Genomic DNA, 72,089 nt, shown 5'->3' on the forward strand with positions numbered 1-72,089 from the left:
TACCTGCCAACTTTTAGAAGTAAAAAATAGGAAGATTTTTCATTCTCGGTTTTATCGCGTATCGCCACGGTCTTGATGGAAAAAGGCCTACAGTTACAAGGCAAATTTACCATTAATTTTAAAATCCTAAACTAAGAAAACATAAAAATATTTACAAGAAAATATATAACAAACCCTGAACAAAATGCATAATAGTTTCCTTTATTAAACTGTAACACAAATAGAAATTCAATTTTATAGGTATCTCTCAACACTTGGTGGTAACACGTTTTGTGGCCATAATGTGAGGAGAAAATACCAAAAACTGTCACCGACACAGCTCTCTGATATACATTCAACTCGTTCAAATTATGAACTACCGGGCGAGCTGGCCGTGCGCGTAGAGGCGCGCGGCTGTGAGCTTGCATCCGGGAGATAGTAGGTTCGAATCCCACTATCGGCAGCCCTGAAAATGGTTTTCCGTGGTTTCCCATTTTCACACCAGGCAAATGCTGGGGCTGTACCTTAATTAAGGCCACGGCCGCTTCCTTCCAACTCCTAGGCCTTTCCTATCCCATCGTCGCCATAAGACCTATCTGTGTTGGCGCGACGTAAAGCCCCTAGCAAAAAAAAAATTATGAACTAAGAATGAACAAAAATGCACTGAAATACATGCAACTACCACTTACAAACCACATCAATATGTCAAACATTTTTAACATGACTTTGACAGGGGGAAAACACAGAACCGCAAGAATAATCAGGTGGCCCACAACTACAACGAAACTACGCACAGAAACCATGTTAACAGCGCGCGAACAAAAAAACTCAATCTTTCGTCCCAATTAACGGAGTCGCCAGCCCCTGTTGCTTGTAGGACGATTGCCGTTTCAAATTTCCAGCTGTAAAACACATGCTGCTGTAGTGAGTGAGAAACACAATACACGAAGGTGATGGACGATACACTTGCCAAATAAACACACTTGAAAATGAGGTTGCATAAATTACAGCACATAATAATTTATCCCAGGGGAAGAGTACTGACCATACTGGAGGTTATACTGGTCAAAAATAGGAAGAAGTAAAAATAAATTGGAAACCGAGTTAAAATACAGAAAGTTTCAGGTAAATTGGAAGGGTTGGCAGGTATGACGTGCTGCCATTTTTAACCCGTCTATTTACATATAAAACAATACCAGAATCTACGGTGCACCGCAGGAAAAACTCGCATTATTGCAATAAATTTGTTGTGGCACTGAGTGAGGCCTAGAATTACCCAGCGCGACTTTTGTAACGCCAGCTTTCTAGAACAAGACGTTCTCGCAAAAAAACTATCTTGTCAACGACACTTATAAAAAGGCTACAGTAGTGAACACCTCTAAAGTTCTCTGAGAAGGGTATAAGACTCTACACATCTTTAGCCTAGTAACAGTACAAAGTGAGGTAGTGATGCCTACATTTAATGTTGAATGAAAGAAGTAAGGTATTAAATTCTCATTTATTCCAGAAACACAAAGAAAACGATGTTACATTTTAGGCCATTTGAGCCAATTCAACTTGCACCTTCTTCCAGGTTTCTAAAGGTCCGTGCTCTGGACGATACTTGACATTACATCCGTCATTAGCCAGTCGGCCTTCATCTCGCAGCTTCTCGAACTCTTCCCTCTCGTACTTGGTGAAGCCCCATTTCTTGGAAACGTAGATCTGGAAGAAATTGCATAAGATTAAACTGAGATCACGGCAGAGTTCCTTGTGTTCAAGATTGTATAATATTACTTTATTTCCATATATGCAATTAAGCGCAACCATATAAAAGTAAGCAGTCCTAAACACAACAGCGCCACAGTATCCTACATGCAATGTGGTGCAGGTCTTATAAAGTTGACACCCAACTATAATCTAATATTACATTTACATTTTGATATATACAGCAGAACCCCAATTATATGTTCCCAGAAAATAAATTTTCCCAGATTATTCGTTCAAATTATGTAGTTCCACAAGCATCCTAATTAAAACACGTAAAAAGCCCGCAGTATTCGTCCCTCGAAGACACTATTTCCTGGATCAACCGTCCAGAAATTTGAGTCCCATCAACGCTAAATCCTTGATAAAGCATTTTTGAAGAAACTGTATCTGGATATCTATGTTAACGTCCCATTATTGTGATGATTAGAGCAAGTACTGCACTGGAAAAGCGATCAGCAGTGAACTTTCGTAAAGGACCATATTAGCATCGCATTCGGGCGGTGTTGTTTAGAGAATCCTCGGAAATCATAAAGCAGAGTGGAGACAGAGTGCATTTCGACAGCTCTACTTGAAGACTGAACCAGTTTTGTCAAATGTCCGTACTTGTAAAACTTCTGCATTACCGTATGTCCACATTTTCAGTACATCCCCAGGGCACTGTATAGTTACTGGGCTTTTAGGCAGGAATCGAAACTGCTCCTTCTTAACACTAATTTATTATTATTTTAATATTATCATATGTTATCGAGACCAGAACAGATGAAGCACCTTACATACATAAAGCCATGAGACGTTTTAGGATTGCCTATTACTGTTTCGGTCCTAATATAAGTTAAAGTTTTTGTGTTAAGACGTTATAAAAACTGCAGTCGTTTAATATGCACATGTTAAATTTAAAACGTTTGTATCACTTCCCGCTCGCACTGACTTTTATTGTGACGTTTAGCCAAACTGTTGATGGTTCATTCATTCCCGGATTTTCTGCTTTCCCGTGATGTACTTTTTTCCCGTGGTCCCACCAAAAATGTAGAATCGAGGTTAGACTGTATTTACATGCGTATACAAACAAGACACGTTAAGTTTCTGACTACTGACATTTTCACACTACACTGTGATTTTTTTTCTATTCATAGCTGATATCTAGAGTCTGTGATTTTTAACATTTGCGATAAATGCGAAATACGTCGAAACGTCAGTGTATGTGTCTTGATCTTAACGACCTGTACGAGTGGTGTTTAGCGATTTTGAATTAGCGATAAAATGCGAAATTGGTTCAAAATGCAAAATTATGCACTTTATGCGAAATAGATGTGAAACTCTCCGTTTTATACGATGTAAACACATCTTTTAAAAACGATGCATTTTTCTTAAAAATAAGATATATGTTATTTATTTCAGGAGAAAGAATTATTACGGCGCCCATTGCGATCGTAAGGCGGTAACATACTTTGACGGACACTTCCGCCCTGGTGCACGGAACATTTATAAGTTCATTATCACGGTTAGCTGGTCAGAGAGATTTATTCTGTTTGTTTTGCACCCTACCCGATTGATGTCAGATGATACCTGAAGCTATTTTCTCTGTGCACATAGTAACTCTGACCTGAAGTACGGAAAATAAAAAGCACCTCAGTTAGCCGCTCGTTGTAAACAATCATGGCGACATCCAAGCGCGGCATGGATGAGGTTACAGAAAGTTACAATAATTGAAAATCTTCCACCTTTTTGATACTTTTTATTTGTAAACAGTACATGTTTCGTTCTCACTTGGGAACATCTTCAGTTGTTAAGCTTAGGTGAATCGCTAAGTTTTTGAACACGTTATTTGCAAGTACATTGATACTCTTAAAGACTACTAGAATGTACTTGCAAATAACGTGTCCAAAAACTTAGTGAATAAAAAGTATCAAAAACGTGGAAGATTTTCAATTATTGTAACTTTCTGTGATTAGATTTTGATACAGAAAATGAAGCTGATTACTTGCAATGGATGAGGTTATTCGTAATTGGCTTGAAAATAGTGATGTTGAAAGTAGAAATGATTCTCTGGAGAGTGAATCATCTTCTTCAACTGACAGTGATGAAAGTGATTCTGATTTCAGTTCCGAGATGATAGTGCCAATTGAAACTATGTGACAAAACCAGAATGCAACAAGAGAGGATGAAAAGTCTAGTAAAATGATACTTGGAATTAGGGTCTTGTTGACAACAAGCCTGTTTCTGTAACATGCAAACCAGTTTATGAAATTCACTGTATAGTGAGGAGGGGGTTGGGAAGTAATCCGAAAGAAACAGACGTAGGGAATGAATTTCTAACCCCACAGCTCTGGGATTACGGTACTAAGGAAACCAATGCCTATGCCTCTATATTTCTTGCTAATTTATCCGCTTCCATTGAAACCAGTAATACTTACGAACAAAAACATTAGTTTCCTGTTACTATAGACAAGCTAAAAGCTCACTTTGCTCTGTGTATTCTTATGTATGTGATTAGTCAAATTTATGTTAAAGTGACGAAAAATACTAAATGGTATGTAAGGGAATATTTCCTTTCACAAGTAATGGTGGGCCAAAGGGTTAAATCATTCAATGTGTGGAATATCTTTTACTAGCCAAAGACCACTGCAAAGAACAATCAAACAACAAATACACTTTCAAGCACACACGTTCATTCTTTTTGTGTTGACCCTTGATCACAGTCGGTTATTCTTGACATTGGTGTTGAGCAGTAGTTACTGTTTTAAAGTACGGTAGCAATTTATTTTATTGCCTGGTAGCCATGGGTAGAAGCAAATTGTGGATCAAACAGCATGCCGAGAGTCACAAATCGGGACATTTTTATGTAAGCGATACAGATAGGCCTACATTGATGTGCCGACTTTGCAATCAAAGACTCAAAGAAAAAAACGTTTTGCAGTCCTTCCTTTGCCTCGGCAGCACTGCTGCGCTTTTGGGCCTCCACGAACAGTGTCTATGTAGAATTTTTTTTTTAGCAAGTACAAGATAATTGTTTGTAACAGGGGGTCTCGAATGAAGGACACCGTTTAAACAATTGGCATGTTGTACTTAACCCTTTGTTACCTATCAGTACAAATTTGTACCAGGTATTCACAATTTAATTATAAATCATACGCATGTATTACAGGCCTCTGAAGCCTACCGGTACATATTTGTACCTTCTACTTCTAATAAGAGCTTTGTGGAAATAATTTTCCGGTGTAGCACTAGATGGCAGGGTATTTACCGCCAAGATGTCTTACAAGCTGGCATCAAGTCACGTACTACGATTGAATGTTCATTTTTCATCCATCTCAATGAAAATTATGCAATATTATTGCCTGAATTACATTATTAGTCCTTGCTCTGCTTCACCAAATGGTAATATAACTGATTTCTCACTCATGAGAGAAGTTATGTGTTGTAATGTTTGTAGCACAAATTTGTACCATCAGGCTTTAGTGTGGCTTGGCTGTAAAACACTTCAGCCAAACGTTTACATTGTGAAGTGTGAGTAGCTGTGTTCCGTGTGTAAGCCAAGTGGTTTGTTTTGTTATAAAGATGAGTGAATCTTTGAAGGAAACCGAAATTTCAGTTCTGTTGGAGACATTACCGAATACTGATGGCTGTTCTGATGTGAGTGATACAGATGAAGATGAAGGTGCAATTTTGCCTGGACCTACAAACTATGATAAAGTGTTTTTGCAAGTGTTGGGGAATGAAGAAATCGTGAGTGATGACGATTCTCCTAAAAATAACGAAGAACTTGTATCTGATCAGCCATCTGGAGGTTTGAGTCAAATAATAACACATAGGGAAAGGAAAGAAAAGGACTGTTGAACCACAGCCTGATCGCAGATGGAGGAAGAGAAATCTGAACACTACAATTCCTATATATACTCTATCACAAGTTATGTCCCTGAGAAGGGCATTCTTTCAATATAATTGGTAGAAACGTGATATTGTCCTTCCGGTCATCAACCCTTAGCTATAATATACCTACCATTACTATTCTATGTAATGTGTACCTCAGCATTAGTATGTGTTTTTTATTATTAGGAAAAAATTAGTCTATTTCAAAGCTCTAACGAAATGTCTGTTTCAGTACAAATGATTATCCTTTACTTTGTCCAGGTGCTGTTGAAAACTTCTTTGTTGGTTGTACAACACCCGCGGATGTATTCTTGGCGCTACATTGTCCAGTAATAGAACCTATAACGTTTCAAAGCAATATGTACGCTACGCAGAAGGGAAAGAATCTGGACATGAAACGAGATGAACTTTTGTCATTTATTGGCATAAACTTCCTAATGGGGCACAACTGTTTGCCATCTTGGAGACAGTACTGGGATATGAGCTGTGATCTCCATGTGTCAGTTGTTACAGGAAAATTGCCTAGGGATAGATTTGCTACAATAATGAGTTACCTCCATGTGAATGTCAATAATGCTATGCCTGCAAATAACACTGACAGTACAATAAGCTTGTTGTAAAATATGTTCAGTGTAAATTACGGTACACATTTAGCACAACTTGTTCATGGAAATAAGGCTTTCGATGTTTCAGTATGATAACTTGTCACATGCAGGATAGTCACCCCATCTACAAGGTAGGCTTGTCCTTGGGGTCAAGTGGGTTTCATAACAAGAACCCCCAATTTCCATGGGCAAGTAATCGTCAATTTTTTATACCTTTTGTCCTGAAGCCAATTTTGTACCTAAATCTAGTCAAATATCGTGTTGTAAAAATGGATTACAAAACTGTTACGTAAAAGCCTGTCGGTACAAATTTGTACCATGGCTGTATTTTGAACATTGAGCACCATATCGAGCTGAAAACAACAGGACATCTTATTATGTTCACAAATAAATGGAATTTCTTTAAAAAATGTTTTTCCTTGAATTTCAAGTTTCTTAGGTAACAAAGGGTTAAATAATTGAAATTCCTGTTTCTTGTAGGTGCATTGTACTGTGATAAATAAATATGTTCAGAATAGTATTTTTCACTTTGAAATTGTGTTTGTAAATTTGTAAATAGGCATATTCGTGTGTGTGCATTAATACTTCTTGCAGTCCTATGTTGATGTTTGTCTTATTTTCTATAGTGAATTCAAAGGTTGTGGGCTCGAATCCCACTGGTGTCCGGTTGGCCATTTTTGTGCTGTACTAAACATCTCTTCAACACGTACTAAATGTACGTAACACAGCCTAATAGGTTGAAAGTCGGTTTCGATTAGCAAATTATGCCTATTTTTAACCAATTTGCTACGAAACGCTAAATTTGAGAAATGTATATGCTACAAAATGCTAAATTTGAAAACCAAAACACTAAATCTATGATTTTTAAATGCTATAAACCACGAACTCCAGTGATATCCAGTAAATCGTAGATCATTTTGGTTACCGAGTTTCCTAATTTGCACTTTCATGCACGTAATCTTTACCCACTGCACCATTTCAAAAATGAATATTCTTATCCAGACAGCAGATATTGCAAATACTGAAAACCTTCTAACCTCTTCGTGAACACAATATAATCAATTCATTATACCAATCCTGTACTGGCATATTCTCTCTCACACGTCTCCTTGCTTTCACATCCAACCTCCCTTGCTCAAATTTTGTGACCCCAACGGTATTAGGTTTGCATGGCCTGGAAATTTTCATGCCCTTTGAGACAGGATGACGGTGCCCTCAGTGTAACAACAACACTGAAAACCATACAGGGTAGTCTGTTTCCAGGGAACCCTTTTTCCCTAGGGATGAAAAACTGTCCTTAAAGGCAGACGAAAAGTACTCAATGGCATAGGGATGGAGAGGGTAACAAGAAAACTCCATTACAGATGTGAATGACATCGCTAGACTAAGTAACACAGCCTCCTCTCTACTGAGATCAGGCGAGTTTATTGTGGTGCCTGAAACTAAAAACGTTTTTGAGAAAGAAGTGTTATTGCTGGACAACACAGTGTCACATCCAGATGAACAGGAACTAGTGCTTTACATTTGCCCCCTAACGTAACAAGTTAGATACAACCTATGGACGAGGGAGTTTTGGAATGTCTAAAAAAAAAAAATTTTTTAATATCACCAACACCTGCTACATTCCCTCCTGGCAGCAACAGAACTCGAGGAAAACATCACAAACTTTCTCAAACAGACAGCCATGAGGGATGTAGTGTACTGGTCAGCAGAATCATGGGACGAAGTGAAGCCAGAGACTCACAAAATCATGGAAGATTTCAGGAAGTGCTGTGTCTGATGACAACAATGATGACATACGCAACTTTTCACTTATACTCTTGCAGATACCCGGATGTAAGGATGCTGCTGAATACAAAGTTACGGAATGAAGAGTGATGAATATGAACTTACAGATGCAACACTCACCGAAATGTTGAATGAACCAACACAACATAACTAGGAAGAAGTTTAGTACAAGATGGCGCAAATTCTCTCTCATAGCAGGGGTCTCACTACGTTGGAGGAGGCAGAAGAACCAGAGGCAACTCCCAGAGAGACCCTATTATTCAAGTAATGGCGGGACATTGCCACATAGAAAGGATGTAACATACAGAAACACAAGTCAATTAAAGAGTTCTTTCAAAGAATAACCTTAATCGATGCCAAAAGACTAAGAAATGACAATACAGGACCTTAGCTTCAATCACTGCCGAACCTTTTCACGTTTCAAGATTTTCCCTGTGTTGCCCCAAAAAACCTCAGATTATCGAGACACTGCTGTAGTATTAATGCACTAAATTCACCAATATATTTGTATACTTCTTTTATTAGGGCTGTCTCTTATGGTTATGATATAAGACAAAATAATTTTAAATATCCCCATTTCTTATGACAATGTCATCGTTGTTGCTGTAGATAATTTATATACTCTACTGCTTTCTAATTTTGACAGCAATAAATAATCAGATTAACGGCAAAATCAAAATACTTCAAATGTTAAGGGCAGAAGTAAGTGAGCGCCCACTGAAATAATGATGAAACTTACCATAACATTTCTCACCGTATCTATTATTACATGTCAAGTCAAAGCCCTTCTGATTCTAATATATTGCAATTTATAGTATTGAGACTTCTAGTTTCTTGTAAGGAATTTTTTGAAAATGAGAAATTTTTCAAGGTCTTATTGAAACATGTAATGTTGGTACACATTACTACTGAAGTATTGGTACCACTGCTTCCAAATTATCACCACACACTCATAGATGCATGAAAGTCTTGAAACTCTAGAATTTTAACATTTGATAAATATTTATGTCTTCAGTTATGAATTCAAATTTAATTTTAAAATAGTGTAACTTTTAGCAACAAAAAAGTTTTATAAAAACAATTTAAAAGCAACATTAAAAATTCTAGAGTTTCAGTATCGCAGTACAGTCATACATGAGTGTGCAAAATTTCATATCTAGGTAGAATAGTTTAGGAGCAATGTGTACCTAAATGTGGGGAAAAAAAGTGTTTTCAGGAAACTGCAGTCACAGTTTGTGCTTCACTCACACCAGTTGCAGAACATTCCAGGACCATACATATTCTTCTTGCTTCTGGCTCTCCTCATCTTCTCTCTCCCTTTTTCTGTTTCTGTTTTGAATTCTACCTTCCTTAGTAGATTCTGCACTTGCTTTTTGGGATTTTTTCACACGGTCACTGTCAAAGCCCCTCATAGCCTTCAACATGTTTGCCCCAGGCCTGATACCCATGTCTTCAAGAATACCGTATTTCACGGTATAATCGTCGCCACCGCGTAATCGTCGCATCCTTCATTTTCAATACAAAAATCGGACTTTAAACCTTTAATTACATAATCGTCGCACGTCCAAATTTTGTTCACTAATCTGGTTAAAAGGTAAATGGAACTGCAACGTAAGTTGCACATGAATGCGCAATTTAAATACGTGTATGGTTTATGGGCAATTTGGCAACACAGTCACGTTTGCGACATGTTGCACAACGTATAAATAAATACCAGTATATGTACGACGCATGGCTTACCGGTAGACTATCGGCAGTTTGACAACGTGGTCGCGAGACAGTGTACTATTTATTCACCACCTACATATTATGCTTACCGGTAGGCTATCGGCAGTTTGACAATGTGGTCGCGAGACAGTGTACTATTTATTCACCACCTACATATTATGAGTTCCCATTTGAAATACGTAAGGCTGTAAGTTATCGCTTATCGGCAACGTCGCCAGGAAATACCGGCTAGGTAGGTTGAATGGACCTCGAACCAGCCCTCAGATACAGGTAAAATTCCCTGACCCGGCCGTGAATTGAACCCAAGGCCTCCGTGTAAGAGGCAAGCACGCTACCCCTACACCATGGGGCCGGCTCCTGTGTTATTGCGCACGAAGTGAAATCCAAGACGATAACGCAGATTTCCACAGAATTATTCAGCCGAATTATTTGCGATGTCTCAGTTGTCGTCGCTAGACTCTTATCTTACTACTACGTCATAAGTGTCCGGGCATGGGATGAAAACTTTTATCCAAGCAGTCAAGATAATTATCCAATGCTATTAAAGTTTTATTTTATAAACTCGTCAGTAATGTAATGTAAAATCATCAATAACTAGGAAGAAATATTAACCTAATTACCGTACGTTTAAAAGAAATTGAAAAAAATGCATGTTTGTTACTGACGTCTCGGAATACAGTCAACTATACAGTAGATCTACACCGCGTTAGCTAGAGCTCCGGTTTGCGAGCTTTGCGCAAGCGCAGTAGTGTGTCGCAACCAACGAGCTAAACTGATAAATTGTTGCATGCTTCCTTGCTGCCTAACAGTATTGGCTGCTCTGGAATGGACAGATCACAGATGCATTTATTTGTTTCAGATTTACGTGATTACTGTAGACATGTGTGCGTGAGAATTTAAGTTTTTAATTTGTGTTTTGGGTGTTTGTAGAAATAATTTGTTTTAATAGTGAACAATTACGGAAAGTCATTTATATCGCAAAACATTAACGTGTGAAGCATTTATAAGCGATTATGGGTAAATATAGAAACTATTCTGCGGGCTTCAAGCTAAGCGTAATTGCCTTCGCTGAACAGCACGGGAACAGAGCTGCAGAAAGAAAATTTTCTGTGAGTGAAAAGTTGGTGCGTGACTGGCGGAAAGTAAAAAACAAGCTGAAAAGCACAAACCCTTCTAGACGTGCATTTAGAGGTCCTAAAACAGGGAAGTTTCCTATAATTGACAAAGAAGTGTTTAGGTACGTCAGTGAAATACGTAACAATGGCTGCAGTGTATCATATGAAATGTTACAAATTAAGGGACAGGAGGTAGCGGGCAAACACAACATACCGGTAACTCAGTTTAAGGCGACTCGTGGGTGGATTAAGGGGTTCATGCGACGACACAATCTGTCAGTGCGAAGGAGAACAACACTAAGCCAAACGTTGCCTGCTGATTACACGGACAAGATTGTAAATTTTCACCGATTTGTCATACGTTTGCGCAAGGAAACTTCGTACTTGCTTTCTCAAATCGGTAATGCCGATCAGACTCCAATCTTTTTTGATATGCCTCGCAACAGCACTATTGCGCTAAAAGGATCACGGAGTGTATTAATGAAAACCAGCGGTAGTGAGAAGTTGCGATGCACGGCAATGCTAGCCATTACAGCTGACGAGAGAAAGTTGCCGCCTTACATCATTTTCAAGAGGAAAACGATGCCTAAGAATATACAGTTTCCCCGTGGAATTCATGTACGAGTGCAACCAAAGGGTTGGATGGACGTAGAACTAATGCTGGACTGGGTTAAAACTGTGTGGAATAGAAGACCTGGTGCACTACTAAAACAACCAGCTCTGCTTGTTTTAGATAGTTTCCGAGGTCACCTCGTGAACGAAGTGAAGCAAATTCTCACTACAAATAAGACACGACAGATAGTCATTCCTGGTGGCCTAACATCTGCTTTGCAGCCACTAGACGTATGTGTTAATAAACCCTTTAAAGACCACTTACGTCGATTTTACGAGTGGATGATGAGTGGCGATCAGCAATTGACGCCCGCCGGAAATATCAGGCGTCCACCCTCGGACTTGTTATGCTCCTGGGTGAAGAAGAGTTGGGATCTTATACCACCTGAACTAGTCTCCAAGAGCTTCAAAAGGACTGGGATTTCGAATGCACTAGACGGTTCCGAAGATGACGCAGTGTGGCAGGGAGACGAAGAATCTGATACTGGTATTAACAGAGGCGAGGATGGCGCATCAGATAGCGAAACCTGCGATAGCGACACCGAAGATTTGGAATAAATTGCGTACCGGTAAGTCCGCATTTCACAACAAAGCGATAATTTTTTGCAAGTGTAATATTTTAACTTTAATACTCAAATTAATGACAAATTAACTTAATACGTTCATTTTTATTTTCAGGTTGGAAAAACGTTCACCGAATTGTTGCGAAAAATTATGAATTTCGTTTTAGACTATTTTAATTATTTTGATGTATAAACGCGAGTATTATGTGCATCTTAAATTTGTATCAAATACAATTTAGTTATAAATACATTTTTTGAGTAATACAAATACTGGTATTAAATATTCATCGTATAATGGTCGCACCCTACAATTGTTTTCGAAAATTTTGGTATAAAGTGCGACGATTATGCCGTGAAATACGGTATATTTTGACATCATGCTCTCATTGAAGCGTATCACTGCATCCAATACAACTATTTGAAGGATTCTAAAGAATACACATTCGGTTTTTGGAATGTGTTGCCAGATACAATGATTAAAACTTTCATCGACATTCTGTGTGCCACCATGTAAACATTTAGACAACAGAGTGTCATCACTAAGTTCCTTATATACAGGTTTTACGGCATTCAAAACAGCCAATGGAAGCAAGTTCTAGTGGTGGTAATTAGGACTTCCTGCCTTTTCTTTCTGAAAGCCACACCATGAATCCACACCTTCTGGACACAGGTCATTGTATTTGTCTATTGTATTTGTGGGGTTAGAAGATGAATTATTTGGACTCGAACTAACATTCAGTGTGTTTTTCGTGTACCTGTTGCCTTTATGGTGGTGTTTCATATAGAAATTCTTACTTCGTGGAATAGTTATACGTTTTAAATACCACACATTCTACGAAAGACGTTCTAAGAGTTACAATTCACGACTTTCGGAGTATGTTTACCTCATGTAATAACAAAAACAAACATGCAGCACTGGTCTTTGCCATACGACAGGCGGTCTCATAAGGCTTGATTTCTTCTGCCAAATCAGCTAAATTTTGAATGAATTTTCACAAGTCTATGCTTTTACTGGTTCTGACATGGATTTAGTCCAATCCATTTGAGGCCAGAATTTCGATCTCCCCAGTCAACACACTGAAACTACCGGATTCTAACAATGCTTGCAACGTTTTTCAAGTAAGATTGTTCATATTTAACTTGGCTGTAAGATTGTTTGCAAGAGTTTTAAGCTACCTCTTTAATATGTAATTAACAATGGACATTAATAATTCCGTCCGAGACGTTAAGGCAGGCTTCTCAATTTCAAATTAATTTCATTTCTAACACTGAAGACAAAAGTTTTTTGCAAGAAGTGTATTTTGTGTAAATAATGTATATATATTTATATTTTTGCATTTCCCAAATCTTTAAAAGATACTGAGTTCTTCCATAATTACATTTTGTTCAGTTTCTGATTTGAATTTTGTAATCTACCACATGAATTTATGGCTGATGAAGTCTCAAATAGACGAAACATGTCCCTAAATGTTTTTAATATGTTTTTAATTAAATAGTTCACTTGTAAAGTGACGTGTGTTGATTGGGTGGACCAAAACCTTACGGTGTTTCTAGTTTTAACCGTATCAAAACAGATCTATACGATGAAGTTCGTAAATTGTACGAACATAATCATATACGATAATATTAAAATACTAAATTTGTGTTGGTTAAGAAGGAACAGTTTTGACTATACACTGCCCTGAGGGAAGTGCTGAAAACATGTTTGGCGATACACTCAAAAAAAAGTAATAAAAAATATAAGTTCTAACCCTGGACATAATGTAGACATTTTGCAAGTAAGAAAATTTGATGAACTCGTTCTGTCTTCAAGTAGAGCCGTCGAAATGCGCTGCGTCTAGTTCCAATTGTGGACACACTCTACTTAATGATTTCCGAGGATTCTCTAAACAATACCACCTGAATGCGATGCTAAGATGGTCCCTTATGCAAGTTCACCGCCGATTGCTTTTCCAGTACAATACTTCCATAAATAACCGCAATGACGGGATGTTAACTCCATGATCTGGAAGTATGCCTTAACCATCCCTTCATGAGATACAGTGTCTTGAAAAACGAGTTATCGAGGATTTAGCGTTGATGGGACTGAAATTTCTGGACGGTTCATCGAGGAAATCATTTCTTCGAGGAACGAATAATGCAGGATTTTTACCTGATTGAATTAGGATGCTCGCAGGACCATGTAATTTGAACGAATAATATGGGGAAACATAGTTTCCGGGAATGTATAATCGAGGTTGTACAGTATATTCTTTACGAGATGAAAGTAGCCAATTATTTTACTGTAGTCGGAATATTTAACAGGCTGACACAATTTTTAATTTCTTTAAATAATCATGTAGATATGTACAAAACTGTGAATCTTCATACATCGAATGAAACAAAGAAGCACAATTTCATTTTCAGTTGTCTGCAAGTCCACGCCAGGAGGGGCGGGGGGTAAACAGGGCTTCCCAGATTGTCATCCAGAGAAATCCCTGTAACAAGGAAAAGGACAAGAAGGAAGGAGCCATGAAAATAAGGACATGGTATATAAGAACCCATTTAAAGGAGGAAAATTGGAAGAGGTAAAAATGCAAAGAACCAATGATCTTAGGGATATGATAAACCACCGTGTTTCAAACATTTAAACCCATTGGTTTACACAGAGTACAGGAATAACAGAAAGGCCCAGATGATCGCTATTCAATTCAACAATGACGTGACTTAACATACCATATTTACGCAAATAATCCCCGCATAGCTTTTTAAAAAAATTGAGGCACAGAATTGGGGTGCGGGTTTTATTTGCGTCAAAATGAGCCTTGCTGAAGTTAGGGTGCGGGTATTATTCGCGTAAATACGGTATTGCTCATTCTTGACAATGCTGATTGGATCAAGCTAGATGAGACTGAAGGTGAATGGGATCAAATAACTAGAAAGAAGAATTATCTACAATGTGTAAAAAAATCCGTCAGCAGTAATAAGAATCGAAGACTATGAAAAAGAAGCAGCAATCCAGCTGCAGTTTGCCCTTTACCCTTTTTGATGTTTGTACAAAACAGGCAGTAAAGGAAATCAAAGAGGAATTTGGAAAAGGAATCAAAATCAAGGAGAGAAAAACTCAGATCGGCCGATGATATGGTTATTTTACCCGAGTCTGTAGAAAATGTGGATAAACTGATGAACGGTATGGACGGAGTCATGGAGGAGTACAGGGTGAAAATAAACTCAAAACAAAAGCAATGGAGTGCAGTCAAACAAAGTCTGGTTATACAGGAAATTTTAGATTAGGATACAAAATTTCAAAGGAAGTAGTATAAGAACTAATGATGGCAGAAGTAACGACATAAAATGCAGACTAGCACACGCAAGTAAGGCATTTCTTAAGAAAAGAAAACTGCTCACTTTGAACACTGCTATAGGGATTAGAAAAAGGTTTATGAAGACTTTTTTTCTGGAGCTTGGCATTGCATGGAAGTGAAACATGGGACGATAACCAACTCGGAAAGACAACAGAAGCTCTTGAAATATGGTATTATAGAAGAAGACCGAAGGTGATATGGGTATATTGAATCACGAATGAAGAGATATTGAATCAAATTGGCGAGAGAAAAATTTGGCTAAATTTTACCAGAAGAGAGAGAATGGTAGGACACCTTATAATACCCAGAATGTGTTCAGTTGGTTTTTGAGGGAAGTGTAGGCAGTAAGAACGGTAGGAATAGAGCAAGGTATGAATATATCAGGGTAGACATAGGATGTAGTTGAGCAGAAATGAAAAGATTAGCAGAGGATAGCGTGGAATGAAGCGCTGCATCAAATCAGCATGGACAAAATTAATGACCCAAACAACAACATATCTTCAGGAAATTAAAATATAACTGCATAAGTGTAAAAATCATACATCCAAAATACATTAACATGGGAAGAACAAAAATTTTGTAGGAAACTGACAAAAAATGAGTAAGCATAAAAACCGTATGAGCGAAATTAACTCTGCTTTCTAGACCGAAGTTTTGAAACATATACGGGAGGAAGTGAGGAGAAACGAAGCTGATCAACAGTGAAGTACCATGAAGACCACATGGTGCCACATCCTCCCTAGTTGTCAAACCGAGCACCTTTTTATACCCAAAACTGAAATTGTACAAGAGAGTGAAGGTTTCAAACAGTACAGGAAATAAGAACTGAACTGCAGCCCGTTCTGCACATGTGCAAAATTACCTCCCAGAATCGCTGGAATTGTCAAACCTCAAATAGGGACTACTTTGACCATGATAGAGGCAATTAAGTCCGAGGAACACAATGAAGCCCTGGAATTTATTGCCTAGACCTACTTAACTGTAAGAAGTTATCAGAGCTAATAATTTAGAGAAACCCATTACCAGCTCTGCAAACTTCTATTTTACTCTCTGCACCATTACATTACCAGACAGGAAGGTTACCTATCTGGCCCTTGGATTGATGCAGTTATGATGCTCCTTTTACCAGAATATGATTTGTACAGTTACTTTAGAATGATTTTACCTCACACAACAGTTTGGGTAAAGAAGCTGATCGCTGCCTATTTATTTACAAGGGTTCGTATTACATAGATCTGTTAAGGTATGTGTACGAGATGCAAAAATATATTCTGATTCTGCATAGTTACCTGAAATATAAAACATTACATACTGCACCAGCTATAACCACCAGAGCACATCAACCATGTTCACAGGGAGAATGAGTTACGATGTATAAGAGAGAAATAATACCCAAAAACTAGGTCCAAATTTTCGCTATTGCAAATGTGTGATGAATTCATCACTACTGAATAATTCACAAGGAACAAAAAGACCTTTTAGTGAATTTTTTTTGCTAGTGGCTTTAGGTCGCACCGACACAGATAGGTCTTATGGCGATGATGGGATAGGAAAGGCCTAGGAGTTGGAAGGAAGCGGCCGTGGTCTTCATTAAGGTATGGTGTGAAAATGGGAAACCACGGAAAACCATTCTCAGAGCTGCCAACAGTGGGATTCGATCCCACTATATACCGGATGCAAGCTCTCAGCCACGCCGCCGACCGCACGACCAACTCACCCGGTCTTTTAGTGAAACTTATGGACCAAAAGCACTTGACAAACTTTTTTCAACTTTTCAGTTGACAATTCGCAATTATTTGCATCACAAACAGAACTAAAAATTTGAAAGAAGTGCTGTGTTATGTTGACTACTGCTTGTACAACCGTCCATACTCAAATATGCCAGACATTTTTTTAAAGATTCAACATTCGGCAGTTTGATAATGTGTTAGAAATATTCCAAGTTTTGAATTGAAGATCGGATTATTATTAATATGTGTAAGATTGCCAGCATTTTGTGTGACTTTCTGGCATATATGTCAGGGTTATACACAAGACTCAACTCCTTTAAAGTGCTTTTACCCCGAATTATATCAAATTTTGACAAAATGTCTGCCTTTCTTTCGTGTAGATGTGCTAGCCTCATGGTTTGCGATGCTGTAAATATGGTCAACATACCCTTCTTTTACACACACCACACACACACTTGCTTCTTCCAAAAGTGAGAAAATTTACAACTCTTTAAATACAAGATCTTTTTGTCATGGTAAAATTAGTCCAATATGTTTAAAATAAACCAAAACCCAAATATTATATAGAGTAATAATCACAGGAAAACTCATTGGTTTGTCCATTGTATGCATTTCTTTTCTCAACCAATAGGTCAACAAAACATTAATATAGTAGTTCATACCAAATGTACGGACCAAGACGAGAACAATTCAGAATTCCATATATAAACATTACATGATGCATACCTTCTGACGACCAGGGAACTTGAACTTAGCACGCCTAAGAGCCTCGATGACAGCGGCACGATGACGGTCACTGGTTCGAACACTCATGATGGGCTGACCAATGTGGACACGAGCTACTGTGCCCTGAGGCTTGCCGAACGCTCCACGCATCCCTGTCTGGAGCCTACAAACATTATACACATACTCAGCAACTTCATCTACAAAAGATCTGTAGACATGATATAAGCTACCATTGATGCTTTCATGGCCCGTACTAATAGGCATGATACTGTATAGGCTTATGCCGTGTCAAGAAAATAAGGTGAAATTCTTTAAGTTTTGCAGAGAACTATGCTCTGCGTCATCAGAAGAAAACCTTGACTGTCCTCGAGAAAGGCTTCTAAAACAAATGAGCCTTGAAGTTAGAAGTTACCCAATAGAAGTGAAAATGCTACGTTTAAACGTCACCAGATGGCTCCTTGGACATGGTACAGCGCTAGCATTCGAAGCGGAAGTTGACGGAACCATCAGAATCAGTTTGAGAGGGTCACATAACATAACAGGCGTATGCACATATGAAGGTACGACGGACACATTTCTGGAATGAAACGTCTGGCGATGAACGTACAAATTTCGAAAACTGAAACAAAATAACAATAGTGAAGGGACAGAGGAGGGAACTACCTACGAAAATCCTTAATGGCTGGCAACCAGGTATTAATTGATCGCCAGTGTCCCTGTTGAAATTGCTAAGATTTCTACATATTTCCACAGCTTCCCGTATAATCCTGGACCTGTAGTGTATTGTGTAAGAGCTCGAGCATCTTGGAACATGACATCATGACCCAACGATAGAATGGAGTCCTTGTTCACTGAAGTGCCAATTGACGAGTCATGTCTCTCATTGAACACCTGTTCCCTGAGGACATTACTAAGCTATTTTACCACTGTATGACTTCCAGCTATTTCTTGGGGTGGGAATTTTTATGAACAGGCTGACTGAGTGGCTATGGGAAGTCCAATTTTGCCCGTAGTGGCTAATTTCTTTATGGAGCATTTTGAGGAGGCGGCGGCTATTGCTTCAGCGCCCATCAAACCTATGATGTGGAGGTTTGTCGATACATTTTATGGTCTGGACAGAAGGTCCTGAGAAACCATCTATTTCTAAACCACTTAAATCAGCAACATCCTTCAATTAAATTCACTATGGAGATGGTGTCAGACGGATGCCCTCCTTTCCTGGATGTTCTAGTAAGAAAGAAACCGGACGGCTCCTTAGGACATAACGTCTATCGTAAACCTACCCACACAAATCTCTATCTTCATGCAGATTCTCACCATCATCCAGCACAAAAACAAGACATTTTCACGACACTCACCAAGAGGGCGAGAGGAATTTGTGAGCCATCAAACATCCAAGTGGAGATGGAGACACTCAAAGTCGCGTTCAAGGGTAATGGTTACAGCGATTTGCAAATTCATACAGCCCTGCATCCCAGAGAAACGACCAAGCAAAGCTCACAGCTCCACTTTTATTGGGTAACGTCTAAATTCAAAGAACATTGTTTTAGAAGCCTTTCTCGAGGACAGTCAAGATTTTCTTCTGATGACGCAGAGCATAGTTCTCTGCGAAACGTAATGAATTTCACCTTATTTTCTTGACACGGCATAAGTCCAAAAGCCTATATCATGTCTGTAAGTACGGGCCGTGAAAGCATCAATGGCAACAAAAGATCTGTAGTTCCTGAAAGAAAATGCACACATACATAAGGAGCATGCTAGTCAGTTTAAGACCCTATTTGCATTGGCTTTCTGTTGTGCTACATCAAATGCTATGTTGGCTGAACGTAGTACGACCATTCACACTTGGCAGATTCGCAGCAATAAAAGTTTGAAGCTAAGCAAGCACCCTGCTTGCAGAACATACTTTCAAAATGGACATGAACAAAATGAATGCTAGGAATTTATCACAAACTGCTGTGGATGCTCTGTTACTTGTGTACCGGGTGGTACACCTCCGCGCCGCTAATTCAAACTTTGCGCCAGTTGAAACTCCTCTACTGGAGGAAGCCTGAACTCTAACAACCATGTTAATTCTAAAGGTTATCAGAAGATGTCGCTATCTGTAAATTTTGAAGAGTTCTGAACTGTGTCTTTTTCGATTTATTTTTGTTTTCTCTGTAGTGAGAAGTGTGAACATTCTCTTCTAGATGGCACTACTGAAGAAATACAACGGTGCACCCTAGTGCGAAGTGAAAGAACTTTTTTTTGAAGAATTTTAGTATGCATAAGTTTGTTCATTGTTAAATTTCTTTCAGTCATTGTTTAGGTTGGCTGTATAACCCTTCTCTTTCCGCCAGTGTTGAATTCGACCAATGAGTAATTTTTGTAATTAATTTTCCACCAATCCTAGATGTCTTCTTCAGTTTTGACCTGTAATGTTTTGGCCGTCCAATAAAATGCTTGTGGGCGGGTGTTATCATTCATGAAAGGTCTCGAATGTTCCGCGAGGGTATATAAACTGCTGATTTTCGGGTCTCGGCGCCACTTCAGTAACATCTCTCTTAGTGCAATTATGTAGCAGGGGGCGGGAAGCGCCTCTTTCGTCGGGCAGCAGTTCTTCAATAAGGTAATGGCCTTTTAATAACTTCTTTTCTTGCTAGCTCAGCAGTTTAACTCTCGGGGCAGGTTCGATACCTTTTACCATGTAAATTTCCTCTAAAATGTAATAAGACTCTTGGCATAAATTCTATCTCAAACTACAAATTGGGATAGAGTGTGCCTAACCCTCTCGAGCTCCCTTTCATATTGTTTTTGAGGTGACTACGTTTTCTCAACCATTTTTCTTCGTTTCATAATGTAATAAGTTTTCCTATCGTGTCACCTCTTTAGTATGGGATTAGCCCTTGCATATGCGGCCTAGTGCCAAGTAGGTTTTAATAAAGTGTATTAGGAGTGCTGTTTCGCCTCCTCTCAAGTTGGTATTTTGGAGGCCATGTAACTGACCTGTTTCTTTACTTAATAAGCCTCAGTAGGTTGGGTATTTTTACCCCTGTTTTCATGTGCTTGGAGGTCAGCTTGAAGGTGGAGTTTGGTGTGGCCTTTGATAGGCTTGAACTTTAAGAGCGGGTTGCTCTTTCTTAAAATTTTGATTTCTGTGTGCCTCGAGTAGGCTTTACTGAGTAATACGGAGCAAGAGCTCCTGGGCATGATTGGGTTTTCTGCCCCTTTGTCAAACCTGGTATCTGGCTAAAGTTGGGCTAATTGCTCAAGAATTAGGTGTCTGGCTCTCGGAGCCCAAATCCTGTAACACTGTAATTGTACATTCTCGATTTGTTGCTAGGCTACTGAGTACCTGTTATATTTGTTATTTCTTGATCTTAAAAAGAAAATATAACCTTGTTAAATTTTAAATTAACTTTAATTTCATATATTGAGACCTAGATTCACAATTAAGTATTTATTTATTTTCCACCTAGTCGATACAATGATTGCTTAAGGCAATTTTAAAGGTCAAAAGTGGTACATGTTTCGTATATTATCAACATCTTCAGCACCTTCTTTCACCTCTGCTAATCCACCAAACCACGGTAACAACTTGCATTAGAAAAAACTCAAAAGGGGAGGAGAAAAAGAAGACAATTTAGGAAAGGAAGCGGATATTTAGGAGGCAGGATAAAGGAACAAAGTTTCCTCAGGAGAGAATTATTAGAAGATATTTGTTTTCATTTCAGCCTAGGAAAAGATCACGAGAATTTCAGTTGAATGTGGTCAAATGCACCCAAACATAGCGGATCATTATTTTAATATACAAACAGAAACCCTGCTTGTATAGTTCAATAAAGTTAATCATTGACACCTAATCCACTGTTATGATAAGGTTAGGAAGCGAGTGAAGTAAATGCTGCACACCGTAGGGTTTTGTTTTGTGCTCTGTTAATCCTTGGGCCCTGTCATTAAATCAGACCTAATCACTGATGCTCATAGCAAGGAATGTAGCACAGAAGACGTCAGTTTCGTTTGGCAGATGCAGACATTAGAGTGCAATTTACATTGTACATGCACTGGTGCTATAAGCCGCGCAACAAAAAAATAACTTAACAGGGAATGAGAGCGACAAAAAATTAAGTTTCCTTCTCTTCATGTATGATTTGGAGATAATACGGATCAAAAATGAAACTTATAGCATATCAAAAATGAAACTTATAGCATATGCATGTATGATCAGGAGATACAATTGGTTAAAACTCCTTATTCTACATGTCTTTCACAATACAGGGGTAGCTTACTATGGTATATATTATAACACATTGTATCAAAACCCGACTGTTGCTATAAGAGGTTACAAGGCTAAAAATTACACATCTGTATTCCCTCACAGAAAGTATGCGAGTGAGATGATCGGTCTCTGATACACCTTCCAAAAAATAGTATGAACTCATGCTCCACACGTATGAATCAGTCATGCATTTAGATGACATTACTTAAATGCATAGATTAATATATTGCATCACGCGCCCGCACGATTATGCGAAGCACAATGCTATTTTTATCAAGTAATAAATTAAAATTCGCTGGAATTGTCTCCAAATGGCTTCTAAAATCTCTAGAAAATTCACTAGATGCTAATCTTTGAAATTCTGTCACTAAATTACTAAAAAAGACTAAATCTAGGAAGTAGTCTCTAGAATCGACTAGACTGATATGAACGAACATGAACATAGCACGCGAGAACAAGAGATTGACAATCTATATACAGGTTTCAATAAATATGCATTTCTTGTATTAAAAAACGTCGATATTTCATTTGAAAGCTGCCAATGAGCAAAGGACTTCTGGCCACTGGTGTTAATGGCGGGATTTGAAAACAAATGAATTTCACACAAAAAAAGAAATAATAGAATAATACAGGGGTAGCTTACTATGGTATATATTATAACACATTGTATCAAAACCCGACTGTTGCTATAAGAGGTTACAAGGCTAAAAATTACACATCTGTATTCCCTCGCAGAAAGTATGCGAGTGAGATGATCGGTCTCTGATACACCTTCCAAAAAATAGTATGAACTCATGCTCCACACGTATGAATCAGTCATGCATTTAGATGACATTACTTAAATGCATAGATTAATATATTGCATCACGTGCCCGCACGATTATGCGAAGCACAATGCTATTTTTATCAAGTAATAAATTAAAATTCGCTGGAATTGTCTCCAAATGGCTTCTAAAATCTCTAGAAAATTCACTAGATGCTAATCTTTGAAATTCTGTCACTAAATTACTAAAAAAGACTAAATCTAGGAAGTAGTCTCTAGAATCGACTAGACTGATATGAACGAACATGAACATAGCACGCGAGAACAAGAGATTGACAATCTATATACAGGTTTCAATAAATATGCATTTCTTGTATTAAAAAACGTCGATATTTCATTTGAAAGCTGCCAATGAGCAAAGGACTTCTGGCCACTGGTGTTAATGGCGGGATTTGAAAACAAATGAATTTCACACAAAAAAAGAAATAATAGAATAATTGGGAGGCAGGAAAAAATATTGAAAATCGGGAGTCTCCCGCCTAAATCGGGAAAGTTAGCAGGTATGCATATATTTTTACAAGTTATAATTTTCATGTTTAGGTCCGTATTGAAATGTACAATGAAGTCAAATAAATATAAAAGTTTATTGATTCCACCTGTTCAATACATAAAAGGAGGTAATGAATTAAATAAAATTAAAGGAACATGTTTCACCCTTTAATTAAGGACATCTTCAGCCTTAAATCTCAATCTGAAAGTTTAATCAGGTATTTGATTGTAATTAAATTACAGATGAATGTGAAGGAAATGTTGGAAATGAGCGAAATGGTTGACAATAATTATGAAATTCTTAATATCAGGCCTTAATAAAGTCTAAAATACAAATATTCGTAAATTTATACACTATCTTGAAAGTAGTTAAGAAATTCTTGAAATGAAGCCTTAATAAAGTTTAAAATACAGTCATGAGTTTATACACTAGAGAAAACTTTTGGATCTTAAACAGATCGAATGTCACAATAATAAAAAGTAGTAGATTCTAAGAGGAGTATTAATACATACTAAAGCTGGTAAAGAGACGTAGAGAAAATTTATCGGGTGTTAAACAGTTCAAACTTAGGATAACGAAGAAGAATGTAGTTAATAACTTAGAATGAAGTTTAAACACAATATTAAAAAATTGGTAAAGAGATGTTTCTGCTGTTCATATCAAGTGGTGTTTATAATAAATGTGAAGTGATAAAACTGTAGTCTTCTAGAAGCATGAGAGAAGAAGAGTGCTTGAAGGTAAGTTGCTGTGTTAAATGTTAGCAGGAAGGAACGGGTGTAGAGTCGTAAGGTAAGTTAATAAAGAGACTTCAATCCAAACTTCCCTTACGACTCTACACAAGATACTACAACCGTTCCTTCCTGCTAACATTTAACACAGAAACTTACCTTCAAGCACTCTTCTCTCATGCTTCTAGAAGACTGCAGTTTTATTTATCACTTCACATTTATTATAAACCCCACTTGATATGAACAGCAGAAACATCTCTTTACCAATTTTTTAATATTGTGTTTAAACTCCATTCTAAGTTATTAACTACATTCTTCTTCGTTATCCTAAATTTGAACTGTTTAACACCCGATAAATTTTCTCTACGTCTCTTTACCAGCTTTAGTATGTATTAATACTCCTTTTAGAATCACCAACTGCTTTTTATTATTACTGTGACATTCGATCTGTTTAAGATCCAAAAGTTTCCTCTAGTGTATAAACCAGGGCCTCTCAAGGTGCATGCGCTTGGTTGACCCGAGTGCAGACCAACACTCCTCGATTTGGAGCAATAGCGCTGTCTCTTTCCCCACGCCTGTCTCACTCGCTCCCCCTGTCTCCCTCTTCCTCACTTGCTGCGTAGCGCTCCAAATCCGAGCCAAATTGATCCGAGTTGAGCCGAGTAGTCCAGAGACGAAGCGTTGGTACGAGCCGTGCCGAACAGGAGCGATGCACAGTGCACGGAGCTCTTGCGCCTCGATTGCACGCGTGAGATTTTGGGCGTTTTTGAGAGGCCCTGGTATAAACTCATGACTATTTGTATTTTAAACTTTATTAAGGCCTCATTTCAAGAATTTCTTAACTACTTTCAAGACAGTGTATAAATTTACGAATATTTGTATTTTAGACTTTATTAAGGCCTGATATTAAGAATTTCATAACTATTGTCAACCATGATATAAATGTTGATTCCCATAGGGAATCTGAAATATTTGTCCTGAATGAGTAAATTCATAATACCAATATAAATGGTCCGACATTGGTAGGTGTGCTAGGTACCAACTGATGAGCCCACCCTAGCACACGAGGGCGAAACGCTGGCAACCAAGAATGAGTTAGCTGGAAAATTTATAATGTCCAATAACGGACCATTTATATTGGTATTATTGTCAACCATTTCGCTTATTTCCAACATTTCCTTCACATTCATATGTAATTTAATTACAATCAAGTACCTGATTAATCAACTTTCAGATTGAGATTTAAGGCTGAAGATGCCCTTAATTAAAGGGCGAAACATGTTCCTTTAATTTTATTTAATTCATTATCTCCTTTTATGTATTGAATAGGTGGAATCAAACTTTTATATTTGACTTCAATGCATATATTTCCCAATGAACTTGCACCCCAGCAACTAATTAACAGATTTAAGCAGTGTTCTGACAACAAGAACAGAACCACAAACATTTGATACATATAGAAATATGATGCACAAGTGGAGAGCAATCTTAGTCTATGACCAACATTCATGCGTTAATTCAGTAAAACAAAAAGAGTGTGCTTCAGGTTTGATGCTCAAAAAGAGGGTAAATATAGCAACTTTTACTATTGCTCTCCATGCATTCTTGTGGATATAAACGGTGTGGCAGTGTGGCATGTAGATCTGAGCCCCGTGTTACAGCCGGACAAAATCTTTACGGGAAGTGCAAAGAGTGCAATATATGATAAAAGTTGATACGAGGGACCGTGGCTCGAGGCCTATGACATCCACAACCATGTAAAATTGTGTTTGAGGACTCTAAAGGTCGGAGCTGCAGCTGCATGGCAATTCTAAGCGGCAGATGATTTTCCCAGGATGGTAGTATAGTAAGTGAAATTGAATCTGGTGCAGCAAAGCTAAGGCAGGGAGCTCGTTGCACGTTGGCTGTGTGAAACTTAGCCTCTGAACAAACATGTCATAAATTACAATGTGACACCACTACGTTATACTATTAACTATGACATTTTGTTAAATCTCAGTCAGCATAATTTCATTTATGAACAAGGGCGTTTATGAAAAGTGTTCGAACTTTCACATGAATGTTAATGCAAGTGATTACCATAATCGAGTGCTACAACACCAAGGTTTCACTCCAAACTCAAACTGTGTTCTTTATCCAGTTCAAACAAAATTGTGTATTATTTCTCTTGAACAGTGTGGAAATTACTTGTGTGTGACTGACAGCAGTATCTTTGATAAACTCTCGAACAGTCACCTATTTTTTATGTCAAGTGCGCCTAACAATGAACTGTACTTTTCATTTCAACCTTAGTTCTTCATCAAAGTGTTTAGTATTATTTCATGACTGACAGCAGTGTCTTTGATAAACTCTAGAGCAGTCATACATTTCTTTCAACGTCAAGTACTACTTTAATGGAAAATCACCACGAACTGTGCCAAGTGCGTGAACAATTTTCAGTTTCATTATTTCTATTCATGAACTGTGCTTTATTTTCTTCCAATCTCGATGCTACTCGCATCTACATCATATTAAATGAAACAGTGCTGTTAAACCAAAGTGTCGGGGGACTGTAGAATTTGGACACTCGTGTAAGTTATTTGACGAGTGATTACTCCACAACATCGGAGAACGTCCAGAATGTCGTAAGTTCGAGAGTCAAACCCATATCAAACTGACCTGGGTGTTCCGGCCTTATCTCAACGTGATATTGGCAACTTGCAGAACGTGTTCCAGTCCTATTCAGCCTGGCGAACTGGGAGCACGGGTCATCAAAAGGCGATGCTGAAGGCAGCAACTACCAACAGTAAGGTGATGTGCACTTTGAAATGCATTTTTTGAATAAAAAACTATTATTCAATCTATTTAAAATTTTGTCTTGTAGATAGGACCCTGCCTCCTGTACCAAACCCTTGCTAGAAACCACCCAGAATTGCCCTGAGACCTACTTCGTGCTAACTTGAATATTATTAACCGACAACAAAAGAAAGAACCCTTGGCTACTTCGGTTCGCGCAGCTTGTTTCAGTTCATCCCGATATTACCCGACGAATCAAGGACAAGCACACGCGCAGCTGGCTGACAGACATGCCGGCTGTCAAGCTGGCGTTAACACATACTGCAAGTAGCTGCAGTCAGGCTCTTCGATTGAGGTTATTCTTTCATTAAAGCCGGAAACGCAATGCAATTAAAACAACGAAAGTAAATGTGAAGTGGCCAAAAGTATTAAGCATTGAGTTAAATGCAACTATTTACAATACCCAAGCTGTAAACCATATTTTTAAAAATAAAAAAAATAAAAAATACACTATTCCAATAAGCGTACACACAGAGGACATAATAAGAATAACACAAAACAATTCATGCACACTTATGAAGGAAAAGGATTAAGTCATAAGAGGCAGTGTCATTCTCGTATCTCATCTGCCATCTCACAATCGTCTTCCTGATTACTGCTTTCATCCTCGGACTCTGATTCATATTCAGAGGGGCTGCCATCATTGGCAGAAATGAAGCTATCAATGGCATCATTAATGAGGGCATCTTTGGACCAATATTTATCTCCTATGTCGCGTACGTGCTTGCAACAGTTTTTTCATTTGGACACTGAATATTCCGAAATTGCTTGCTCGCTTCACTTCTAGAGAGTCTGACAAAGATTCACCCACTCCGCCCTTGATGTCTGACCACACTAACTCAATAGGATTGAGATCTGCGTGATAGGGTGGCAGACGTAAAACACTGTGACCGGCATTGGCAAACATTTTATCAATTTTGTAGGTCTTCTCACTGGGAATTTTTACTAACATCATCAATTCCGCTTTGGTCATACTTCCTTCAAATTGGTTGTTGTGCATAAGCCAATCAACGATGTATTTTTGTACGCTGTGATAACTAGCATTGTGTAATACTATCACACTGTTTGGGCTTAAGTTCGGTAGCAGTTGCCTTTCCACCCAGGTTGAAAAATGGTAAAGTTCTTGTCATGGTAGTCCCCGGTTTTTTGCTTTGATTTGAATATCAATAAGGCGTTATTTACAAAGCCTTCCTCTCCCCCAGCGTGCACAACAATGTGAGGACCTTTCCCTATAGCTTGTAATTTTCCCACCTCTGTATCAGATTGCCAGCATGATGGGACAGTGAGTAGAATGAACGAATGTCTCATCTACTGTCGGATTTTTTATTATGGACACTCGAGTTTAGGCTTTAATTACAAACGAACCAATAGGCCTATGAAAATTCGAGTTATACCAATATTTTCCTTGTTTAATTCTACATTAGCGTATATAAGACGCATTGTTTTCGACGTTCATTCAATATTTTTTATTTGTGGTTGTAATAAATATTGTCCGGGTTTTTGGCTTCTTCGCTACGAAGCTCTCACTTAGGAGTATATACAAGTAAAACGACTCGTCTGATTGTAATGAAATTTTTATATGTTATAACCACATGTATTTGTAGTGTAATACTCAAGGTAAAATTGTTTTCAATAACCCCGAAAAAAATTCTTATCATTTTTCTAAAGCAACTCTTTCTCACCCCAGGATAAACGTACAGCAGCAAACTTGGGCTTGTTTTGAAGCACTCGGTCATGGTTATCAGAAACCACAACAACTGTAACCGTACAGAGTGGTACCGAATTTATGATGAGTAATATTGAAGGGAGGTTTTGTCCACGGCGGACCATGCGATTAACAGCAGGCCGGGTGGTGAAATTGGGCGCAGTGTTGCCGCGTTCAGTAGTAATCACGCGCGCAACGAGCACAGTACACTCGCCCCGGGCAGTTGTAAAACGGAATGCCCGTGACCTTGATTTGTCCGGAAGCTATCTTCAGTTTTCCTATGTTCTGCATGTTGACCACGTCACTTCAAGATGCCTCCGCGACCGCCGTTATCAGAGGGTGAACTTGCAATGACTTTTTGTTTTTGTTCTTGTTATTTGCTTTAAGTCGCACCGACATAGATAGGTCTTATGACGACGATGGGAGAGGAAAGGCCGAGGAATGGGAAGGAAGCGACCGTGGCCTTAATTGAGGTACAGCCCCAGCATTTGCCTGGTGTGAAATTGGGAAACCACGGAAAACCATCTTCAGGGCTGCCCTCAGTGGGGCTCGAACCCACTATCTCCCGGATGCGAGCTCACAGCTGCGCGTTCGTAACCGCATGACCAACTCGCCCGGTTTGCAATGATTGAGTGCTATTTCTTCTTTCAATGTGAGGGGGAAAAGTGGGGGACAAGAGGTTCCCTGTGTACCAGAAGGTGGCAGATTGTCTTGGATTATCGCTGTCGTCAGTGAAGGGAGTAGGAGCCGCTTCAAAGGAGAATGATGGAAATACGTCATCCAGGTCGTAACTTTACACATCGGAAGTGAAGAACAATTTCTTGACGGTGCAGAACTTTGTTTTAATGGCAAGAAAAGTAGTAGTGGTGATTACCAGAATGAGATGAACTCTACTCATTATGAAGAATGGTTCATGAAAGTCCTGAGTTTATTGCCTCAAAGTTCGGCTGTCGTTATAGATCAACCTCCATATCATACGAGGGTCGATCCTTCACCTAATAACCCGAACATGTCATGGCTGAAACGTGAAATTATACATTGGATAACGTCAAAGAATATTTCACTACCACCTGGAGTTGACGATTATAACAAATTAACTAAATCAGAGCTGATTGTCCTTGCCAGGCCTTAGTTTCAAACGCCGGTACAGAAGCTGGAACAACGAAAAAAACGACTTCGACCACGTGTGCAGATTATTTGGTTACCAGTGGCCCATTGCGAGCTTAATCCAATCAGCTCATTGGGGCTTACGTAAAAGGGAAAATAGCAAAAACAAATATGGCTAACACATTAGAAAATGATAGAGGTATGGAAGCAATTTACGCTTTATGCCGAGAAGCCTTACGTACCGTGACCCCTGAACTCTGGAAACAATGTATTAAACACGCGAAGAAAACTGAAGACCACTACTGGGAAAAAGATGAACTGTCTGCAAATGTCCCTTATTTCGAGTCAGTCATAATCAACATGAATGACAGCTGCACCAATTCTTCGTAACACAGTGATTTTTCAGACGAAGAAAATTGATAGAATTAAATACCGTAAATATATGTAAATAATAATACAAATAACTCTTGTAAAAATTGTACCGTGTGATATTTCTATTTATTTTTTTGCTAGGGGCTTTACGTCGCACCGACACAGATAGGTTTTATGGCGACGATGGGATAGGAAAGGCCTAGGAGTTGGAAGGAAGCGGCCGTGGCCTTAATTAAGGTACAGCCCCAGCATCTGCCTGGTGTGAAAATGGGAAACCACGGAAAACCATCTTCAGGGCTGCCGATAGTGGGATTCGAACCTACTATCTCCCGGATGCAAGCTCACAGCCGCGCGCCTCTACGCGCACGGCCAACTTACCCGGTTAATTCTAAATTAGGAAGTTAATCATGTTTAACCTGCCGTTGAAGGTCCAAAGCCCTTATGAGAAAAGGTGATGGGAAGTGGAATTTATAAGAGGAAATAAAATTAAAGGTTGAAAGTAAACGAAAAGCTGTGTTCATGGCGCGCGTGATTACTACTGAACGCGGCAACACTGGGCCCAATTTCACCACCCAGCCTGCTGTTAATCGCATGGTCCGGCGTGGACAAAACCTCCCTTCAATATTACTCTTCATCAATTTGGTACCACTCTGTACAGTTACAGTTGTTGTAGTTTCTGATAACCATGACCGAGTGCTTCAAAACAAGCCCAAGTTTGCTGCTGTACGTTTATCCTGGGCTGAGAAGGAGTTGCTTTAGAAAAATGATACGAACGTTTTTCGGGGTAGTTGAAAACAATTTTAACTTGAGTATTACACTACAAATACATGTGGTTATAACATATTAAAAATTTCATTACAATCAGACGAGTCGTTTTCCTTGTATATATTCCTAAGTGAATTCTTCGTAGAGAAGAGGCCAAAAACCCGGGCAATATTTATTACAACCACAAATAAAAAATATTTAATGAACGTCGAAAACAATGCGTCTTATATACGCTAATGTAGAATTAAACAACGAAAATATTGGTATAACTCGAATTTCCATAGGTCTATTGGTTCGTTTGTAATTAAAGCCTAAACTCAGGAGTCCATAATAAAAAATCCGACAGTAAATACACTATTTTCTGACCATTCTCTCTGTACTGACGAATTTGTCTCAGGTACCTTCCCCTCCATGCCACGATGTCAGGTTTCTCTATCAACAACGTTCGAGAACTGCAGCACCTAGTCCACCGGAACCCCATCTCCTTCAATAACCGTCGAAGATACTCTCTGCTACAGTCAAGTATCTTTTCCGATTTTAACACACGCTTCAATTTGTCCAGTGTAGGTGCAGTTTTTTTCACCACGTAAAATTCACTTATTTTCCGACGAATCACACCTTTTGTGAAGTCGTCTGTTTCGATCCTTTTCTTGTGGACTGTTTTCTTGCCATCAGGTGTAGAAAAATGCAAACAACCCTTGGCCATAGACTTCTTCCCTTCCGCTAAAATACGTTTCGCGACGTAAAGCAACTAGCAAAAAAAAAAAAAATACGTTTCACCAGTGACTTTGAAACCCCTGTTGCTTCACTTGTTGAAGTCACTACATTATAATTCAGTTTATGAACTGTTTTCTGTTCTCGTAGGTGAGCAGCTACGTTATATACTATTTCTCTGGCTTTTCCCCTTACAGGCCGTCCAGATTTGCTACCAGACTTCGAAGTAGCCATAACTACTGTACACTCAAATGACACTCTCACTAGAATAACATAGTACACAACACTATATAGCTGAAAGACTGGGCTGCCATCAATTATTCCGCTGCTGAGCGGCTTTAGATGTGTGTGTTGGCATACCAGTTGTGCAACTGCCGATACTTCTAATTCCGTTTTTTATACAGTCCAGAATTTAGTTTATTCACCTGGTTAATGTGCTCCGTAATGAGTAATGACACTTGAAGGTCGCTAGGTAACACTTTTCAACACTATATACATAAAAACATTTACCAATGGCAAGATTTGAAAACAATGTTTGAAAATCACCAAAAATAAGCTAAAATCAGGAGAAATAATAGAATAATCAGGAGGCGAGAAAAACTGCCGAAAATCTGGAGTCTCCCACCTAAATCGGGAAAGTTGGCGGGTATGTTTAAGCTATTGCATCAGTCAGCTCACTTACTGTGCACGTACACCAGTGATCTTGTGCTTCGATTATTGAAGTCCTGTTTGTGGGTTACTATAGTCACGTCCTAGTTCGTGAACCATGGGCAACGGCTGAGTGCCCTAGTAAGTGATCCTGAGAGTCGGGATACCAGCTGCTATGGAATGGGAGTGGGCATCTCAGACATATTCTGAGTCGTGGCCCTCCTTGTGCTCAGGCGGCTAGGACTACACAATTCACCGGTGGTCCATAATCCGTTAGAGAGATCCTCACTTGGACTATGTGCAAGTAGGGCAGCATCCTGCTTCATGAATTTACCGAGCTCAGAACACTTTAAGCAAGCCTCGGACCTATGGGAGTAATGGAGTCCCACTCCCATTTGACAGGCGAGGGACTCCTTGGAAACAACTTGGCGAACGAAATGGAATTCGATGGGGAGCTATCAATATTAATGGAGCTTATGGAAGAAAGAAGGTAGAACTGGCCGAGTCAGCAAAGAGGATGCATCTGGATGTGCTAGGAGTAAGTGATATTCGGGTAAGGGGAGATAAGGAGGAAGAGATAGGAGATTATAAAGTGTACTTGACGGGTGTTAGAAAGGGAACGGCAGAGTCTGGGGTAGGGCTCTTTATCAGGAATACCATTGCACTCAACATAGTTTCTGTTAGGCACGTAAATGAGCGAATGATGTGGGTAGATTTGTCAGTGGGAGGAATTAAGACAAGAATTGTGTCCGTGTATTCACCATGTGAGGGTGCAGATGAGGATGAAGTTGACAAGTTTTATGAAGCATTGAGTGACATCGTGGTCAGGGTCAATAGCAAGGATAGAATAGTGCTAATGGGTGATTTCAATGCGAGAGTTGGGAATAGAACTGAAGGATACGAAAGGGTGATTGGTAAATGTGGGGAAGATATGGAAGCTAATGGGAATGGGCAGCGTTTGCTGGACTTTTGTGCTAGTATAGGGTTTAGCTGTTACGAATACATTCTTCAAGCATAAGGCTATTCACCGCTACACATGGGAAGCTAGGGGTACCAGATCCAAAATAGACTATATCTTAACAGACTTTGAATTCAGGAAATCTGTTAGGAATGTACGAGTTTTCCGGGGATTTTTCGATGATACAGACCACTATCTGATCTGTAGTGAACCAAGTATCTCTAGGCCTAGGGTAGAGAAAGTGAAATCTGTCTGCAAACTAATAAGGGTAGAAAGTCTCCAAGATGAGGAAATTAGACAGAAGTACATGGATATGACTAGTGAGAAGTTTCAAACAGTAGACAGAAAGCAGGTTCAGGATATAGAAAGTGAATGGGTGGCATACAGGTATGCTGTAATAGAAACAGCAAGGGAATGCCTAGGAACAACTGTGTGTAAAGATGAGAAAAGGCGAACATCTTGGTGGAATGATGAAGTGAGAGCAGCCTGTAAACGTTAAAGGAAGGCTTATCAGAAATGGCTCCAAACAAGGGCCAAGGCAGACAGGGATTGTGGTACGTAGATGAAAGAAACAGAGCGAAACAAATAGTTGTTGAATCCAAAAAGAAGTCATGGGAAGATTTTGGTAATAACCCGGAAAGGCTAGGTCAAGCAGCAGGGAAACCTTTCTGGACAGTAATAATCTTAGGAAGGGAGGGGAAAAAGGAAATGAACAGTGTTTTGAGTAATTCAGGTGAACTCATAATAGATCCCAGAGAATCACTGGAGAGGTGGAGGGAATATTTTGAACATCATCTCAATGTAAAAGGAAATCATCATGGTGGTGATGCAAACAGCCAAGCTCGTGGGGAGGAGGAAAACGATGTTGGTGAAATCATGCTTGAGGAAGTGGAAAGAATAGTAAATAAACTCCATTGTCATAAGGCAGCAGGAATAGATGAAATTAGACCTGAAATGGTGAAGTATAGTGGGAAGGCAGGGATGAAATGGCTTCATAGAGTAGTAAAATTAGCGTGGAGTGTTGGTAAGGTACCTTCAGATTGGACAAAAGCAGTAATTGCACCTATCTATAAGCAAGGGAACAGGAACGATTGCAACAACTATCGAGGTATCTCATTGATTAGTATACCAGGCAAAGTATTCACTGGCATCTTGGAAGGGAGGGTGCGATCAGTCGTTGAGAGGAAGTTGGATGAAAACCAGTGTGGTTTCAGACCACAGAGAGGCTGTCAGGATCAGATTTTCAGTATGCGCCAGGTAATTGAAAAATGCTACGAGAGGAATAGGCAGTTGTGTTTATGTTTCGTAGATCTAGAGAAAGCATATGACAGGGTACCGAGGGAATGTTCACCATACTGGGGGACTATGGAATTAAAGGTAGATTATTAAAATCAATCAAAGGCATTTATGTTGACAATTGGGCTTCAGTGAGAATTGATGGTAGAATGAGTTCTTGGTTCAGGGTACTTACAGGAGTTAGACAAGGCTGTAATCGTTCACCTTTGCTGTTTGTAGTTTACATGGATCATCTGCTGAAAGGTATAAAATGGCTGGGAGGGATTCAGTTAGGTGGAAATGTAGTAAGCAGTTTGGCCTATGCTGACGACTTGGTCTTAATGGCAGACTGTGCTGAAAGCCTGCAGTCCAATATCTTGGAACTTGAAAATAGGTGCAATGAGTATGGTATGAAAATTAGCCTCTCGAAGACTAAATTGATATCAGTAGGTAAGAAATTCAACAGAATCGAATGTCAGATTGGTGATACAAAGCTAGAACAGGTCGGTAATTTCAAGTATTTAGGTTGTGTGTTCTCCCAGGATGGTAATATAGTAAGAGAGATTGAATCAAGGTGTAGTAAAGCAAATGCAGTGAGCTGGCAGTTGCGATCAGCAGTATTCTGTAAGAAGGAAGTCAGCTCCCAGACGAAACTATCTTTACATCGGTCCGTTTTCAGACCAACTTTGCTTTACGGGAGAAAAAGCTGGGTGGACTCAGGATATCTTATAAGTTAGAAGTAACAGACATGAAAGTAGCGAGAATGATTGCTGGTACAAACAGGTGGGAACAATGGCAGGAGGGTACTCAGATTGAGGAGATAAATGCTAATTTAGGAATGAACTCTATGGATGAAGCTGTACGCATAAACCGGCTTCGGTGGTGGGGGTCATGTGAGGCGAATGGAGGAGGATAGGTTACCTAGGAGAATAATGGACTCTGTTATGGAGGGTAAGGGAAGTAGAGGGAGGCCAAGACGACGATGGTTAGACCCGGTTTCTAACGATTTAAAGATAAGAGGTATAGAACTAAATGAGGCCACAACACTAGTTGCAAATCGAGGATTGTGGCAACGTTTAGTAAATTCTCAGAGGCTTGCAGACTGAACGCTGAAAGGCATAACAGTCTATAATGATTATGTATGTGTAATGATGCGACATACGAACTTTTATTTACACCTCCCGGTATAGACTCCCCCAAACTACAATGTCATCAGCAAAGAGTATAGACTTTACTTTCTCGCCCATCATCTTCTCCTTGATGTTATGTATAATTCTATTCATGATAATGAAGAGTAAGGGAGACAATACACTTCCCTGTCTTAAGCCTGTCTGAACTCTGAACCATTCACTTTGACCCACTTTGATCCTAACGCAGCCTTTGCAATTTTGATACAATGCTATTACCATCTGCATTGTTTCATTCCCAATCTGTGCCACTGTCAATATTCTCCATACCAAATTCCTTGGGACACTGTCATATGCCTTTTCAATATCTAGAAACGTTACTACCATGTCCTTTCCATATTCCCAATACCTTTCCATCATTTGACGCAATGAAATATTGGGTAAAAAGTGCACCTGACTCTCCTGAATCAATACTGGTGTGAAGCCTATTTTCTCTCTACTCTGTCTATCCAAGATTTTTTCAAGGATCTTAGCTGTATGAGGTATCAGTGTCACTCCCCTGTAATTTTCACATTTCACCTTTCTTGAAAATTGGTATTATGACCCCCTTCATCCACTCTTCTGGAACAGTCTTTTCTCTCCATATCACTCTGAAGAGTCTATACGACCACTGTAGACCAACCGCTCCTGATGCTATTATCATTTCTATAGTGACCTCATCAATTCCAACTGCCTTGCCTCGTTTCATTCTTTTAGTGGCCCACTCAATCTTTGCCATGGACACCTCGTTTTCCTTATCTTCCATCTGCACTAAATCTGGTTCTTCGATTTCTCCTTGTACCGAGGTACTTTGCACGTTGTAAAGCTGTTCAATATATTTTCCCCACCTCTGCAATATATTCTGCTTCTGTGTCATCACTTCCTCCTGTTAATTTTTAATGAAGTTAGCACCTTCTCCTGGGTTTTTCTTCTTTTTAATCCACTGGAATAAGATCTTTTTGTTTCTGGTTGTATCTTCTTGCAGAGATTCAGTGAATTCTTACCAGCATTTCTTTTTCTCTTCTTGAACTACCTTGGAGCACTCCTCCTTGCAGTGCATGTATTCTGTTTTGCATTCTGTTTTTCTGTTTCTCAGCCATCTTTTCCAAGCTTGTTTCTTCCTTTTAACTACATCTTTTACCCTGTCATTCCACCAGGGCGTTTCTTGATCTTTCTTCCTGCCCGATACTCTTCCACAGGTCTTTTCTGCAGACTCTACCATGACTGTTTTAAAGTATGCCCATTCTTCTTCGACCCTTCTGATTTCTTCCTTAGGTAGCCTATACTTGTTTTAATGAGTGTCTGGAACTCTTCATTTATTTCCTTCTGCAATTTCCACGCCCTTAGCTTTCTCTGCCTAATCTCAAGTCATCTTTTTTATCATTGCTATCTTTAACTTAGCTATCACAACTCTGTGACCTCCTTCGAAAGATTCACTCGGGAGGGCTGTTACGTCTACCAATATTTTCCTGTTACCTTTCTCGACCAAAATGTAATATATCAGAGTTTTGATTTTGTTATCCCAACTATATCTTCTGACTGTTTTTCTTTTGAAACCATGTTTTACCAATGATATGCTAATTTCTTCTACAAAAGTCTACCAAAATATCTCCAGCCTTGTTTCTCTTCCCATATCCAAATGGACCTATAATTCGTCTCCTTTTCTTTCCTGACCTACTTGGGCATTCATGTCTCCTATGATCACAACTTGTTTGTCCTGTATATGGCCTTCCAGACATTCAAGGTATTCATCTAGATCCCCATCTGTATTTTGTTTGTGGAGCATACCCTTGAATTATATCTGTAACACAAGTTTCAAGTCTCAATCTGACCTTAATCAACCTGTCATATATGTTTTTCACCAATTCTAGGTATTCCTTTAGGTTTTTTCTAATTATGAGACCTACACCACTGAATCTACCAGAAATTATTGCACAATATATATTAAAGATGGGAAGTGTTCCTTTTTATTAGTACAAAAATGAGTACACACTAGCTGGCCTACTCACAGGTCAAAACCAAGGTTTATCCACAGTATGAAATCGCTTGAACAAACAACTATCATTCTAAAGCAGCATTTGCCAGAGATTAAGTGAGGCCTATAAGAGAGCCAACCAAGTTCTGCAGCACCCTGGCGATTATTGGAACATTAACCAGTTGAAAGAGACCAGGAAATACGTTCCGAACCCCCACACAGTATGCGGACAACAATGAACAGTGAAACCTCATTAACAGGTTTTCTCGCTTACCATGTCGCAAAATTTGAAATCCAATTCCCACTGTGTAAATCTATCAAATTACCTCACTTATCGAGTCATAAATTTTTTTTATTACCACTTAGAATGATCAAATTCTTCCAAGCCCTGAAAATTTTCTTTGTCATCCCTTGTGAAAAGAACACTATTTCCAACACAGATAAGAGCTATTGCCACAGGAGGCTGGTCTGGAAAAGCTGTGCGATTAACAGGAAACAGCCTTGAATTCCTGAACTGCACAAGGCAAGCTGCACCTTCAGGGAGCAAGCTGTTGGCCGCAAGAATGCTCAGTTTTGTTTGCTGGTTAGCAGCGAGATTGCTGAATAACCCAGTGAGCCTGTTTTTATTTCTATTTCCCACTACATTTAGAAATTAGAAATGTTTCCCTTTTGAGTGGTACAGCGAAGGAGGGAGTATGTCATGTGATAGCCTACCTACAGATTAGGGACATAATAGTGTGCATATATTTCTTGTTATAGCCTAGTTATGAATACGGAAGGGCCTGAAATTGCTTACTAATGAGATAAAATTAAAATCCTTCATGATGTGGACTGGCATCTGCATCTTTAATAGCGTAGAGGTCGCTTGAATGTTCAAATCAGCACCTTCAAGTTTCAGCTTGATTGGTCAAAGTTTTGCAACTTCCAAAATGGCAGTCCAAGTCATTCTTTTGCACATAGCCAAGCGTAAACTCCGAATAAATTCATGGTCGAGGAGCGTTACCAGAAAACATTTACTAACTCACATTTCTGAAATATAATGCTTCAACTAGCATAAAGTTTGTTTTTAAAACAGTGTTATCTGCAATAATATGTTGAATAAACAATTGTTCTTTTATAAGCTCTGTGGAAAAGGGATTTTGTAAATTCTCCTCCAGAGTCTTTCACACATTTCAAACACACCCATACCTGCCAAATTGCAAAAAGAGAAATTCGGAAGATCCTACAGCGGAAAATTTTGAACAACATGCACATGCGTCGCAAAGTCTTGAGACATAATGGAAAAGGACGGCAAGGGGGTAGATTATAAACAATACTAATACAAGTCAAATATATGTTATGATCACCCCTGAAATTAAATACACAAAGTTACATCTTGATGAGTGCTCATCTGTTTCCAATGAATACTGGGAACACTTTCAGTTATCATATAAAACAAGGAAATTAAGCAGCCTGCTACTTTTCATGGATTTCTATTCTTCAAAATCACAGCCTGCTACTTGTTTGGGAACATCTCAGTGAATGAAGTAACAGCTGAGGTCGAACAGGTGACAATAGCCCGGTGATAATCGATAATGTGACTATCGATACATTTACCGGTCGAATTTCAAACACTGCATCTCGTATTACCAGCTACTATCGAAAGTCAAACAAAGCCGATTTGACCGCAGAAAGCGAAACCAAGCACGGATAGTCAAAATCCATACAATAGCGTTGTTCATCCGTACAACCGTTAAACACACTCAAAATCCGTACATTTTATGGAAAAACCGGAATACTTGGCAGATATGACACACTATTTATTAAAAAAATACAGTGAAACCTCGATTCTCCATTTTTGGAGGGACCCCGGAGAAAAACATACCACACGGGAAAATGGAAAATCCGGGAGCGAATAAACCATCGATTCGGCTAAACATCACAAAAATTAAATATGTATACATATCTTACAAACACCCCTAAACCAAACCAAACTACATCCCCAATGGGCCTTCCGCCTACCATGCGACTGCTGCTCGGTCCAAAGGCCTGCAGATTACGAGGTGACACATGGTAAGTATGAAGAATCCTCTCGGCCGTTGTTCCTGGCTCTCTAGACCGGGGTCGCCATCTTACCATTAAATAGCGCCTCAATTAAAGGTAATCGTAGAATGAGTGAACCTGGAACCAGCCTTCATCCAGGTAAAAATGCCTGACCTGGCCGGGAACCGAAGCTGGGCCCTCTGGGTGAGAGGCAGGCAAGTTAGAGCACAGGGCCGGCTTCAAGTACTAATTACCGGTGCGCGACTTAAAAATCTCGGAACTTTACATTCAGCTTTACCGGGGAAACTTATTCAGTTTCCTCTGAAAACTTATTTCAGTTCAGCAACTTTGATTAGCCAAACTCTTTGAAAAATCTAAAATACCCGTAACGCCAAGCCAAACAACAATCGACCACAAGTAGTTTTTAATTCTCTAATCTAATAAAATAAAGCATATTAGACACAAAAGCTAACATGATGGCGAAATCCCTTTCTTCAAATCCTCCATTGTAATTTGGTCACCGGTATACTGTTCGTATAATCAGTTTATGGAAATCTTGTACCTGTAAATTAGGCCTACATCGACTTAAGGTTTTGCTGAATTCGAGAATATGGTTTCGAATGCATTCTATTCAATTCTGCCCATCACTAATCACAATTAAATTGGAAAGAGAAAAAATATCACTAACACTTCCAAAATTACGGTTATTCACGACGAACTCTGTTGGAAAGCGTGCTCGCTGTACAAGTCGGAACGAGTGCAAAATAATAAAGTTTTTAAATGTAACCTGCGCAAATAAAAGGACTGCAGTTTTTATAACATTTTAACTAAAAAACATGAAATTCTGTCATATTATGACCAAAACAGCAAAAGGCAATTCCAAAACCTCCCATGACTATGTATGTAAGGTGCAACATCTGTTCTGGTCTCTCTAACATGCGATATTATTAAAATTTACACGCTCGGGTAGAATGTTGTCGAGAGGCGATCAGGGCTGCCAACTTCTGTACTTAGGAACTAAGGAGTGGTACTTATTGTTATTGTTACTGGTGGTGATTATTGTTTCGGATTCTTCTGTGGACAAGACAAATGGTCTGGACGGTTAGGATTCTTGCCGTGGGCAAGACCATTGATCTGGACAGTTAGGATTCGTGCCGTGTCCAAGAACATTGGTCTGGACGGTTAGAAGCCGCGATGCAGCCTTAGGCACCTAGTTTCGTGAGGAAACACGACTGGTCTGGATGGAAGACTTTTTTTTTGCTAGGGGCTTTATGTCGCACCAACACAGATAGGTCTTATGGCAACGATGGGATAGGAAAGGCCTAGGAGTTGGAAGGAAGCGGCTGTGGCCTTAATTAACGTACAGCCCCAGCATTTGCCTGGTGTGAAAATGGGAAACCATGGAAAACCATCTTCAGGGCTGCCGACCGTGGGATTCGAACGCCCTATCTCCCGGATGCAAGCTCACAGTCGAGCGCCTCTACGCGCACGGCCAACTCGCCCAGTGGATGGAAGACTATTGGTCTGGGCAGTTAGGATTCTTGCTGTGGACAAGACCATTGGTCTGGACAGTTAGGATTCTTGCTGTGTACAAGACCATTTTGGTCTGAATGGTTAGAAGCCGCGAAGCGGCCTTAGGCACCTAGTTTCGTGAGAAAACACGATTAATCTGAACGGAAGACGATTGGTCTGGACGGTTAGGATTCTTACCGTGGACAAGACGATTGGTCTGGACGGTTAGGATTCTTGCTGTGGACAAGACCATTGGTCTGGACAGTTAGAAGCCGCTAAGCAGCCTTAGGCACCTAGTTTTGTGAGGAAACACGATTGGTAAAATTCCTCAAAGCTGCTGCAGCCCTGTATCTGCCTCTACATTAACGTAAGTATTAAGTTAAATAACTGCTGTTGTGTATTTCACATTGCTTCCTTTACATGGTGTTTTTTCTCTGTGCTTTTATTGAGCTGGGGTTGGTAACACAATGTATCTATCAGCACTGATGGAAATGACAATGACGTCACATTCAGTTCACGTTAACCAATGAGAATGCGAGTAGTTACTCTAGCCATGGCCGATGGCTAGAGTCATGGCCGATGGCTGCTCCCCTTATTAGATTATAAAAGTAAATGTACTTCTGGGGGCGGGGGGGGAAAGGGTGGCGGGTTCCTAGACATCGCAATGAACACATCTCTCCTCTACAAGATATTCAAAGTAAGATTTGCATTATTTCAGCTTCCTTAAAATGTTATAAATTCTGGGCTGCAGAAAAAATTATACCGTACGAAAATTTGACAAAACTTGTTCCGTCAAGTAGAGTATCGAAATGCGCTGTCTCCTTCCAATTGTTGTGGACACACTACTTTATGATTGCGATTCTCTAAAAAATACCATCCGAATGCAATGCTAAGATGATCCCTTATGCAAGTTCACTGCCGATCGCTTTTCCAGTACAGCACTTCCCCAAATTACCGCAATAACGGGACGTTAACACCATGATCCGCAAGTATGCCGTAGCCATCCTTTCGTAAGATATAATTTCTTGAAAAATGCCTGATCGAGAATTTAGCTGAAATTTCTCGACGGTTCATCCGGGAAATAGTTTCTTCAAGGAACGGATAATGCGGGATTTTTACAACACGATTTAATTAGGATGCTCGTGGGACGTCATTTGAACGAATAATATGAGAAAACGTAGTTTCCGGGAACGTATAATCGAGGTTCTACTGTATTCCTTGCTTATGGTAGTGTATTGTGACGCAGTTAGTAATCTCGCCTCTCTAGGTTTAATTCAGGAAACTAAGCCATACTATATAAACTTCAGCCAAAGACAGTAGCTGTTGATAAGGGTGATGCAGAAAATGTTGCTCTATTTTTATTTGCTTATAAAAGCAAAAGCATTTCTAGGGATAAATTGGTGGATTACTAACACGAACAATGAAAACAGCACCCTCCTGCAAAACATACATGGTACTATCTAAACGTTCCATCTTTCCAAATTTCTTCATCGATGCTTATAGTACAGTTTTGCCCTAATGTACCTAGTCCCTACTTAAATTGCCTTTTTGTTGCACAGGTGATTACACATGCAATATGAATTTCGCTTATATTCCTGCTCTATCGGCAAAGCTCTAAAGGCTACTCCGCAATGTTTGTAACACCAGGCTACACTATGTAGCACGCGCGAAGTTACCGTCCTTGTTTAATACTTAGGTTTCCACTAGTAGCGCTGAGGTAACTAGAGGAGAGTAAAATAGCAATGCTGCCAACTGTTTCTTATTGGTTTGATATAGCTATACTTTTTTCCTTGCCGTGCAGACAGTATGCGGCGCGGCGATAGAAAAGAGAATCTCGAAAGGAGTGTGGCCCCAAAAGGAACCACCGTTCTCATGACAGATTGGCCTGGATATGCAAAAATATGTTAAAGCTAATAAATAACCTTTATTTCTCGTCGTAAGCCTCAAGATTAAAGGAGAAATTGAGAAAGTGTACGGTTACCGTCCGACGCCATGACACTTTCAAACTTCGTGGGCCCTGGCAAGCGTATTGAAGATATCTCTCTTCCACAATCATTTTTAGGTGAGAATAGCAGCATTTAAAGTAACATTTTATGTAATAATCCTTGCGGAGTAGCCTATGGAGTTCTACAGCAAAACTACACCTCTCCTCTTATCAATGACTATTTTGAAAGCATGTCCACCACCTAGCTTGCTTATCTTCAACTGCTCATGCTATAAATCTACAAAGTGCAAACAGTCATGCTACATTCAGCCGATAGATAGCACAGCCTGTGTGAATTGGGGCCAATTAACAGAATGAAAACCTCCAGCACTACATAATGCTCTCGATCATAACAGCAATACCAACAACGAACAACTAGGGTTCTGTCCCAGGAGTCAGTTGTTAAAGATCATACTTGTAGCGAAAACCCTAAAAATTCAAAAAATGAATTCAAGTGAACCCCAAAAATACTTGTCAATGATAAATATGCATAAGGAAATCAGCCTCACCTATCAGCTCCAGCACAGGACAACATCTTGTTGATTCGGATGACATGGAAGGGATGCAGCCGCATGCGAATATGAAACTGGTCCTTGCCACAATTCTTCACCATATACTGTCAACGAAAATGCATAATAAATTAACATATACTGTGAACAAGACTGCATAATTAAATTAAGTTTACTGTTCAACATATTAATGAATTTTCAAACTGAACATAATATACCTCACCTTGTTTGCACAAATTCTCCCTGCTTCTAGAGCCTCTGACGACAGCTGCTCGTATTCATCAGAGACCAAGTGTACACATAGTGGAAAATCATCCACCCGTGCCTTCTTTCGTCCCAAATCAAAGATCCGAATTTTCGGATCCGGGACACCACGACAAAATCGTGATTTTGGGTATGGCTTATTCTTACAATAACGGTAACTGAAAGTAAATTAAATGGGAAGTGTAAATGTGTTTGTCTCAAAATCACAGCTAAATGTAAGGTTATCACAGCTCCTCCTTTCGCATGGAATGAAGGTACCAATGTTGGAACTAAAACTGTACTAAACTACCTAATAATAAGTCAAGTAAAATTAATTCTATCAAGCACTACATGAAGGATCGACATGCCATCTTGCACAACGTTGCAAACGAGCACATGGCAGCATTCATCACTCTTTGTTATTAGCAAGTCCTACTGCAACTACTGTTACTGCTTTACATATTTCAACAATTCATACGTGAATTAAGTTTAATCTTAAGATATTCACCATCTCGCAGGTCTTCGACCCATTTTTCTTCTCAAATTTTAAGCCCACGACGTTTGCCACAAACTCCTGATACCTGTAGTCCAAGAAACAAAGAGACTTTATATTTATCCTAGAATATATATAATAGTCCGATTTCTGCCACATCATGATGACCAACATTGATAATTAATGCTTGCTTTACCGCTATCAGTAGTTGCGCAATGTTGAGTAAAATTAAACTGATACCGAATATTAGAGTACATGCTCATGACGATTAAAAATAAAATATATTTAACAAGAATTGTTGTTGACGTATGATCTGGTAACTCACGTGCACTGAAAATAAAGTAAGTGTATTTAAATAAAACATTTATTCCAGCCAATGGACAATTGTGTAAAGCAATAATACAATGGCACAATAGTATAATATTAAATTACACAAACTAATGCTCGTCTGAACAAAATTCCTTCCATGATTATCGTCGAAACCAACAGTACAAAGCATGATATCGACCACAAGGGTTTCCACAGCGATCGAACACACAGTACGGACCAGGCTGATGAAACCGCTTCATAATACACAGTTTATAGTGAAAGCTATGTACGGCGAATCTAGAGTCTTAGGTCATTCATTCTTTATAGACCATTGCATCAGTAGCATAAAAGTCTCTCCATATGCTAATCTATTTTAATTTTAGTTCATTCAGTAATAGATCATATCCTCGTATGGACGGGATAGGCAGGCGTGAAATTAGAAACACACAGAATCTTCTTCAAGCAGTGGCGGCTCGTGGCTGTAAATTATGCTGAAGAGCTATAACCCGTTCGGTTTCGAGCGACAGATTTAGGAACTACGTGTTGTTTTTGGTTGTTTTGTACTCGTACAACGCACCTGCGACTGGCGGAGGGATCAGCACGTGACCAAAAATGCATACAGACCGGAGCGCTGTGTAACGTCTCAGCGCGGCAACCATGTAGCTGCCTTTGCTCTACAATGCAAAGTAGAGATAAGAACTGACCGGGAGACTAACAATTATAGAAGCGCGGCACCCTCAGGAAGAGTTGGACATTTTGTCGTGTTTTCATTTACGACGCACAGCTGTTTACTGACACTAGAAACCGAAAAAGTTATAGTAGTAAAGAAAATATATATATTTACATTAATTGTTCTCTTAATAATTGAACTCACGTATTTTTTGTACATCAAGTCGATTCTGCGGTCCTTTAAAGCTGCAAACTTGTCGGTAATGTCTTCATAGAATGGTTGTTTGTTCATTAACTGCAGAAGTAGTTCTTTCAGAATAGCAATACCGTATTTCCCAAATAAGGAAGTCTCTCTTCTGAAATTGCATTTCTAAGGTATGTTTTTATACGTTTTAAGCAAGAAAACCTTCTTTCCACTGACGCAGTAGTAGATGAGATGGACAGAATAAGGGAGAACAATTTATAAGCGTCCGTAAAAATGCCTTTATCTCCGTGAAGCATTTTGAACAATTTTTCAGTAGAAACATGTCTGTACTTTTCATCGGCATACAAAATAGAGAGTTCGTTTCTTAAGCGATGCATCTTGGGAAACACAGATCTAAAGAAATTTTGCACGTTTTCAAGAGCGCTAGAAGGAAAGCACGTGTTATATTCTTCAAATTTTCCGTTATCGGCTAAGCAAAAAAAATTAATTTTATCAAAATCGCGAAATCTCTCATCAATTTCCATCAAAATGTTATCCAAAATTTCAAAATATAAAACTCGATACGTCTGAACACATTCGTCCTGAGTAGGGGTGCTATACTCTCGGGTTTGGCGCATATCCGTCATTTTGCTGGCCTTTTCAAATATAATTAGAAAATGTTCATCGGTCCTCTTGTTTCTTAGAAGATCACAAGTTGTTCTTATTTTTGATATACAATAGTTCACATCCAATAACTTATTTTGCAAAATATAAAGAATATCAGTTAAACAAAAAATTTCATGAAAACCTTCTGCCAGAAAAGTGAATTCAAAACTGTTCATGACGTGAAGAAAGCCTCTGGCAAGTAGAATACATTTGTCACCGGACTCTTCGCTGGTAACTATATTTTCGAAAACTTCTTTCAGCTTTTCCCAGTCATCCAAAATTACACTCAATAATTTTGAGTTCGAGCTCCAGCGGACAGGAGTCACGGTTGAAATGCGTGGCCCCGATACAGCAGAAATGGCGTAAGTTCTCTTCGTCGAGTGATGGAAAATGGATGGTATCACAGAAATTGATGAAAAAATACGACACTTCCGTATTGTTTTAAAACTCTGTTGTAAGACCAAATTTAATCGGTGCGCCAAACAGTGTACACATACTGCAAGAGGAGCTTTCTCTTTCATGTTTCTCTGGAGTCCATTTAAATGGCCAGACATCACGCTAGCACCATCGTAACACTGTCCTAATTTGTGCTCGTAATCGAATGGTCCCAAAATTTTGTCCAATAAAGCAAACAAAGCATCTGAGGACCTGTCAGCACTTACAACACTTACGTTCCACTATAGCCCCGTCAACATTAACAAACATCACAATTACAGAACACTGAGACACCTGTGTGATATCTGTCGTATCGTCCACCTAAGCAAAAAAAATCAGCACTCGTCAATACTGTTTTTACGAAATCATCGATGTATTCTGAAATGCACTCCATTAACTCATTTTGAATACTCTTTGATTCGCCACTAAACACACTTTTTATCTTAGAATACTCCTTTTGTATTTCTGCAGGGCTCCTTGATACCAGCAATGTTAACAATTCCTTAAAATTACCACGATTTATTGAATTTAATGTTTCGTCATGACCACGAAAAGCTAGTTCTTGCTTACTTAAATAAGGCACTGCATCAATTACCAACTGAAGGAAAAGCCTATTTAAACGCACATTTTCATTGAAAAATACAAAATACAGTCTAGCATTTTCCTTCAGGGCATCAGAGATCGTATTTTGGTTTCTTTCCAAAGTCCTCAAATCTAGCTGGCATTTTATATGTTCTGCAGAATCTGAGTGCTTATGTAAAGAACGTGTTATGTTCAAAAGGGCTGAAAATCCTTCTTTATTCCAAACGTTATTTTTAATGCTAAAAAGCAAGCAGGGCCAACAAAACAACTTCTGTAGAGTTGGAGAGGAGCACAACCATGGAAATTTCTTAAACCACGATCGTTTGAAACTAAGATTGTACTGTAAAATTTACCGGAATTTTTCACTTCTTTTGTAGCACAAGTTCGCAGTGATTCAGTAGGGCGACCAAAACGTAGAACTTCATTCTGATCTTCGTTTCTCCAACGTGAAAATGGTGTTTCTAATAAAATACACACTATGTCATAAACAGGATACATGTTTAAATAAAACAGCACAACACTACGAATGAACCACGATGCGTAAGTACTCGTACTTCACACAGGATGACGCAGCGAAGACAAAACATTCCGATCTTCCCGCAATCTCACTTGTACATTTCGCACTGAGTTAAGTACGCGGGTGACGTCACGGTTGTCATGGCAACCGCCAAGGCCAAGCGGCACATGGGAGGTAAAGCCAGCTGCTGAACCTCTCGTCTTCACTCAAGCTCACGCGCCGTACTGTGGGTGGCCAACAGCCGGCGCTTTCGTGAGTCTCCCCGGTTCTCATCAAGTAATGCGAACTCTTGGTGCTCCAAACGCCGTATAAAAAACGTTTTCTTTCCGTAAAACCAACAAATGTCATAAGAAAAGTAAATTTAAAAAAATCATTCTGGTAAAAATAAATGGTGAAGTGGCACTTCACCTACTTCACCTGAAAAGCCGCCCCTGTCTTCAAGAAAGTCACCTTAACCTTTTCTATTAAAGCTAAATGTGTCTTCGTTAAATGAGGCCATACGACTTCAAGGCCGTAAACTATAACGGGTGTTACCTTCAGTTTAAACAATTCCAAGGCTGTCTTTAGTGATAGCCTGTGTGGGAACTGGATTTCATTCATAGCCTTTATTGTCGCGTTTACTTTTTCCCTAATATGCAGCGTAAAATCCTTGCCAGAAAATTGTAATGTAACGTTCAGGTATTTGAAGCTGTTCACACTTGGCAGGGGACCATTCCTTGCCACCTTCCAACCTTCCTAAATGTTATAGGAACTGTCTTTCTTCGTTCAAACGAAGCTCATTCTTTTCCGCCCAGGTCATCATTAGGTTAAAAGCTGCTTGTAGCTCTTGTTACGAACTAGAAGCCAACACTATATCATCTGCATACATATACAGAATTACTCTTTCTGAAAAAAATTTCTACAGCATCATCAGTCGCGAGCAGTAAGTGCATTTGCCCGCTCGTAGAGCACTTTCTGGAAGTCCATAGTACGATCCGTGCTCTTTACAGCGAGTTAGAGCCCTTGAACAAAACATCCAAATATTTCACTCAAAGGCTCTTTACAACGACATGGACTGTTACTTGTGAAGCCAAGACCGAATGAATTTGGAATGTTTCTCCGTAAGGCCGCTAGAACATTCGCCAATACAAGAGTCGGGGATGTACCCGCCTCTTTGATAACCCGAATTCCAAATACTAGTGCCGGCGATATGTTGACAGATAAAATTCTGGTATATTACCAGGACGATATAATACTAAATTTTAATGACCACAATCATACCACACACATAGAGAATATTTAAGAAGATCTGCATCATATTTAACATCCCAGTTGCTAATCTTGAAGACTGCAAGTCTAATTTAGGCTTGCAGTATATTGGCACTACTACTACTAAAATGTTTTCATTTCTCCCCTGAAGTGGGAGGCGGGCCTCTTTAGACGGTGACGCCGTTTCTCAAGACTGGAGATTTATTACGGTGAAGGAGATGTGCGGTGAGGGTGAGGGGGTGGGCGGCCGTGGCCTGTCCCGGCATTCGGCTTAGTGCAGGAGAATGGAAAACCAGGGAAAACCATTTTCAGGACAGCCGAAGTTTGGAGTCAGCCGCGGGTCCAGGCCTGTGGAGTCTCCCGAATGCAGAGGCGTTGAATCACGGTAGAGCCGTGGCCACCCCTCCTCTGCTCGGTTGGCAAGTCAGAGTGCAAAGATGTTGGACCACGGACCAGGCGTTGCTACTTATGGGCAGAGACCCACTTTGCATCTACCAACCGTACTTTGGTGTCTATAGTCTGTTTTTATAGAAAGAGTCCAGCGCAAAATATTGTTGCGCATGCGTTGATGGGAGCTGTCGACCCCCTCTCTTGCAGCAGGTCCCGCCTGCAGGATAGCGGTGAAGTGAAACGTCTACCAAGCTGTGCGTGTTGTTGTTGTTGTTGTTGTTGTCCTACTTTTTCAAGTGCTATATCATCTCAGAAGGTTGGCTACCATCAAACAGATTCTTGCTTTAGATCAAGCAGCGCGAAGCAGCTCAATAGTGGAACAGTTGAAACTTTTTTCAGATTATCAATCCAATAAATGCGTTTTCAGCCTGGTCTTACTTTATCTTGTATCTTCCATTAAATGGCCAGCTGCAGTAGTTGATATTTCTCTCCTCGCGTTACATGACCGAGATACTGGAGCTTTCTGATTTTGACAATATTTAATATTTCCTTTCTCTTTCCCATTCGCCTCATTGCCTCAACGTCTGTGACCTTATCTGTCCAACTCAACCTCAGTATACTTCTGTACGTCCGTAAGTTAAATGTCTCTAATCTGTCCATTTCTCTTTTCTTGATGGTCCGGTCTCAACTCCATAGAACAAGGTGGAGAAGACGTAACATCTCAGAAGTCTAATTTTTAGATGTAAACTAAAGTCTCTGCTACAGAACACCCTTCTCATTTTATTAAAAGTATTTCTGGCTTGGCAAAGTGACGAGCAAGGCTACCAGGTCCTCTTCTAAATCCGGCAGACCACTGAGAGATCAGGCACATGAAATTGTATATAAAGTGAGTGAACACGTCGTAGTGCAGACCATTAGGAAGCGACAAGTGTGGGAACACCACCGATGAAGAGGTGGTGCAGAGTCTGGGTAGGTTTAGTACTCCGACAGGTGAAGGAAAGAAGAGAGTTCTAGTTGATGATTTCGCAAAAGCACCTATTATAGACCTACCGGATAGAAAAAATTAAGGCTTCATGTCCCCTCCCTTCCACGCCCATGAATTGTTTGTAGATTGTTTTTGGTGTTCTACGGCTACTAGAACTTCTATCTCTTCCCGCCTGCTTAAAATTTTAGCCAATCAGGAATTGTTTATATTTATTGAACCAATCAATAGACTCTAGGTGTGTACAGGGCTTCAGCCCAGATATTTCAGGAACTTCCCTCTCCGCTATAAAAGCTGGAACCTGTTGGGCCATGCTGTCTTTCGAACGCTCCAATCAAAAGGTTTAGAGTGTGTTCGTAGAGAAGAAAAGGGGCTTGCCTTGTCCATCTCCGGAAGGCCCACCAGCTCAAGGTAATGACAGAAATCTTCTAATCATGTAATAGTCTCAGAAAGCTAACTAGGGGGGAAGGATTCAAAAATTTATTAAATGTAGAATCCAATCTTTCAAAGTTCAAAGACCTTAGTTTAACTTAGGGAATAAAGAGAGTGAACTCTCTTTTATTGCTCTTCAACTTGGTATTGAGGTGACTATGATTTCGTAAACTGTAAAATTTATCTCTTCCTTTGTAATTTAAAATGTTCTCCCCATCTAGTCACCTCCATAGTATAGGCTCAGTCGCTGTAATTTAGGTCCATAAGCCCACATGGGATTTTAAGTATTTTCAAGTGAATTTCAAAGGAGTGCAGGTGTTTTCCTCATAATCATTCGATTTTCGGTCAATAGCTTTAATATTTTCTTTTTCAACTGAGGCCAGGTAGAAAGGGCATTTATTGCTCCTGTTAAATTGTGACTTTCAATTTAAATATAACTCAGACCGTTGAGCGGATGAGACCGGCTTGAATCTTGTAGAGTAGTCTCCTAGGTAATTGAATAGAGCAAAGACGTTCTTTAGAATGTGGTAAATTTTGGAGCCACGGCTTCTTACATCTAATTGATTGGAGCAGGAGTGCTCTTGGTATTAGTGTAACGTTTGAGCTACCTATCTCTTGTCCGGCTCCATGGCTAGATCGTTAGCGTGCTGGTCTTGGGTCACAGGGGTCCCAAGTCGGGAATTTTAACCATAATTGGTTTTCTCCCCTGGCACGGGGGCTGGGTGTATCATCCCCATGACGACGCGTAGGTCGCCTACGGGAGTCCACCAGGCCTCTCTGGAAGCCACACCGTATATTATTTCAACTCATCTCTTTATGGTACCTGATTACTCATAAATTACAAATAACTATTGCCTCTAGAGCTGTAGAGCTCCCTTTATGTATATCGAATTCTTATGTACTATTGTTTAACAAAGTTTAAAATCTGAAAATAAACAAAAAACAAGGGAAGAAATAAAATTTCGAATTTTAGTGTTTTAAATTATACTTAATTTGTTCCCTTATACAGCCTGTTCCGTATAGCTATGTCTCTGTATGCCCCTGACTCTCCACTGCCGTGTTTAACCCCTCAGCATCGCAGCCGTTTAAAGAGCTCCCTACCCCGCGGCCGGATGAGATTTCAACTACGCGCGACTGAAATACATTGATTCACTTAAAGCGTTACTACTAGTATAAGAGTAGCCCGATATTCACGAAATTTGGAATTCCTTATGGTAGAACTATGTACATGAAGATAATTACATAATTGTTTCACATTTCCTTAGTAATTTAGTTCCGTGTGATAGAGTTCGAAGCACTCCTCGAGACAGAGACCCAAGGCACACTCCTGGCAGCAGTACACCGATGTCTTCTTTTCACCGTGTTTTGAACACGCGATACAACGTCTCTGAGGTTTGGATTTCTCACTCTTGGGTGCTAATTTCCTGATAAAACGTATTTCCTGCAACCTTGGAACTGCATTATCTGATGCGCGCCGGCCTTGAATATTTCGTTCCCCGCCCGAGAAGCGTAATTTGTACTACGTAAACAAACCTTCCATCAGCTGAAACTGATAAGATAACTGCTCAGTGTTTGCCCTGTGACTTGTCTGAATATTACTGGAGAATCTAGGAATCATAATTCACTGTTGAAAACTTCCCTTGGACCTGTAGGAGTATCTATAGTCTCCTACACGAAATTTCCACGTACTGGTTCCTCCTCATCGTCACTCTCATTATTTACCACTGCATCGGCCACAGCCATATCATCTATTTCATTATCATTACTGCTAATACTGCCACTACTACTTCCGACTAAACTTTCATTTGAATTATACAATATATCAAGCACGTTACTCTCAGCAGGAGCTAGCCATTGAGCGCGGTGCGTCACACAAGCTGATGAAGCTGCAACGGGACCGAAAGCGGCAGGACAAAACTGAATGAGGGGAATAACATTTATGACGAATCAAACCAACTCGATACATATTTCAGATTAAAAGATCGATACATCGTCTTTAAAACGAGATATATACCATGCACAATTGCTTCTCGTGTCGTATGACAGAAAGCAGCACTAACTAATGCGTACACAGAGCACTCGTGGAGAGTTACGAAAGGACTGCAAGCTGAGAAATAAAAGACAAATATAATAAATAAGCCGCACTCTTAATACAAAATTAGAGCAACGAACATCACACGAAAAGACAAACTTCTCAGATCATCATTTCTTTATTTTATTCCGTGGGAAAGAATGAAGCAAACGGATTATTAAAAAAGCAGGGATTGGTGCTCAGACATAATTGACAAATACTTATCCTTGAAAAAGCAACTACACTTTAACGATTTTCAGTTCTTATTTAGGACACTGATAAACCCAAAAATGTCTTCTTCGAAACAAAACAATTTGCATATTCATAACACCAAAACTCTTCGCGCTATAGCCGTAAGTGCGAAACCATGTATGGGTCTATACCACGTATAGAGATCGGCGGCTACGGAAGAAAAGGGTTCTATACCACGTATAGAGGTCGGCGCTGAGGGGTTAATGATGTCACAATTTCACCGTCCAGTTCTTATTTCTTCTTACCCCACGTGGGGTTTTGTGTGTGGCCACTCTCCCTCAGACAGTTTCGTCTACTCAGGGCCTTCCCACCAACGAGACTCCTTTAGCTTCTCAGGATTACAGCCTTGTGAACGTATGTCGGGAGTGTTGAATCGTCATTGTCACTTGTCTCCATTTCTCTCTTCGAGAAAAGTTACGTATTACCTAATGTCGGTTCTATACAAATGGTCCCATGGTCCTTATTTTTCATTGATCAAACTCAAAGCAGTGGCCGAGTCCGTCCAGGAAATCTTGGAAGTATCGACAAATCATTGGCTTCCTCTCATCGCGACTGCTAGTGGAATCACAGTGCAACAAGAGAGCATCTCCTCTCTGGGCGTCGTGATTTGTTTTAACCTTGAAACTCTTGCTTTAGCAGCCAATATTTGTGCTTCGAATTCCTCATTTTGGCAGCTTCTTAAAAGTACATCACATACGCAGATTTGCTGGCATAATAGAACGTGTACAATGCATGTGATTTTCTGCCATCTGCAAAAGTGATCTGCCTAGGTATTCCTATGTCAGCCAAACTAGATAGTTGCTGAGCCCATATGATGATTTTTTTTTAAATTCTGGCTTACGTCATCATACAAACTTATCTCCTGCACCCAGGATTCCTGCAACGGTATCTTTTGTAATAGGGTTACAGGGTAGTCGAACACAACAGGATCGAAAACTTGCTGACAAATTGAGGGAATCCTCCTCTTCGTTACCGAGGCGTCAGAAATCTCCCAGTCCTGTTTTGTACAAGTTAAAGTGTGTCTTTTTCCTACTCCAGATCAGCCCAAGGACTGGGGACATTCTTCCAACATTATCTTGTATCGTACAGGTACATTCCGATCATCTCAGATCAAATTTCGCATCTGCCATCACTTTGGAAGACACCTCCAGTTCTTCCTCAGAACTCACTGATTTGATGCAGTTGCCGACGTAAAAGGAATTCCCCAGTTGATCAAATATGTTACTTGATTCTACCAGACTGCTGCCCAGATGATAGTTTATATCTGGACCAAGTATGAAAATACTACAGTTCGCTCCGAATACAACCCAACAATGACGGAAAATGTTAATTTTCCACTGCGTATAGCCTCCACCCCAGAGGGACTTCAAGTAATCACGATCTATTCTTTGGACAGATACCTACAAGAATGCCTTTCTTACGTCTGAGTTAACACCTATCCACTTCTCTCTAAATCTCACAAGAACAGAAGAACTTATTTTCTAGCAAGTTGGGTCCTTTGTTCAGGCAGTCATTCAGGGACATGTCTCCTATGTATCAAAGACCGGACCATCTGCCACCCACTCGTTCAGAATTGAGTTCTTTTCCTCAAATTTAAACGCAGCAACGAGTTTTTCTCATCAAGAAAAGTCTCTTCTGTGGTATATCCCAATTTTCTTTGAGATTTCTCTGTTTCCAGTTCATGGCAGGGAAACATTATATCTACCGTCGTCATTGATTGAAACTGTTTTGTTATAATATCAATTTATCGCGTAGCCTACTCTAAAACTTTATCAGACGTTTACACCTCAATCTACCTACCTCTTTTAGAAATTAGGGCTCGATTGTGCTCCGATAAGTAGAGAGTTATGTTATCATCACACATAGTTTATTATTCGCTAATCGACCAACTAGGGATCACCTTTCGACTCATCCAGTAGGTTTTCATGAGCTCGCTCTGTCGAGCTCGCCGTTTTACGACTACCATGCACAAGTTGTCCACTTCACATCTAGGAAAGTCCCAAAAGTCACGATGCTTGTTCTGAAAAGTTTTCGTATGTTCATACCGTTTTTGTAATTTGGGCCAAGTATGTTGTGGAGAATCTTTCTCTCTTTTTGCTCCAACTTAGCGAGTGCACATCTCTGAGAGAGGACAAGATATAGTGACGCATAGAGACATACCAGCTTGACGACTGTGTCGTAATGATGAATTTTCGTATTTATAGAAAAGAACCTTTTGTTATGTATATTCCGGTTGGTCTGGAAAGCTACCTCCATTTTCTTCGCTCTGGCCGCTAGGGCCTTTGTATCCAGTCCGTTTCATTGGATACACTTACCAACTTATGCACGCGGTTTACTGTTCTATATTTCGTGTTCAGTTTGGTTGCGTTGTTTTTGTAGTTTGACATTACATCTTTTCAAAATATACCTGCAAGCCTGTTTGTTCTGCTACCTCTTTCAGCACATTAATTTTTCTGATGCAACTTCAAAACTTTCTGTCTTTATTGCTATATCATCCGCAAAATCTAAGCAGTCATCTATGCACTCCATTCTTTTCGTCCCAATTCTCAGAGGTCTGAACAGGTTTCTTCCCAATCCTGTATTACTTTCCCAAGTACGCAGTTGAAAAAGGTTCTTGATAGTCCATCTCCCTGCCTAACACACGCTTTAATTTCAAATGGTGCAGAGAAGCATCCTCGGAAATTTACTTTTGGAGATGGTATTAGTGAGGATTGCTCTCGTTACCGCTAGAAGTTATTCGTCGACTCCCATTTCTGCGATTATATGAAGCTATTCATTTATAGGAAGGGGAGTTAGGGATTGGAATAACTTACCAAGGGAGACGTTCAGTAAATTTCCAATTTCTTTGAAATCATTTAGGAAAAGGCTAGGAAAGCAACAGATAGGGAATATGCCACCTGGGCGACTGCCCTAAATGCAGATCAATATTGATTGATTGATTGATTGATTGATTGATTGATTGATTGATTGATTGATTGATTGATTGATTGATTGATTGATTGATTGATTGATTGATTGATTGATTGATTGATTGATTGATTGATTGATTGATTGATTGATTGATTGATTGAACACATTGCAGACAATAGAATCGTACGCCTTTCCGAAGTCTACAAATGTGCACACGTATGTTCAACTTCTCAACATATGATATCTTTTTATCGTTTAAAGATTGTGGATCTGTTCGCTGCTGATCGGCCTTTCCGAAAATCTCTTTGGTATTTTCCAAGCGTGCGGTCAACTTGGTGTTCCAGTTGCAAAAGAAGTAACAGAGGTTAAAAGGGGAAGAAACATGCCTGCTGGAAAGAAATTTGCGAACAAGACTTGGTGGATCATCTGCGTACTTGGAACATGTACTACCCGTCGAAAAGAGAGGAAGACTGGAACATCTACTAAACCCAACACACACAATCGGCGAAGATAATATGGAGTGAGGAACGCAAGTACGAAAAAGAACAAATCAACGAGATTGAGCAAGACGTCCAGCGAAGTGAGACTCGACAATATTACAGGGGTTTTAAACAGAAGATACAAGGGTACAAGCCAACTGCTCACTGCTTTCAAAGGAAAAATGGAACTTCAGCAACATCAAATGAAGAAAATTCTGAGGTCCTTGCCGAATACTTCGACAAACTTCTAAATTGTGGAAACCCAGTTAACCCTATCAGAACCAACAAACCAACATAATAACTAAGCTTGTTGTTATTATTACTATTATTATTATTATTATTATTATTATTATTATTATTATTATTATTATTATTATTATTATTATTATTGAACCCCTCTCTTGTCCCCGTTAAAATTGGCGATATTATGAATATTGTTAACAAGTGGAAAGTAAAAATTTTATTGTCTGCTTGGAACCGCAGCATATCATTTGGGGAGTAGTGGCGAGCTAAGAACGAGTTTTTTCGTCGTTCAGAGGGGTGACACACCGGCAGGACTGTGCCAAGGTCAGAGCAAGCCACGTGACCACCGCACGCGCGCAACTCAGTCTGCTTCTGGAATAGTCTGCGCCAATTAAATGAGACCATCAGCCAATTACCGTTCTCGTTGAAGATCACACCTCCCAGGCTGATAATATAAAAAGGCCTTGTTTCGAGTAAATCGCTTTCTTGAAACTCTTACTCTGAAGTTCTGAAGCTCTTACTCTGAATATTCTTCGTCGTGTTGTGCTGCACCACGGTATCGGACCACGTGGAGAAGTAATTTCAATTCAAGTCGACGCCGTTCTGCTAGAATTTAGAGAAACCATTAGTGTATTCCTATGGAATAAAAACGCTTTAAACACCAAGTTAAGTGTGACTGTGTAGACGAGCTAACTATATTCGACGTGCGCTTGTGGAATATACTTAATTTTGTCATCTCAGTTACAGCTTGTGACCGGCGTTCTACCGAAGTCGTCTTGGAAGTTGAACACCTCAAGATGGATAATTCCGCAACCACCGACATCATAATTTCATCGAGGGACACCTGCTACGGAGCCCCCATGGAGCTGTAAAAATGTGAGGCGTGTCTGGTAATTGGAAGGAGACTGACCGGAGGAAAATGCTGAAATAATTGACTGTCGACGGGAATCGAACTTCATCAAAACTTGAGTACCTTTTTAATTTAATTTATCTGTCTTACCTTTTGTACAACTAGAGGTCTTTCTTCTTTAAGTCGTAGATCTATTAGTTTGTTGTAGTTAGAAATATTTCATTTTTCCACTTCTTAAGGTGTCGTGGTAGACTAGGTACGTGTGAATGAAATTTTTGAATCTATTAGAGTAGACATGTAGGTTGTCTTTGAATGATTTCCCATGCTTAGGAGCTTTATACTTAATAATCACTGACCACGCGATAAATCTACTTTCCTTGTAATGTTGGAAGTTACTGGACTGAAATTTACGTGTACATTTTGAGTGAATAGGGTCGAACCTAGTGTCTTTTAAGATCACTTGTTGTATTTATGATGAAGTCATCTAATTCTACGATATTCCACGAGGATCAGTAGATGTAATAATCACTTAAATAATAATAATATTGACTAAAGATCGGGTAAAGCAGAATTAAACGCTCGTGAGCCATAAAATTACTGTAGAGTCCTTATATGTGAGATTGAATGTGCTCTGTTCATGAAGAGTCTGGAATATGACCAATCCTGAGGGATACTTGTTGCATAATTGTGCAATTGATGATTTAATGGTGATATTTGACTTATTCTTGTGTATTGGGAACGCAAGATAGATTATAATTATTGGAGCACGTGTTGCGAGTGTATTTCAAAAGTAGGGAATAAAAATAATACGATTAAGGCTCACGCTCGCGATAGTTTCAACCTGTAGCCCAAACGATGATAGTGCTTATGGATTTTACTAGAATCTTCCATTAAAATTTTATGAGTTAGATGAACTTACGTTGATATGTGAAATGTGTTTCTACCAAGTGATACCCATGACTTCGATCACTAGCCACAATAAATGAAGGATAATTTCAGTACACAGATTATTTTTGCTAGATATTACGCGACCTGTCCAACTCTAAATATCATGAATAAACTTGCCAAAACAGGATTCGATGTAAATAATGTACATAAAAGACGTGTTTCCTAGTGTGTATGTAAATATGTATATTTCTCTTGTATCATGTTGGTCCCATTTAATTTGATCTGGTCGTGCACCTGCTGCGACGCAGATTACACTCATCGTTGTGTGTTGCCTTAAGAAGTAATTTTCATGCCCTTAAGGGAAAGTTTGGTTAACTTAAGTCGAGGAAGACTAGAAAAGGGATTTATTTTCTTCATTATCGAGATTTAAAAGGAAAGATCATCTCGTTATTGTATGAAGGCACTCGATTTGTAAATACAATTTATTTAACTAGCTCACACGTTGGTAATGTAAATTTCTGACTCATTTATAGTTGAACTTTGAAATATTTTAAGATTAATTTGAATAGAAATGAAATACAAAGATCAGAAGTGTAGTTCGTTAGCCGCATGATTACTTGGAGTTATGGTGAAACCAAGTCATTAATAATTAATTGAAAATAATTATTCTGAAATGCTAATGACGATCATTAGGTAAATAATGCAGTGGAAATTTAATGAGAACACGATCGTGTGACAATGAAACATAGGTTAATGAAATGATGAGAAATTAATAATAATAATAATAATCAGAATAATAATTAATTAATTTTGAAAATTTTGAAATCAATTTTCATTTTCTACTAAAGTTCATGTTGGTGTCATTGACTAATGTTAAATGTTGTAAATGATAAATTCAGTTGAGTACATCATAAAACCACGTGTTGAGACTACTTTGAGTTGTAAAGCTTTGAACACATTTATTGTAAAACACTCGTTAGCAAGACAGCTGTTTATGATTTTATGAACTTCTATGTTAACTTATTTAATTCTTTCAATCAAATATTTTGATTCGGAAAGGCAAGAGGCCTAATTTTTCTTTGGTTTTCATTACAGCACAGTAAGGCTGGAGATTAAGAGCACGTGTTACCATAAATGAAGAAATGCAATATTATGTAAGTTCTATTTTTGTAAAACACATCAGCAAGAGTATTTTATTTGTTGTTTGCTTATGTGAATAAATGTCAGAGTGTTGTTTTAATATTTCTTTTTATCCTGCTTGGTCATCAATCCTTAACATCCGTTAAATGCCTCTAGAAAGTGATAGCCAACGATCGAACGGTCCACCTTGGGATCTCTCGCTCGATGGCTGGGCTTAGCTCGGGAAAAATGGGGGCACTATCGTGATATGTTCAGCTATGTACTACATTGATCTGTAAAATAGTATATATTTCCTTTCTGCGGATAAAACCCCATGCGTTTGCCGAATGCAGAACTTGGTTTTATACGCAAGTAGAAGCAATGCCAGGACACAACTGAGGGCCGTGTAGTCACCGACTTAACCCTACCAAGTCAAGAGCACTTGAGATCCCCTTGTTGTTGCCTCTTCCGATTGGCAAGGGTTGTCGTACATACTATTATCTGACACTCCCACTCTAAGGCGTTCCATAACTTTGCATAGCGTGTTTAAATTTTTCACTGCTCAGCATATGTCTAACTTCAGCAAGAAGAGCGAACATCATCTTGTTCGCATCAGCGCACGTGTAAGAGTATGCGGTTTGCGAGACACGAAACCTCGTTCAACATGTGTATGTCTCCTAACAGTCATTTCTCACGATATTAACTTGCTAACACCTCAATAAGTACCATACCGCCTCCCTTACTCAATTGTAAGATCCACCCAGGTGCATTGCATAGCTGACCTTACATCTTTATCTACCTTTTAAAACTCAATCTGCGTAGATTTTTAGAACTTATTAGTCCGTTGTACTCCGATAAGTAAAGTAGCATGTTATCACCACAGATGATAATGCTTGCTCTTTTAAACTCCACCTCCATCTGTACCTCCACCACTATTGGGTTTTGATTTTTGATTTTAAACATTTTATTCATAATCAATATCTTATATATACATACAGAGGTAGTAAAAGATACAGTGTGAAACCCTCCTAAGGTAAACTTGTGTGTGGGCTTCAAAAATGCAATAGCTAGATTATGTACATCATGGCATATAGTGAATATTATTTTTTCCATTATCATTTTAGTGATATTTGACTACAGTAATTTTATGAACAGTTTTCTGCATTTGGTGTAATAAACAGGAAGCTGTAAAGGAGGGACGTGGGTTAAGGAGAGGGTTGATTTCTTAGTAGAAAGGAATAGTGTGCTAGTTAATTTAAATATTATAATGGAAATATATCAGTTGATCTACTTTGTAATAATTGTTAATGAGCCGTGTAAATAGCCTTTTCTTCAGGGTTTTCTGATTGCCACTGATCAAGTTCACAGGTATATCCGTGGCCCTAGACAACTTAAGTTTCTTTGTCCAAGGAAAATGTTCCGGCGTGGTATACTTATTCCAGTTCTGTCTTGCAGCCTAGTGCAAATTTTGGACTTGTGTTCTTTGCAGAAGAGCTTTAAATTTTTATGCATGTATAGGGTCACTGACTACACAAATAGCTACCGTAGGTTAAGTACCATACCTTGCTGGAACAGTTAATATGTTGGAAACATCAATGGCTTTTTGTACATGACTTTCAGTATGTAGTTCTGGCATATATTTACCTGAGCCAAGTGTGAATCCAGTATTCCACCCCAACAGTCGGGTCGGGGAGTTAAGTGTTAAAATTGTATTCAAAGAACTACCACAACATCCGAAAGAAGCCTCAAGATTTGTAGAGCCCAAATGAGGTCCTATAGCCGCTGCAACTTCCAGAGTGAAGGTATAAAATAAATGTAATCATCTTACACCATCAACCTCCTACCTATCACTCGAATCCTCAAAAGAAGCTCTGTAAGCACTCAAAAAATTCTATAATGCTCAAAATGTCACGTAGCACCTAAAAGAGTTCTCATAATGCCACAAATTCCTAAAATGTCTAAAAGACGCTTTATTATGACTAAAATAAATATTATAGCACTCAAAAGCAGTCTTAAAAGAAATCACAAATTCCCAAAATAAGTACCAAAATATCCAAAATAAGCATCTTAACGCCCAAAAGTTGGCCAAATGCTGCTGTTTAGTACCTCTAAAAGATTATACTATAGCGCACAAAGCCGTCTAAAAGAAGCCTTTAGCACAACTAAAAGAACCCAAGAAATGCTTAAAAGGTGCACCACAGCACCCCCAAAAGAGCCTCTGATAGTACAAAAAGATGCCTATAGCCCTGAGTCAGCTCTGAAACTTTGATTCAGCGTACGGCTAAAGTTGCACCCTTATATATAGAGCCTCGGCATCGATCTTAGGTCAGTAAGGTTAGCATCCCTGCGAGGTTAAGCCTGTGTTGGGTTATGCATACACCCTTATTGTTGGGCCGGCGTTAGATAGCACATGACAGCAGCGCAAAATATTAATCACACTGCGATGACGCCCGGAGCAATGTTTCCGCCATAACAACAGCTGATTGCAAGACACGACGAGTTTTTAGGAACTTGCTTTCAAGTATATTGTTATGATACACAACACAAATGAAATCGGCCGACAACAATCGCACTTTCAACACACCGATTAAGTTTATAATATAAGTATATTATCACACAAAATGATACTAGATATATCTTCTGCGACTTTTTGTTATCGCGTTACAGAGGAAATAGACCGACAAAGATATCACTTTAAACAAGGCAATAAATGTGACAGTTATATACACTGGTGTTATCACAAAGAGCTGCAAGTAAAATCTACTGAATTTACGAACATTTATAAACTTTATTCTTCTTGCTAGATTTACAATGTGCGTTCCACAACTTGATGTGTAGGAACAGAGGGACGATTATAAATGCGTACGGACTCCTCATCTCTTTTGTAAAACTCACGACTTCGCCGCACTAATTCACATGTCTGGCTGGTAAGGGGTACACTTCCGCGCAAATATTATCACTTCGCGATTCAGGAAGAATGACTACACAGCAAGTAGTAGTCAAGCTACTTATACATGGCATCACTATACCAGACATACTGCCAACATCAGCCAAATGAAAATAGTTAATATTTATTTTGTGGCTAGCTTAAACTGTTTTACAAACCATCACCCTTATTTTTGTTCCGTATTGAAAACAGCGATCTCACTTAGTTTACAAAAGGAGTATATTTATTATCCCACCTATTGAATACAATCAGTACTACGTTATGTGGTTTATTAGACATAGAAAATCTAAATATTATGGGGACATGTTTCGCCCTCCATTTATTGGGCATCATCAGCCATATTAATTTAATCTTAAAACAAACACTGTTTAGAGGACAATAACATTTATAATTTGTAAAATATGAACTGTGATTTCTTATGATATTAACATTACGGAATAGTGGTTACAAAATATGATGATGGGACATGACATATACAACACATGCTAAAATCATTGTAAACAAATTTAAAATCTTGTCCAAAAGAAAATTTGTGTCAATATAAAGTTCTAAAAACGGCACATGTCTGGTACTGAAGTGGATCCTCTTCGTAAGAAAAGTCGGCATATACTTGTTGGTGCAGTTGTCAACATACGTTTTCAATAGACTAAAATGATTGAAAACTTGAGGGTGAATTTTGTTTATATTTTGCGTTCCGGCACTAAAAAATTGACTAAGAGAAAAGGCGAATGTTATAAAATTAACTTCATTAAGTTGATTGGTCCAAAATATTATATTGATATAACCATTGCATACTGGCATTATTGTGCTGATTGAGGCTGCTTTGAGACGAGTTTTTTCGAGTATTTGACAGGTTAAGTTTGATTATCAAGTGAAAATATAGTCCTTCTAGAAGATGTGGAACATCGAGGAAAAGAATGTGGTTATACTGCAAAAGAACAAACAGACGAATTTGACGTGTTTGTTTAAATCGTATGTTAATGTCCAAGAATTGTGTATTATGTAAAGTGGGTACTTACTCATTTGCCATATATATGTCTATCTTACTGTACTGGCAGCGTTGGTCCGTCTTGAGTTCCTAGTTCGCGTGTTGTAACGATGTCATAGAGGAAGTGGGGCATGCTGAGGGGAAGCGGAGGTGGGCCGAGCATTACATGTCGATGTTAATGTGGGAGGAGGATTGTTTGGAGGGGCAAGTGCAGGCTTAGTATTCGGTGAGATAAGGGGAGCTTTTGATTCAAGGCATTTAAATATTCGTGGGACTTTGTTTTGCTTTGAATTGACTGTTTATAATAGCTTAAGCGTTAACATATATAACTTCCGTATCATCGTTAAGGTTTCGAGCTTGTTTAGGTGTTTTGTCCAGAAAAATATATATATATTCTGTAATTCATTTAGAAGTTTACCTTTATTTGTAATCCTGATTATTGTGAGATCCTTTTCTATTGAAGTAAAACGGTGACTTGTTTCCTTCATGTGCGTGCTCATTGCCGAATATTTATTGTGCTTTTCCGCATTGAAGTGTTTCATGTATCTTATAAAGAAGCTTCGTCCAGTCTATCCAACATATGAAATTCCACACTGGGAACATGTTAACCTGTAGACTCCTGAGCTTGAATATTTATTGTTATTATTATTGATTTTATTATAATTGAAAAATATATTTTGTGTTGTGTTGGTTGTTCTAAAGGCTATGTTCATATTATATTTGTTGAAAGTGTTAGCAAATAGGTGGACAACTGGGTTACTATATGTAAAAGTGGCGTATTCAGTTCTTTTAGGTTTGTCTGGTATAAGGTTTGTGGATAACTTCTTTTTAATCTTATGAAGTAAGCGGTTTACCATTCCATCTTATAACCATTTATTTTGGCAAGATTCCTTATGTAATTTAATTCTGTTTTGAAGCTTGTAGGGAATAATGGGATTCCTAAAGCTCTATATATCAAGCTATGAAAAGATGCCTGTTTCTGAGAACCGGGGTGTAGTGAGGAATTATTTATGGTTACGGATGAGTGTGTAGGCTTTCTATGAATCTGAAACTCAAAGGTGTTATTAGTTCGGGTGACCTTTATGTCTAGGAAATTTAAGGATCCTTTATCTTCATCTTCCTTAGTGAAATTTACATTAGGCTTGATATTATTTAAGCTTTCTAATAGTTCGCTGCTATTGGTGACATTTTTATCAATTATTACGAACGTGTCATCCACGTACGTCAACCATAAACCAATCCCTTTAATATTTGTTCTCATTTTTGTGTGTTTAGTCGTGTCCATGTAAATATCAGCTCGGATGCCAGAAATTGGGTCACCCATCGCTAGGCCGTTCTGTTTATAGATTTTGTTATTAAAAGTGAAATAGTTGTTGTCTAAAACAAAATTTAATAGTGTCATGGATTCGTCGATCTCCATTTTACTGAGGCCACTATGTTTACAGATGTTATTATAGATGATGTTAATGGTGTCTCTGGTCGGGATGTTTGAGTACATGTTAATCACGTCAAAGGAACATATTGTATGATAAGGTTGTAGGTCGAACTTATTTAGGATCTCACAAAAATCAATGGAATTCTTTAAAGGTTGCTTGTTATTAAATGTGTACTGTTTCTTAAGGAAGCCAAGCATACACTTACAAGCTTTATAGGTTGGACTGTTTCGGCAGTTAATGATGGGACGTATTGGGATGTCATTCTTATGTATTTTAGGAAGGGCTCTTGCTATAGGGATGTTGGGATTCATGTTTATGAGTCTTTGTTTGTCTTGTTCGTTAAAAGAAATGTAGATTTCTTTAGTAATATCTTTAAATTTCGTTGTGTTTTTGGTATCGTGTCCTTAACTATCGTGTAACTATTACTAATAAAAACTTCTGTTTTTGAATATATGTTTCTTTATCTGGTAGAACTATTGACCCCGCTTTGTCAGCTTTAGTTACAACGATGTTGTTTTTTTCTATCTTGGTTTTCAAGTTTTGTATTAAGGTGTGTTGATCAGGATCAAATTTAGTATTCAGATCTTCTGCTAATCTTGGAAGTTTTTTCTTTAAATCTGTTTTTATATCGTTTTGTATTTCATAAGGTAGTTTGGAAATGTTGGTTTCTATTTGGGCTACTGTGTTTATGATGTAGACATTATTCTTTATCCTTTTTAGACCAATTATACTTGGGAGCCTTGTTCAAAAGTTCTACCTCTTTATCTGAAAACTGTGTGTCCGTCGAATTTACTACTGTAGGAGTGTTGGTACGTGATGGATTTCTGTTTGTCTGTATTTTGGTTAGAATGATCAAATTTGAGATACTCTTAATTGCATTAGTTTTTTATCTAGTGTCGCCTGTTTCTTATCCATCAAATGCGTCAATTTGTCGTCTACATATTGTTGGGACGATTTTCATTCTAATGGGACTGATTCTTGGGCTACTATTAAATGTGTTCTATATAACTGTAAGTTCAATTGGGCTTTCTTGGTAGATTCTTTTGATTTCATTCCTTAACCAGGCGTCATTTACTCTATTTTGGACTCTTTGCATATTAACATTATTTAAATTATTTCTTTGTGTTGATTTCAAGAATTTCGGGATCAATTTCAGTCTCAGACAGTTCTTTAGGAAAGCTATATCCTTGTTTAATTTACATATTTTTTAAGATTGAGGAATCTATTCAATTGACATCTTGACTCTCACTTTTGTTCCGTATTGAAAACAGCGATCTCGCTTAGTATACAAAAGGAGTATATTGACATATTTGATGAATAAGAAACAATCGACACTAGATAAAAAAAAACTATTGCAATTAGGAGTATCTCAAACACAACATTCTAAGCAAAATACAGACAAACAGAAGATAAATCCATTATGTACCAACACTCGTACAGCAGTAAATTCGACGGACACACAGTTTTCAGATAAAAAGGTAGAGCTTTTGAACAAGGGTCCACAGTATAATTGACCTAAAATGTATAAAGAGGTAGACATCATAAACACAGTAGCCGAAATAGAAACCAACGTTTCCAAACTAGCTTATGAAATACAAAACGATATAAAAACAGAATTAAAGAAAACACTTCCAAGATTAGCAGAAGATCTGAATACTAAATTTGATCCTGATCAACACACCTTAATACAAAACTTGAAAAACAAAATAGAAAACAACAACATTGTTGTAACTAAAGCCGACAAAGCGGGGTCAATAGTTCTACTAGATAAAGACGATAGTTAAGAAGGTCACGATAGCAAAAACACAACGTAATTTAAAGATATTACTAAAGAAATCTACATTTCTTTTAACGAACAAGACAAACAAAGACTCATAGACATTAATCCCAACATCCCTATAGCAAGAGCCCTTCCTAAAATACATAAGAATGACATCCCGATACGTCCCATCATTAACTGCCGAAACAGTCCAACCTATAAAGCTTGTAAGTGTATGCATGGCTTCCTTAAGAAACAGTACACATTTAATAACAAGCAACCTTTAAAGAATTCCATTGATTTTTGTGAGATCCTAAATAAGTTTAACCTACAACCTTATCATACAATATGTTCCTTTGACGTGATTAACATGTACTCAAACATCCCGACCAGAGACACCATTAACATCATCTATAATAACATCTGTAAACATAGTGGCCTCAGTAAAATGGAGATCGACGAATCCATGACACTATTAAATTTTGTTTTAGACAACAACTATTTCACTTTTAATAACAAAATCTATAAACAGAACGGCCTAGAGATGGGTGACCCAATTTCTGGCATCCGAGCTGATATTTACATGGACACGACTGAACACACAAAAATGAGAACAAATATTAAAGGGGTTGTTTTATGGTTGACGTACGTGGATGACACGTTCGTAATAATTGATAAAAATGTCACCAATAGCAGCGAACTATTAGAAGGCTTAAATAATATTAAGCCTAATGTAAATTTCACTAAGGAAGATGAAGATAAAATCTGCCTAAATCGTCAGCGTCAGTATTTGTCAAGTAAGTCTGAGTACTAGTAATCTCTGCCTGTTTGCTTCATTCTTTCCCACAGAATAAAATAAAGAAATGATGATCGAAGAAGTTTGTCTTTTTGCGTGATGCTCCTTGCTCTATTTGTACATTGAGAGCGCGAATTATTTATTATAATGTCTTTATTTCTCGGCTTGTAATATTTTCGAACTCTCCACGAGCGCTGTGTGTAGGCATGAGTTAGTGCTGCTTTCTGTCATACGATACGAGAACCAGTTGTTCATGGCATATATCTCGCTTGAAAGACGATATCTCGACCTTTTACCTGATATATGTGTTGAGTTGTTTTGTTTCGTCATGAATGTTATTCCCCTCATTCAGTTTCATCCTGCTGCTTTCGGTCTCGCTGCAGCTTCATCAGTCCGTGTGACGCGCCGCGCTCAGCCGTGGTTTGACTGACAGTAATGTGTTTGATATATTGTATAATTCAGATGAAAGTTTTTTTGCTAGGGGCTTTACGTCGCACCGACACAGATAGGTCTTATGGTGACGAAGATGAAAGTTTAGTCGGAAGTAGTAATGAGAGTATTAGTAGCAGCGATAATGAAATAAATGATGCGACTGTGGCGTATGCAGTGATAAATGATGAGAGTGACGATGAGGAGGAACCAGTACTTGGAAATTTCATATAGGAGACTATTGATAATTATACATGTCAAAGGGAAATTTTCAACAGTGAATTCGGATTCCTAAATTGCCTAATAATATCCAGACAAGTCACGTGGAGAAACACTGAGCAGTGAGGCCTATCTTATCGGGTTCAGCTGGAGGAAGGTTTGTTTACAAAATAAGATCGCTCGGGCGGGGAACGAAATATACAAAGCCGGCGCGCATCAGACAACACAGTTCCAAGGTTGCAGGAAAGACATTATATCACGAAATGATCACCCGGGGATGAGAAATACAAACCTCAGAGGCGTTGTATCCTGTGTTCAAAACACGGCAAAATGACGACGTCAGTGTACTGCTGCCAGGAGTGTGACGTGGGTCTCTGTCTCGAAGAGTGCTTCGACCTCTATCACATGAAACTAAATTACTAAGGTAATGTGAAACAATTATGTCATTATATGCATGCACATAGTTCTATCATAAGGAATTCAAAATTTCGTAAATTTCGGGCTACTCTTATACTTGTAGTAACGGTTTAAGTAAATCAATGTATTTCAGTCACGCGTAGTTGAAATCTCATCCGGCCGCGGAGTATGAAGCTCCTAAAATGGCTACGACGCTGTGGGGTTAAATTCCCTAGACATAAAGATCACCCGAACTAATAACACCTTTGAGTTTCAGATTCATAGAAAGCCTACACACTCATCCGTAACCATAAATAATTCTTCACTACACCCAGGTTCTCAGAAACAGGCATCTTTTTATAGCTTGATATATAGAGCTTTAAAAATCCCATTATCCCCTACAAGCTTAAAAAAAGAATTAAATTACATAAGGAATCTTGCCAAAATTTATGGTTTAAGATGGAAATGGTAAACCGCTTACTTCATAAGATTAAAAAGAAGTTATCCACAAACCTTATACCAGACAAACCTAAAAGAACTGAATACGCCACTTTTACATATAGTAACCCAGTTGTCCACCTATTTGCTAACACTTTCAACAAATATAATATGAACATAGCCTTTAGAACAAAGAAAATAACACAAAATATATTTTTCAATTATAATAAAATCAATAATAATAACAATAAATATTCAGGCTCAGGAGTCTACAGGTTAACATGTTCCCAGTGTGGAATTTCATATGTTGGATAGACTGGACGAAGCTTCTTTATAAGATACATGAAACACTTCAATGCGGAAAGCACAATAAATATTCGGCAATGAGCACGCACATGAAGGAAACAGGTCACCGTTTTGCTTCAATAGAAAAGGATCTCACAATAATCAGGATTACAAATAAAGGTAAACTTCTAAATTAATTACAGAATATATATTTTTCTGGACAAAACACTTAAACAAGATCGAAACCTTAACGATGATACGGAAGTTATATACGTTAACGCTTAAGCTACTATAAACAGTCATTTCAAAGCAAAACAAAGTCCCACGAATATTTAAATGCCTTGAATCAAAAACTCCCCTTATCTCACCGAATACTAAGCCTGCACTTGCCGCTCCAAACAATCCTCCTCCCACATTAACATAGACATGTAATGCTCCACCCACCTCCGCTTCCCCTCAGCATGCCCCTCTTCCTCTATCACATCGTTACAACACGCGAACTAGGAACTCAAGACAGACCAACGCTGCCAGTAGAGTAAGATAGACATATATATGGCAAATGAGTAAGTACCCAATTTACATAATACACAATTCCTGGACATTAACATACGATTTAAACATTCGATCATATATCCAATAGATGGCTGATGACGTCACATTCTTGAAGCAAGGATCTCAATCAGCTGACTGGTGGGTAGTGCGAGAGTTTTGAACATTGTGTTATAGGCGTGAATAGTGATCAGCGTACTAAAAAGTTACTTTTATCTACTGTTAATGAAGCGATGGTGCACTATTGCGTAGCTTATGGATGCAAGGAGACCTTCAAATAAGGATCTGGCTTTTCCTTTCACGGGTAAGTAAATATTTACGTAAATATGATGATGATGTAAGGGGTTTCATACAGTTGTTGTCAGGTGTCTGTAGAATACGTACGTTTATTGTATTGGTTACAGTTCCAGTTTCCCGGTTACAGCAATTTTGAATACTGTGCTTTTATTGATTTCAGTTTTCCTGCTGATGAGACAAGGAAAAGCAATGGGTAGTTGCATTAAGAAGAGAGAATTTCCTGCCTGGAAAGCATTCAAGATTATGCTCTAAGCATTTTTCACCGGAATGTTTTGATAATGAAGCATTTGATGTGGGAGTTAAACTGAAGCAAAATGCAGTACCAACAATGTTTAATTTTCCACCCCACCTTTTACCAGCTGAGAAGAGGAGAAAACCTCCTGTGAAGAGGAAACTTCAAGTGGATCCTGTTGCATCAACAAGTTGTGCGTGAGCAGATTTTCTTATTTATTTTTTTATTATTTTCCATAGATTTTTGCAGGAATGTGGCCTGTCATCCTTATGTGAAATATTTGTGTTTAAGACATTTAACATACTGTTCAACTGCAACATCTATTGCAGCATATTAGGTTACTATATTACACATAGGTAAGACATTTTTGTTGTTGACCCTTATAATTTTCATATTTTTTCAGTGTTCCTCAGGAAGAGGAGAATGAGTCTCTTCCTAAAACAAAGGTGTTCAGAAAATCTTATGTTGGTGATTACACTGAGGAAATGGTAAAGTCACCAAGGAAAGCCCAGACCTTCATGCAGGTTGCCAGGGAAGTTATTCATAAATCCCATAAGAAGCTAAAATTGGAAAGGCAGAAGTATCGGCGAGCTATTAATCAGTTGCAGAACGGGTAAGTCTTAGTAAACCATCTGAAGGAGAAAATGATGATAACTGAAGATGCTGCTTGCACGCTTGAGGTAAGAAAACAACAGCTTAAATATTTTTTTCGGTTTCCCTATATACGCTAGCCTTTGGTGGTGCTATTTGAGGATCCAACCAGTCTCTGGATTGATGACCTAACAGACAGACAGACATACATACATAAAATTTGGAGCCTTTAGAAGTCTGTAATTTGTTTTTATTGTATCACAATCTCTGTTAAACAAATATTTCAAAAATAATGTAATACCATAAATTAACTTGTGAAAAAGCATAATGCACAACTTTCATTGTTCCAGAAATGTCTTTCTCCTGCTGCTACCCAACTTCTGATGCGAACAAAGGATGGTGATACAAGAGCAGAGTATCCTCCTGAACTACGCTGCTTTGCACTTACATTGAATTTCTATTCAAGTCGTGCATACAGCTACTTGAGGGATGTATTTCATCATGGTTTGCCCCATGCAAGTACACTGCGGAAGTGGTATCAGTCGGTGGATGGTAAGCCAGGATTCAGTTCAGAGGCCGCAACTGCTCTCATTTCGAAAGGGAAGGAGATGGCTATCAGTGGAAAGCCCCTAGTGTTTTCACTGATGATGGATGAAATGTGCATCTGGAAGCACATTGAATTTGATGGAAGACAATTTCTTGGTTATGTGAATTGTGGTACTGCAATCGAGGATCAGGATTTACCAGAAGCCAAGGAGGCTTTAGTGTTTATGGTGGTCTCACTAAATGGACACTGGAAAATTCCAGTGGGTTATTTTTTGATTAACGGTTTAAGTGGCTCGGAGAGAGCAAACCTAGTGACTGAGTGCCTTAAATTTTTAAATGACCTAAATGTAATAGTAGTGTCACTTACTTTTGATGGTTCTGCTTCTAATTTATCCATGGCCCGTTGTTTGGGAGCTCCTTTTGATGAAAATAATATGGTGAACTGGTTTGAAAATACCTCAAATGATTCTTAAGTGTTTATTCTTCTAGATGCTTGCCATGCTATAAAATTAGTGAGGAATACTTTAGGAGCTAAGAGAACTTTTGCCAGGGGTGATAATATCA

At 38.8% G+C, this 72,089-nt stretch overlaps 1 protein-coding gene across 1 annotated transcript; it reads right to left on the bottom strand.

Annotated features, from left to right (window-relative positions):
• Window positions 1-1,463: 1,463 nt before the first annotated feature.
• Window positions 1,464-44,563, bottom strand: RpL10 (ribosomal protein L10). The gene is made up of 5 exons (XM_067157569.2): window positions 44,407-44,563; window positions 43,879-44,077; window positions 43,656-43,762; window positions 17,810-17,972; window positions 1,464-1,683 (listed from the first exon to the last, which is right to left on the bottom strand). Exons 1-5 carry the CDS (start codon window positions 44,427-44,429, stop codon window positions 1,513-1,515), a joined length of 663 nt encoding a protein of 220 aa, XP_067013670.1. The 5' UTR covers window positions 44,430-44,563; the 3' UTR covers window positions 1,464-1,512.
• Between the last annotated feature and the right edge of the window lie 27,526 nt (window positions 44,564-72,089).

Source organism: Anabrus simplex, chromosome 13 (genome assembly GCF_040414725.1).
Source record: "Anabrus simplex isolate iqAnaSimp1 chromosome 13, ASM4041472v1, whole genome shotgun sequence".
NCBI lineage: Eukaryota > Metazoa > Arthropoda > Insecta > Orthoptera > Tettigoniidae > Anabrus > Anabrus simplex.

Excerpts from the sequence above, each read along its gene's own strand:
- RpL10 (XM_067157569.2), bottom strand. The coding sequence starts at position 44,429 with ATGGGTCGAAGACCTGCGAGATG. Across the intron at positions 44,078-44,406 it reads GGTCGAAGACCTGCGAGATG|TTACCGTTATTGTAAGAATA; the intron begins GTGAATATCTTA and ends ATTTACTTTCAG. Across the intron at positions 1,684-17,809 it reads AGTTCCCTGGTCGTCAGAAG|ATCTACGTTTCCAAGAAATG; the intron begins GTATGCATCATG and ends AATTTCTTCCAG.